The sequence below is a fragment of the Dasypus novemcinctus genome, chromosome 15, assembly GCF_030445035.2.
Source record: "Dasypus novemcinctus isolate mDasNov1 chromosome 15, mDasNov1.1.hap2, whole genome shotgun sequence".
NCBI lineage: Eukaryota > Metazoa > Chordata > Mammalia > Cingulata > Dasypodidae > Dasypus > Dasypus novemcinctus.
Window position 1 is genome coordinate 104504455 of NC_080687.1, and position 72089 is coordinate 104576543.

General features: G+C 37.8%; 1 protein-coding gene and 1 pseudogene across 1 annotated transcript; both read right to left on the minus strand.

Moving 5' to 3' along the window:
* Positions 1–40216: 40216 nt before the first annotated feature.
* Positions 40217–42190, minus strand: LOC139436514 (olfactory receptor 2G3-like; annotated as a pseudogene).
* A 9317-nt stretch (positions 42191–51507) lies between these two features.
* On the minus strand, positions 51508–52509 carry LOC131273509 (olfactory receptor 2G2-like). Its single transcript, XM_058276866.1, has one exon. It carries the CDS (start codon positions 52507–52509, stop codon positions 51508–51510), a length of 1002 nt encoding a protein of 333 aa, XP_058132849.1.
* Between the last annotated feature and the right edge of the window lie 19580 nt (positions 52510–72089).

Here is a 72089-nt window from a genome sequence, read left to right on the forward strand (position 1 = left end):
TGAAAGTTTTCCTGTTGAGATAAGGGACAAGACAAGGATGTCCACTATCACCACTATTGTTACTATAGCTCTAAAGGTTCTAGTGAGAGCAATCAGACAAGAAAAAGAAATAAATGGCATCCAAATAAGAAAGAAATAAAGCTTTCACTATTCACAGATGATATGATCCTATATCTAGAAAGTCCCCCCAAAAAACTAAAATAAAACTGCTAAACCTAAAAAATGAGTTCAGTAAAGTGTCAGGATATAAGAACAATATTAAAAAATCAATGGTGTTTCTATACACTAGTTATGCACAATCTGAGGGTGAAGTCAGGAAAAAAATTCCATTTACAGTAGCAACTAAAATAATTAAATATTTAGGAGTAAACTTAACCAATGATGTAAAACATTTGTATTCAGAAAATAATAGTGCATTGCTAAGTGAAATTTAAAAATACCTAAATAATTGGAAGAACATTCTATTGTTGGATTGGAAGACTAAATATCATTAAGATGTCAATTCTACCCAAATTGATACTCAGATTTAATGGGATCCCAATAAAAATTCCACCAACATTTTTTAAATAAATGGAAAACACAATTATCAAACTTATCTGGAATGGTAAGAGGCCCTAAATAGCCAAAAATATCTAAAAATGGAAAAGTGAAGTTGGAGAACTCTCCTTCTAGACTTTAACCATAATACCTAGCTACAGTGCTAAAAACAGCTTGGTATTGGCATAAAGATAGATACATAGACCAAAGGAACCAAACTGATTATTCAGAAACAGGGATGACCCTCCCTGGCACTGAAGAATTATTCCAAGCAAAAACCAGCAATGCATTTGGAAAAAGACCATGACCAACAGAGGGGAATAGTAGATGCAAATGAGTTTTTATGACTAAGAATTTCAAAGTGAGATGGGAGGTCATTCTAGAGGTTACCCTAATGCACATATCAGCTGCATCTCATTGACTGCCACAGTAAATAATGCCTCAAACAGCAGGGCTCCTGAGGGCTTGGCGATAGCGAGACACTACAAGCAGGGCAGTCAACTCAGGAAATCAGCACCATGTCAATGGGCCTTTCTTTGGAATTTATGCTTCCCAGTGCAACCGAGTTAAGACTCATTTATAGTTTCTCTACACATGGCTTTTCTGCCCCTCTATTTGAACCTATGGTAAGTATTATACTCAATAGGTATATGTACAAGAGACCAGTCTTTGGTCTGTCCATGTTCTAGTTGGGGCCTGAATCTCAGCAGAGTTGCAACACCTACTCTCTGGTTCATTGAACTCACCCAGGTCAACTAACAAGGAAATGATAATGGATGAACAATGCACATCCCAAAAAACAGAGACTGTCTGAAACTGCAAGCAAGACAGTTCCATATATCTGCCCCATGGGATCTAAACCCCTTCTGAATTAGAAATAGAACGGGCATCACCATCCAAAAATCCTCAAATTAGGTAATGAAAATGGACTAAAGTAGACTTATTGTTATTCTTACAGAATGATTATTATTCTATTAATGGAAGTACATTTATCATTGATATAATGGCAGTGGCCACCAGAGGTTCTGAGGGGAGGGAAAGGGAATAATAAGTGTATATGGTGGCATTTTCAGGATGTTGAATTGTCCTGCATGACATTTCAATGATGGATTCAGGTCACCATATATTTTGTTATAACCTACAAAATTGCATGGAAAAGAGGGTAAACTATAATATAAACTATAGTTCACAGTTAGTAGCAATGCTTCAATATGTGTTCATCAATTGTAACAAATGTACCACATGAACGAAGGATGTTGTTGATGCAAAGTGTGGGAGGGGAGTGGGTGGGGCATATGGGACTCCCTTATATTTTTTATGTAACATTTATGTAATCTAAAGCTTCTTTAAAAATAAAAAAAAAATAAAGAAAAGTTACTGGCTAAAAGTGGGTCACTTTAATTTAGGTGTTAAGGCCCTAGTATGAGAAATAAAGCAGCAAGAAAAACAGGGCTTACAGGATGAAAAGATTTAGAATGCTGCACCACCTGCCCCTCCCCCAATGGCACTTACTAAGGCCTCCCTGCACCCTGACCAAGACAGTGAGGAGGACATTCATGACTATGAGCATCATGGATCAGATTGGGAGGAAGATTCCCCTTGTCTGTACCCCAATCTTACCCCTTCAGAAAAAGGATTAAGGGTGGGGCCAAGGTCTCTGGGGAATTCCTTTTTGATTCAGTACTTGATACAGACAGGAATGTTGGGAAACCTTGTGCTGCAGTTTAACAGCACTCTCTGGCCTAATAAAAAGACCTCAGGAACCTGAAATCTGTTACTCTGCCTGTGCAGTACCTGATATTGCTGTCCCTAAGGAATAACAGCACACACAAGAAATGCTTTTATTGATCTGCTAATGTCTTTGTCTCCATCCCTATTCAAGTTTTGACCCAGATCAATTTGCCTTCAGGTGGACTAGCCTCCAGAATACTTGGATTGTGCTCCCTAAGGGCTGCCCTGCCATTTGCTACCTGGGGGTAGGGTTAGACTTAAAATAAGACCAGTTACGCCAAAAGTAGTTGTCATTCACAATATTTATTACATCCTCATTCAAGGACCCACTAAAATAATTGGCTAAATAGGCCATACACAAAATCAGAAATATTTTAACATCTATAGATTAGGCGATCATTCCTGGGAAGGTCCAGGAAATAGCCTAACAGGCAGAATTTCTAGGGGCACTTGAGCTGGTATTTAGAGAAGCACACTAGACAAAGATAAGTGTAAGTTCTTGTCACTGGCAGTTCCTACTACCAAGAAGCCAAATGGCTAATAGGCCTGTGTGGCCACAGGAAAAAACGTGCCACATTGGGACATTTTTTAGGGTCCTCTTGTTAAGGTCACCCCCAAGGAAACCATCTTTAAAGATAGCCCCAACAATAGCAGGTTCTAGAGTCTATGCAACAAACTGTGGAAGAAAACTGCCACAAGGGACAATGCAACCTTCCACTCCTGTAAAACTTTTTCCCATGCTGACTGGTGATTGTGACAACAAAAAGCTGCCATGGGGTGTGCTGAAATCCTTCAGGTTTCATACATACACATTACCAAAAGCAACTGTTATCTACACCACCTTAAATGGCAGCATTTAGTCTATTATTGGGCCTTAGTGGAGACCAAGCATTAAAACAATTATGGCCATAATTGTTTATGGCCATAACTCTGAGATCCAAACTGGTCATCCTCATGTGTGTACTCTCTAATCTTACTAATAAAGCAGGATAGATTCAATAAAGTTCAATCATGAAATTAAAATGGTATATCCAAGACAGAACCTGAGTGGGGACTAAGGGAGTTAGAACATCCAGATAAAAATATCTGCTTTATTAGATGTAGCTAAATACCCTGCAAGGTCAGTTATAGCCCCTTACTTGGCTAGGTGGCACCCCTTGGTTCAAAAAATTTCCTAATGGCTTGGTATGGGTCAAGAGATTAATATATCTATAAAATTGAAGGTTATTAAAGGTCACTGGGCTGCTGCAGCCATCCATCCCAAGGATGGTCACCTACTACATACTGAAAAAGGGTGTTATGCCCAATTGAGTGGTGATGGCTGTACAGGACACACCAAACTCAACTTCCTGCTACATTACAGACCCATGGACCATTACAAAAGCTAAACTTATCATGTGGTAACTTCCAAATCAATGACTAGTGGCTCCTCCATATATGCACAGGGATTACAACAATGGCTCATGAACTGGAAGAGGTCAGTGTGTCACCCATTTTGATGTTCATTGCAAATGACCTTTTAAAGCAGAACATTAATAAAATCCCTTTGCTGACCAAGCATGCACCCAATAGGTGCCTGTTAGACCCAAGACCAAATGGGACACAGAACCCACTTAATATGCACTTGTGGGCCAAATCACAAAGACTTATCCTGAAGGAAGTGAAAGCCAAATATGTGGCATACTCATGTGACCCCTGCCAATGAGTAGAGGTTGTTGGGACACATCAGCTGAGGCTTAGGGCCCACTGGAGAGTGTCATCTTGGACACATAAAATCACTGCCTTCTAGTCAAAGGCTCTGGTGCCGTTTCTAGTTCTTTACCTTATAATTTTGATAGCTTAACTTACTTTTATATTACTATCAGACCTATCATTTATTCCAAGTATTATTTCTTCATATTTATATTTTAATTCTACATTACAAAAAAAATGATTTTCAAATATCTCCAAACTCTAAGTGATATTTATAATGCTTAAAATGATGTATGTATAAGATAGTGTTAGAGTAAGTGCACCCACATCATCTCACCTACAAAAAAAAAATGGCTGAGTTGGTACAAAATCCTGCCTGAGTGAGCTGCTTTGGGAACTCACAAAGCAGGAGGCTTCTGGATATCAATCTGGAGAGAGTGCAAAAAAAGAGAGTGATTGCTCAAGGTAAAACCATGGGTTTCTGGTGCTTTTGCCCGGAGCTGTGGGAAGGCTAAGTCCCTTCCTTAGGGCAGGTAGTTGCAGCATTCCCTGAACCCTGGCAGTCACAGGCAGCAGCATTCCACAGATCCCACCTTCCCCAAGCTTGCATTCCCCAAACCCAGTGGCCCTGAACCCTAAACCCTGGCATTCCTCAAACTGACCTGTCTTGGACTTGGACAGATTCTAAGAGTGAGAGAGCTCTGGTGAAGGGTGCAGAAGGGTCTGACAAGTGTGGGCTCAATTGTCTGGAACCCCCTTTTTGAGCTTTGAGGAGCATACCAGATGGCTTTAGAAGAAACTAGGAAGAGGTGAGAGGTGAATCTGCTGAGGCAGCCTAATTCCTTAATTGCCCTGGGATAGGGAAAATCAGTCTGGGAAAAAGTGTAGTTAGGCAATTAACTAGTCCTTTGCAATACACCTAAGGGAGGGGTGCAGTAAGAAGTGCTTGGTAGGTTTCCAAGAGCATATTTAGGGTTCCCAACAAGGTGTGGGTGCTTTCTCTCAAAGAGACTGAGAGTCATTATTTTCTGTGGTGAGTTGGTTCACCAGGTTCCATTTGAATCTCGGAGGGGAACTCTCACATGGGCTTCCTGCTGCCCTGGGAGAGAGGGAAGTGAGGATGGGAGAAAGGGGGAAGGACAGATTCCTCATCAGTTTATGTAGGGGGTCATTAATGGGGGATGCATGGGCAGGAGGGAGTTCTCTAGTGCATGCATATAGGGGATATAGATATGTTTGGATATTTGCTGGGCATTGACATAGAGGGTAGAGTATCACACAACAACTGAGGGAGTCCTGAGTTTCCACTCCAGCAAACTCTGTCTTTCTCCCCAATGGAGCAGCAACACTCCCCCAAATACAAGGGCAAAGACCAGAGTAGAAGGATGGTTCAATGATGGTCCCTTGGTACTGATGACTATGCTTAATGCTTACAAGTCTGTGTGCTTGAAATTTCAATTAGGCCTAGAGCTGCAGGGTGCCTAAGAGTTACCTCCTGAGAGCCTCCGTGTTGCTCAAATGTGGCCACTCTCTAAGCCAAACTCAGCATATACATGCATTACCTTCCCCCCAGCATGGAACTCTTGGGCATTTTTGGGACTTGATGTTGTCCTGAGTATTGCAGGGACAGTTGCAGGACATTACATATCCTGCCATAACCCCCTGAATGGACTGGGAGAAAGTGTAAACTACAGTGTGAACTATAATCCATGCTGTGTAGCAGTGCTCCAAAATGTACTCATCAAATGCAATGAATGCGCCACACTAATGAAAGAAGTTGTTGATGTGGGAGGAGTGGGGGGTGTGGGGAGTGGGGTATATGGGAACCTCCTATATTTTTATTGTAACATTTTGTGTGATTTAACTATCTTTAAAAAGATAATAAAAATGTTAAAAAAACTATGTATATACACATAAATTCCCTTAGAAGTCTAGTATTCTTTTTTAATATACTTTTTTATTTTTTAAAAAGAAATTAGATTACATATATGTTACAAAAAAATATAGATGATTCTCATATGCCCTGCTCCCTAGCTCTCCCATATTTTCCCACATCAGCAACATCCTTCATTACTGTGGTACATTTGTCACAATTGTTGAACACATCTTGGAGCATTGCCACTAAGCAATGATTATAGTTTACATTGGAGTTTACACTCTCTCCTGCACATTTCTGCAAATTATTACATGACATACAATGGCCTGTATTTGTCATTAAAATGTCATTCAGAATAATTCCCAAGTCCCCGAAATGCCCCCAAATTACACCTATTTTTCCCTTCCCCTCCTCTCAGAACCTCCAGTGACCACTGCCTCCACATTCGTGATGTGTTCCTCCATTGATAGGATCACAAGTCTACATTGGAAAAACCTACTCTAGTCTACTCTAGTTGGTTGTCCATTCTCAAATCCTGAGGATTCTGTGAGGTGATGACCACTCTACCTCTACTTGAGAAGGCGCTAAGGTCCCATGGGGCAGATGGATGGGACTTTCTTGCTTGCAGTTGCAGACCCTCTCTCTTCCTTGAGATGGTCATTGTCAGTCATCTTCTCCTTGTTAGTTGTCCTGGGTGAGTCCAATGAATTGGAGAGTAGGTGTTGTGATTCTGGTTGAGATTCAGAGTCCAACTGGTACATGGAGAGCCTAAAGATTCAAATTTCTTGGACATACACCTATGAAGTCTAATACTAAATATAGGTTCAAACAGAGGAGCAGCAGAGTCATGTGCAGGTTAAAAACAACTGAGTCCAACTCTTTCACACTGGGAAGCACCAATTACAAAGTAGTCCCACTGGTAGGGTGCCAAACTTCTGAGCTGTCTGCCTTGCCTATAGTGTCTGGATATCTCCAGAGCCCTCAGGAGCCCCACTATTGAGGTAATAGTTACTTTGGCAGTCAATGAGTTCCTGCTGAGATGTGCATAAGTGTAACCTCTGAAATGACCTCCTGACTCACTTTGAAGTCTCTTAGCCATATAAACTTATTTGTCTTTACCCTCCTTAAGACTGTGATTTATTTTTGACAGCAAAATTTATAAGCAAAATCAATCTTTATATCTATGAATATATTATTAATTGGTTTTTCACTGTCCTACTGTCCCTTGTCACAATCTATTTGAATTCATTTTCAAAAGTTATTTGTGTATTTTCTTATTCAAAATCTGTATTTCTTTCCATGCTTTGCAGTATAGAGATGGCTCATGAGTGAGCCAAATGAAAGCTGCTTAGGATTTCCTTGCCTTGGAACTATATGCCTGGTAAGCTTTTGTGTATTTATATGAAGGAATGGAGATGACCACAGTTTTGTTTGGTCTCATCACTGTCATGTAGCAGGATTACTTTCTCTCAGGCTTCGGTTAACAGAAGCAGCCATGGTTTCCCCTGTCAATCTCCTGTCATATTTTCAAGCACATACATGGCAGGTAACTGAAAGCTGAATTCTGCTGGTGTTAATATGAAGAAGCTAAGCAAAATCTAAATCAGCCTATCAGGACTCAGCATTACATGTTCTGTCCTCCCACTAGAGTCTACATTTCCTGAATTTTAAGATGTCTAAAGGCATCAGACCTTCCTTCTACTTCCATATATAGTGTTACCTAAGGTTTCTTCTCTTGTTTATAAGTCATCCATTTTCATATGTTGTCTTCTGAAATGTATAAATATCAATTAATGAGTACTTCTCATGGTGTTCATCTCTGGAGTTCATAATCTTTGTATCCTTTAACTATTATTTCAATGGTGTCTCTATGAGGATAAAAGACATATTTTTTCTTGGACTAAAATCTACTGAGACTTTAAAAGAGAGGTATGAAGTGAACATGCTTAGTAAGCATACTTCTTTAATGTTGAATAAACAGACAATTGGATGGAATGTGGTTGGATTTCAGCCATTTGATCCACACAGTTGCTCAGTTCCTACTATTGCTTTATTTATAGTGTTTAAACTTGTTAATTCCTTACTTTCCAACTCTCCTCTACATTATTATTTTAATTATGGCTTCAGGTATAGTTGTTCTCTGTGTCCAAGATTAGAAATGTCATGCACAGGCACATCTTGTGAAAAACAAGAAAGTTTGGAGTTTAAATTTATCAGGGAAGGAAGAATAAAATCCTCTTGTAAGTAAGTGGATTGTTAAAACCCAGCTCTCAGATTGTGAAAAGATGGTGGAGTAGGAAGCTCCAGGACACGGTCCTTCCACCAATGTAATTATTAAACAACAGGACCATCTGAAACAACTATTCTGAAATTCCAGATGACAGAACACTGTAAAGCATGGAGAGGAGATCAGGAGGAAGAAGCTGATAAATTATGGTAAATAACAGTAAATCCCTCTCACTGCATGGCAGCTACAGCCACCCATCCCCTCTCTGGGGTCCAGCAACTAGCTAGCTCTCTGGTGACAAAAAAGGAAATATAAATCCTCTTCCCCAAGTCCAAGAGTGGGTATGGCTGGTCACTGATTGTGATGGTTAGGATGATGTGCCAACTCAGCCAGGTAAGAACCCTAATACACTGATCATGGTATTTGATGAGCAACTTTAGATCATTAGGGCCCTGGCTCTGAGGGTGGCCATTGTTTCAAACTGACCCTGAAACATCGAAGACAGCCATCATTCAAGCCACCCTGGACTAAGGCCATGGCAGAGAGAATTAAATACACTATGCTTCTCAGGGCTATGGGGGACAGTTAATTGAAGGGCTGCATTTGCTGGGCAGGCCAAGAAAGAGAAGCTTTTGGGAGTCCTAGGAAAATCTCTTGACTCCCTTGCTGATCTCCTCCCAGGGCACTTTGGATCTGGCCCATGCTCTCTTCATTGTCTCCTGGCCTGTTCAGCTGGGGAAGACTGATTTGGGAAAGCACATTCTGTACTGCTTTTTCTTCCAGAATTTGCTCACTGGGCAAAAGCAGCTTGAGACAATGAAAGGGGTGTAAGTAATTAAAAAGGCAGATAGTCTGAGGCAAACATTTGCTGGCTGCAAAAACCCATGGGTTGTAACATTAAAAAAATAAAGACAAAAAAAGGAAAAAAAAATAAAGTATATAAACATATTTCACACACACACACACACACACAAAACCATGGGAGTGGGGAGTGAGTATATTTCAGTGGTTGAGTGTTGACTTCCCACATATGAGGTCCCAGGTTCAATCCCCAGTCCTGGTACAACCAAAACAAACAAACCAAAAAAACCCATGAGAACGATGTCTATCTCATGGGAAAACAGGAACAACCAAACTCCTGTAAACAGAGAAAGACTAAAACAACTAAAAAGCAAAATTCCAGGATAGGACAGAGGCTCAGAAAGACAGTAAGTCCTGCATACTGCATTTGCCTTGGGCAGACCTTCCTGACAGGAGGGCTGAAGCTCAAGAAAATGTCTGTTTTATCACAAGCTAGTTACAAGAGTAAGGGACAGACATCTCGGGGAAGAAATCCCAGCATTAACACTTTAAAATATTAAAATATACAGTGCACAACAAAGGAGAACAAGGTTAACAAAGAAATGGAAAATGATGGCCCATCAAAAGTAAGAGCATAAAAAGAAGAAGAAAATGTGGTTATAACAACAACAACAACAACAAAGACTTTAAAAAACAATCATTAAATGCTCAAGGAGATGAAGCAAAATATAGGGAAGAAACTAAAAGATATAAGGAAAATAATGAATGAGCCATAAGAGAATCTTAGTAAAGAGACAGAAATTTTTAAAAGAACCAAACAGAAACACTGGAATTGAGATCCACATTAAATGAAATGACAAATTCCCAGGAGGGTTGCAAGAGCAAACTGAAGCTGGCAAAAGCAAGAACCAGTGAACTCTGAGACAAAGGACTTGAAATGAGGTAGGCTGGAGAATAGAAAGAAAAAAGAATTATAACAGGTAAATATTATGACTCTAGCAATGGAAGAAATTATGTCATTCATGTGGAGACGGTGGCCACAGGAGTTGCTGAAGGCAGGGAGAGGGAAAAGAAGGTGTGAAATGGGGTCATTTTTGAGACTTAGAATTGTCCTGAATGATATTGCAGAGACAGATGCAAGACATTATATATCCTGCCATAACCTGCTGAATGGAATAGGAGAGAGTGTAAACTACAATGTAAACTATAAACCATGCTATGTAGCAATGAATGTACCACACTAATGTAATGAGTGTACCACACTAATGAAAGGAGATGTTGATGTGGGAAAAGTGGGGGGGTGTGGGGAGTGGGGCATATGGGAACCTCTTATATTTTTTAATGTAACATTTTGTGTGATCTATGTGTCTTTTAAAAATAAATTAAAAATATATTTTTTAAAAAGTGAATAGAGCCTAAGGTACATCTGAGACATCATCAAGCATACCAACAAAAGAAGCAGAAGGAAAAGAAGAAGTCATAAATGACAGAGAACTTCAAAAAATTAGCAAAAGACATGAACATGCACATAAAAGAAGGCCAGAGAAGAGCAAACATGGTAAACATGAAGAGAAATATACCCCATCATCTATTGATCACACTATTGACTGCAAAAGATAAGGAAAGAGCTCTAAGTTGTGCTATAGAAAAGCAACATGTTATAAAAATGTGAGCCCCAATTAGAGTGAGTGTTAATTTCTTATCAGAATCCATAGAGGCAAGAAGGCAGTGGATTCAAATACTTAAGGTGCTGAAAGATGACCTTGGAATAAGTGCACCACATCATCTCTCCTACAGAAAATGGCTGAGTGGGGACCAAATCCTGCATGAGTGAGCTGTTTTGGGAACCCACAAAGCTGGAGAGTGCAACAAAACAAGTGATTGCTCAAGGTTAAACCTCCAGTTTCTGGTGCTTGTGGCTGGAGCTGTGGGAAGGCTAAGCCCCTCCCTGAGGGCAGGTAGCTGCAGTATTCCCCAAACTCCTCCTGTCATAGAGTGGCATTTGCTGTACCCCACATTCCCCAAACCTGCGACCCCCAAATCCTGTGTTCTCCAAACCCGTGAATATGTTGCTTGTTTGAGGCCTTCCTACCACAACAGGTCACACTCCACTGATCAGGGAGTGAATGTGGGAGTTTTGGAATACCCAAAATGTCTGAGCATTTCTATTTCCCCAATGTACAGACACCCTTGCAAAGAGCCATAAGTGCCTATAGGAAGGGTGGAAGATAAACACTATAAATTCTTCATTCAAAGGATTTTGGGTCTGTAAACTTTCTCAAGTATGGAAATTGATTGAGAGGTCATGATTGTTTGTGTGTGTCTCAAGTTAGACTTTAATTTACTTGAATTAGAGCACTTCTGTTTACATAGATCAAATAGGAAATTATTATACAGCCTATCTATTTCACTGCTAGGTTCGCTATGATCAACAAGTCAATGCCATAGGTTTCTGTGAGAGATACTATTGAGAGAGACTATTCTGATTTCCACTTTGACTCTAGCCTCCATTGTGGCATACAAGCTCACCTTTTATTTGGTGGCAAATGCCCCCAGTTTGCTCCTGCCAACACAGGATTTGGTCATTCCCATTGGTTTGAAGGATCCAAGTTCATTGGCAGAAGTCCCCACAGTAATATCTAATCTACAAAGAAGAGCAACCACAGAACTCTTTAGGGTATAAGGAGATTCTCTATCAAATTTATTCCTCACAGTACTGATGAAATGCTAGGTAAAGAAAGTTAAAGAGATACAGGTTAGGTAAAGAAGGTAAAGAGGCACTTTTCATTTCTTTCTTTGTTGTTTTTCCCAACACAGAAAAGCTCAAGAGCAGATAGCTTCAAAGGGGAATTTTATCAAACAGTCCAATAAGAATTAATACCTATCCTGCTCAAACTCTTCCAAAAATCTGAATAGGAGGGAACACTCCTTAAGTCATTCTATCAGGCCAAAGCATATATCCATATTCCCCATGGTTATTCTTCATATGCTAGATATTAATATTATATAAGACATTATATTTTTTACTGTGTACACATTTATATTCCTCATACCAATACCAGATAAAGATACCAAAATAAAACCATAAATCAATATATCTTATGAATATTACTGAAAAATCCTCAAAATACTAGCAAATCAAATCCAATAGCACATAAAATGAATTACACATTGTGATCAAATTCAATTCATCACAATTATGCAAGGGCGGTTTAACATAAGGTAATCAATAAATGTAATATAACATATTAACATAACAAAAGAAAAAATCACGATCATCTTAATTGATGCAGAAAAGGCATTAGACAAAATCCTGCACCCATTCCTGATAAAAACACATAGTAGAAAAGGAATAGATGGAGACATCCCCGAGGTATTAAAAGGCATCTATGAAAAACCCCCAGCTAACAACATACTCTATGGTGAAAGAATAAAAGCTTTCCCTCTAAGATGAGGAATAATACAATGATGTACACTGCCACCATTCGTATTCAACACGGTCCTGGAAGTTTAGCCAGAGAAATTAGGCAAGAAAGACAAACTAAAGTCATCAAAACTGGAAAGGAAAAAATAATACTTTAGTATTTGCAGATGGCATAATCGAATACACAGAAAAGCATGAAAAACACAAAAAAGCTATTGGAACTAATAAAAGAATTTGGCTAAGTGGCAGGGTATAGGATCAACACTCAAAATTCAGTAGTTTTTCTATATGCTATTAATTAATAATCAGAAGAAGAAACCAAGAAAAACTCCAAGCATGTAAAGGACTTGTCCACAGAAAATTACAAAGCATTGCTACAAAAATCACGAGAGAGTCAAATAAATGTTAGAACATTTGTGTTCAAGGATTAGAAGACTAAATATTGTGTTTTAATTTGTATTTCCCTAATGGCTAATGTTACTGAGCATCTTTTCATGTGCTATCTGGAATTTGTGTATCTTTCTTGAAAAAAATTCTATTCAAGTTCTATTCAAGTCTTTTGACCATTTTTTTATCATGGGTTCATGTATCTTTTTATTGTCGAATTGTGGAACTCTTTATATATTCAGGATATTATACCCTTACCCAATATGTGACTTCCAAATATTTTCTCCCTTTGTATAGATTGTCTTTTACATTGGGTAAAATCCTTTGAAGCACAAAAATTTTTGAGCTTGAGGAGGCCCCACTTATCTTTTTTTAAAATTTTTAAAAATAAAAATACATAAATACTAATAAATAATCATAAGAAGAAAGCTTGTGCTTTGAGTATAAAGGTGAATAAATGATTGCCCAGCACAAGATCCTGAAGTTAATTCCCTGTGTTTTCTTCTAAAAGCCACATAGTTCTGGTTCTTATATTAAGGTCTTTGTTGCATTTTTATTTCATTGTTGCATATGGTGAGAACTAGGGAACCACCTTCATTCACTTGTACACGGACATTGAGTTTTCTCTGTTTTTCGGAGAAACTATTATATCCCCATTGAGTGGGCCATCGGTTGGTCATAAATATGAAGGTTGACATCTGGACTCTCAATTCTGTTTCAATGGTCAGTATATCTCTCTTTAAGCCATTACCATGCTGTTTTGATTATGATGACTATGTAATAATTTTTAAGACTGGGAAGTGTGAGTCAAGCAACTTCATTTTTCTTTTGCAAGATGATTTTGGCTATTGAGGAAACTTACCCTTCCATACAAATTTGATGATTGGCTTTTCCATTTCAGCAAAGAAAGTTGTTGGAATTTTTATTAGGATTGTACGGAATCTGTAAGTCACTTTAGGTGAAGTGTTTAAAAATATTCCAAGGTTGAATGTGATGTCCCATCAAGAGCTACTTACTTTTCTTTAATGTAGGAATTATTAGTGTAATTATATTTCCACTGGCAAAGCGTACATATTTATCCTAACACAAAAGGACAAGTATATAAAACAATATTGGTTATTTCTCAAATAATCAGTCTGATTTAAATGTGTGAAAACGTTCTGGATAAGTAAATTCAGTTGCTCAGAAGAATGTGAAGAGATAAAAATGAAAACAATATATTGTCATGCCTAAACTACAAGGGCTATGAATATAAATCAACTCTAAATTTCTTTAGATTTTATTCCAGTGTGGAAAAAAACTCATTATTAAAGCACCAAATACAGGAATAAGGACATGATGGATATAAAACAGTATATATCAGGTAATACACTTTTATTTACATTTCAAATCCAAAAATTTGGATTCAATTTGGATTTTTGTCATTGATTTGGGATAGGTTTTTTTGCATCAGTTCGATTAAAGGTCAGGATTCAAAGAAATCATTCTAGCTAGGGACTTTGCATTTATTTCTGCCTTACAAAATTGAGCAAAGTACTCAAGTCCTGAAATCTCACTTAATGAGTCTAAAATCTCTAAGTGACAAAAATAAATAATGAATAAAATGAAATAATGAATAAATTATTAGGTTTTGCTAAAGAAACCTCACAAATATCAGCAAGTTCTTATCGATTAATCCTACCAGCAACATTAATTTTAAACATGTCCATGGTGCTAACACTTTACAGAAAATAAAATGGAAGTAGGGAGCCGATATATTCTTTTACAAAGGCTTTTAGAAATAACAATAACCATTTGACCCAGCAAACCCACTTCTAGGTATAAATACAAAAGGTTTGAAAGCAAGAACTTGAAGAGATATTTGCACACTGATGTTCATAGCAGAACATTATTCACAAGTGCCAAATGCAATGCAAGTTTACTAGGAAGGAGATTTATAGCTGTGAATGCCTATAGTAAAAAGGAAGGAAAATCTCAACTTAAGAACATTGCTCAGCATTTTGAACTAAAGAAAGAAGAGCAAAGTATACCCACAGGAATCAGAAGGAAGGAAGATTAGAGAAGAGATAAATGAAATAGGGTAGAAAAACAACTGAGAATAAACAATACAAAAAGTTGGCTCGTTCAGAAAAAATGAATAAAATTAAGACTGTCCAGACTTACAAAGGAAAAAAGAAAAGACACAAATAACTAAAATATCAGAATTGAAAACGGTGATTCCACTACTGGAATCACAGGGTTTTCTTGGCCGAGATTCAGGCCGGGTCCCCATGGCCCTACTGTGCGCAGACCTCCGTGGCACAGCTCCCAAGTTGGATTCTGGTTCATTTTGGGGAAGGGGAAGGGGTGGCTGCTGTCCCTAGTGCTGACCTTGGGTCTCCAGGAACTCTGCAGGGCCCCAGGGGGCTAAAGCGACCCCTCCCCAACACACAGGAGCCTGGGCCCGGGGGTGTGTCTGTCTAGTCCCGCCCCCCGACCCCACCCCCGGGACGTCCTGTAGACGTCGCCCTTCTGAGCCAGGCCTCGCCGGCGTCCGCCCCGACCCCCGCGCACCCCCGGGCCTCCCCCTGGGCCATTTCCTCAGCACCTGCTGCTCCAGGGCTGCCAGACCGAGCCGCCGGCCGCCTGACGCCGGGCAAGGAGAGTCGCTCGCCCGCCAAGGACCCAAGGGGACCGGAGGCCGCAGGAGGACGGGGCCAGGGCGTTCCAGGGCTCCCCGAAGGTCCAAGGAGGGGCGCGGGGAACACGACCACCCCCTGCTGGCGGGCGGCGAGCCCCGGGGGAGGGGCAGGAGAGGGAGAGGGAGAGGGAGGGGAGAGGGAGAGGGAGAGGGAGGGGAGAGGGAGGGGAGAGGAAGGGGAGGGCGAGGGGAGAGGGAGGGGAGGGCGAGGGGAGGGCGAGGGGAGGGCGAGGGGAGGGTCCAGGGCGGCCCGGGGGCGCTGACTCTCGGCCTAGGGCCCGCAGGCCGCCAGCGCCTGAGCGCGCCTCGGCTCCGAGTGGGACCCCCTGCGCGTCGCCCGCAGCGGACTGGAGCTGCCGCGGAGCGCCGGCTGCACCGCCCCCGCCCAGGGAGCCCCCCGCCCAGGGAGCCCCCCGCGCCTTCTAGGAGCACCTTAGGGAACCTTCCGCCGAGACGCAAGACAAGACCCCCGCGCTCCGCACCTGGGCCAGGAGCACCTGGAGCGCCGGCACCCCTGGGCGCCACCCGGGCATCCCCTCGAGGACTCCAGGCCCCGGCCTGGGGAGTTTTGCTCCCTTCGCGCAAACCTCAGAGGTGGAGGCGCCTAGTCCTGGGACCCGAGCCCCTCACCTTCCTCAGGCTCTGAACGGCTCTGAACCCTATACATACCGCCCCTTGACAAATACGCTGCTGTAAACTTTTTTGAAACGTAAAAGCACAGTTCCATAAAGTCTGGGGTGAAAGTTTTCCACAGGCAGCCCGTGGGGTCGCGGAATTTAATATACAGCTTTTGGGAGATGATCTCTTGTTTTCTAAGGGTGAGAAGAGTTTAGTGGGGGGAAAAAAATCAAGTTTGAATTTTGTTTTCCCAAAGGTGAGAGGCACTTTAATAGATTAGTAGTTTTTTTTTGGTAATCTGTGTTCTTTAGATATTTTAAAGAAACAACAAAAAAGAATGAAAAAAGAAAAATAACATGTAATATATACATACAATGGAATATTATTCAGGTGTAAAAAGAGGTGAAATTTGATACATGTGATAACTGCCTGTACCTTGAAGGCATTATGTTGAGTGAAATAAACCAGATACACAAGGGCATGTATTGTATTAATACAATCTCACTTTTATTAAATAATTAGAATAAGTAAACTCATAAAGTTAATATGGTCTGTGCATGAATTCAAACCTATTCTATATCCAAGTATGCCTAGTTCCTGGAAAGCCAATTAAGTGCTATAGGCTCTATAGGCTTTGGATATTCAGAGAGGATGCAGACTAAATGTGTTAACTCAAGCTTACCTGGACTGTCAGGGATATGTGTTCATTCAAGACCTATCTGATACTCAGACAAACACTTAAAACTCGAAGAAACTAACAAAGAAAGTCCTTTTGCATAAAAGCATCGTTTGACTCCCCACTCCTACATCCTCTGTATAAAAGGTACCCAAAAATCCTATTTGGGGCTCGGTTTTTATTAGGACAGAAATCTGCCAAGCCAGGCAGTCTGTTAATAAATCTTCCTTCTCAGATTCTCACATCCTGGCCTTCAATACCGCAAACACATGATTTTCTCTGCCACAACAGAGTCAGAATGTAGAATATTGGTCACCAGGGTTTCTGGTGAGCCTAGGGAATGAGGAGTTAATGCTTAAATTGTACAGAGTTTCTAATTGGTTTGATCCTACATTTTGGTAATTGATGGTGATGATGTACAACATGTACATGATTAACGACATGTTATTACATATGTATGCATGATTAAAAAGAGAAAATTTTAGGTTGTATATATATTACTAGAATAAAACTAAAATTGAAACCAAGCAAGCATAGGACTGCGCAATGGAAAGAGTGAAAACTTCTGTAGATGATGACTTTTCATGAAGTATAAAAAATGTGCCAAACTAATGCAAGGTGTTAATAATACAATGGAATATGGTGACACTGTATTTTATTCATGACTTTTCTCTAAACCTTCTTCTCTAAACAGCAAAATAAAGGATAAATGACAAAAAATATTATTGATTTCAAGGTCCATTCCACTATGATCTGAGAAAATGCTTTGTTTAATGTCAGTCCTTTTATATTTATTGAGACCTGCTTTGTGAGATAACATGGTCCATCTTGGATAAAGAGTCATGAGACTTGAGAAATACGTATAATCTGCTGAATTTAGGTGCAACATTCCACATATGTCTGTTAGTTCTAGCTCATTTATCATATTGTTCAAGTTCTCTGTTTCCTGGCCGATCTTCTGTCTACTTGTTCTATCTAATGATGTGAGTGATGTGTTGAAGTCTGCAACTGTTACTGTAGAGCAGTCTATTTCTGCCTTCAGTTTTCCCAGAGTTTGCTTCAAGTATTTTGGGGCACCTGGTTCAGCGCATAGGAATTTATGACTGTTATTACTTCCTGGTGAATTGTCCCTTTTATTAATATATAATGGCCTTCTGTATTTCTTATAACTTTTTTGCATTTAAAGTCTGTTTGGTCTGATATTATTGTGACTACCCTTGCTCTTTTTTGGTTACTGTTGGCATGGAATATCTTTTACCAATCTTACACTTTCAGCCAGTTTATATCTCTGGGTTTAATGTGAGCCTCTTGTAGGCAGCATATGATGGTTCATAGTTTTTATCCCTTCTGTCAGCTTATATCTTTTGATTCAGGAATTTAATCCATTCACATTCAATAAAATGTCTGTAAATGCATTATTTACTTATACTATTTTATTTTTTGGTTTTCATATGTCATATCTTATTGTCATCTGGCTTTTTATTCTTTTGGTTATTCTTTCTGTGATTCTTGTCTTCTATACTCTACTCCCAGCCTCTCACTCCTATCTTTTCCTTTCAGAGTGTAAGGTTCCCTTTAATATTACCTGCAAAGGTAGGTTCATTTTTTATGAACTCTCTTAGTTTCTGTTTGTTTGTGAATATTTTAAACTTACCTTCATATTTGAAGGAAAATTTTGCCAGATAAAGAATTCTTGGCTTGCAGTTTTTCTCTTTCAGTATCCAAATTGTATCATCACTGTCTTCTCACTTCCTTGTTTTCTGATGAGAAATCCACTAGGTATCCCATGTATGTGATGGTTTGCCTCTCCCTTGCTGCTTTCAGAATTTTCTTCTTATCTTTGACATTTGACATTCTGAGTAGTATTTGTCTTGGAGTAGGTCTATTCAGATTTATTATGATTGTGGTATGCTGCACTTCTTGGACTTGTAAGTTCATTTCTTTCATGACAGTTAGGAAATTTTCAGCCATTATTTCCTCAAATACTCTTTCTGCCCCTTTCCCTTCTTTTCTCCTTCTGGAACTCTCAAAACATGTATTTTTTATTTTTATTTTATTTCACTTTTATTTTTAAAGAAGCTTTTTACCACATATATTACACATAAAAAATATTGAGGAAGTTCCATATATAGCACCTGCTCCCCCTCTCAAACTCTTCCCCATTAACAACATCTTTGATTGGTGATACATTTGTTACAATCGATGAACACATACTAAAGTATTGCTACTAACCATGGACTATAGTTTATGTTCTAGTTTACATTTTGGCCCACCCAATTTTATAGGTTTTGACAAAATGTGTAATGGCCTGTATGAGCCATTGTAATGTCATTTGTAACAATTCTGGTACCTTGAAAATGCCCCATGTTACACCTATTCTTCCCTCTGCCTCCCCTCAGAACCTCTGATAACCACTGCCTTTATATCAATGTTACAAGTTCTTACATCACTAGAATAATGTCTGCTTTAGTCCATAATTATATTTTCCCTTTTTGTTTAGTTATTCCTCAGTCTTGAGGGTTTGGGGAGGGTGATTTCCACTCTGTTTCTGATTGAGAGGGGGCTTAGATCACATGGGGCAGAAAGATGATATGATCTTGCTTCAGGTTTTAGATAATCTTTGGGTTTTTTTTGATAGGTGTTGTCCATTATCATCATTTTGCTTGTTGTCCTGGGTGAGTCTGATGAACTGGAGAGTGAGTGTTGCAACTCTGCTGAGATTCAAGACTAAACAGCTTATGAACAGGCCAAAGATTTAAGTCTTGTATGTATATTTAATGATTATAATGGTAATTATAGTTTAAAAGAAAAAGGACAGAAGAACCATGTAAAGGGGACTTAAATTAAGTCTAAATCTGTGTCTTCAGGGAAATATATATCAATATAAGGCCCACTGCCAGGGTGCCTGATTTCTGACATTGTCTGCCCTGCCTATAGTGTCTCTAGATCACACAGGAGCACCCCAGCTTGAGACACTGTCCACTGGGGCATTCAATTAGATCCTCCTGGGATGTGCATAAGCATAATCTCTAGAATGACATCCCAGCACACTTTGAATCTCTTAGCTATAAAATATCTCTTTATAATATTTTCTCCTTTTGATCATAGTCTTTTGCCAAATGAACCCGGGGTGCAACTGTGGAATAGCAGATGTCCAGCAAGTAATAGATTTGGAAAGAAGAGTACTTGGAAGTATGGTGGTGGAAGTCAGTCCTGATAATCACAAACATGCCAAAGTTCCCAACAACAGCCAAAATGTACAGGATCAAAACCATGAGAAATAACATGATCTACCTCCCTAGATCCCCTCTAAATCCAGTAGGACAAACTCTGAGACAAGCATAATATTTGCCATTTTGTAAGTATTTGGCTGATCTTTTCTATCTGACTTCAGAGTCTATTCTTCTGGCTCCCACATTGATCGGTTGCCATTAACTTAAGTCTTTATAGTGAAAGTATGTAAGGTCACATGAAGTTTTTATTTGGATCATTATCCTTTTGTGCAAAAATTTCACTGTATGGATTTGAATGCCATCAAAATGTGAGTGATCATAAGGTCTCATTCTGTCTAGGTTAATATTATGATTTATGAAATGGGAAATAAATGTGTACAGTTCTTTCACTCTCATTATCCAGTGTGTGTGACAGAAGTCTTTAAATAGATGATAGCCTTGATGCATTCATTACTAATAGTATCTGATTTTCCTTTTGGTTTTCCCAAGGTGTCATGCACTGATTGCTTGTATCTGGCAATAAGGTGGGAAAATTTAATGTAACATTATCTGTGGATATCACAATAGTTATAGTCTGATTTGTCATCACAAAATGCCAACTTTTAACTTAGATAATAGTTAAGAAAATGAGACTGTGGAAAATTAATGTGATATTATGGTGGTGCACTTTATTCTAAATCAGAAAATACATTTTGCACTCTTATTATGCTAATAGTCAAGTGAAAAAAGTGAGCATACTTTGTAGCAGTGCTTCATAATGAAATGGACCCAGTAGATTTCCCATATCACCCATGGTCCTAATCACTTTAAATATAATATCTTATATAACATTTATGAAAACTATATTTGGTATAATCACTCTCATTTTAGAAAAGAAAAATAAGATTGAGAGAGTAAGAAACTTTACCCATGTTCACAGTTAGAAAATGTGGGAGTTAGGATTGAACTGATTACTTCATCTACAGAGCCAAAGCCATTATGCCTACTTATTAAAGAAGTGAATAAAATACTTACACTTAAAATACTTTGATTTCAAAAAGTGAAACTGAAGAATTTTCTCCTATTATATATGATACACTCCTATTTTAAATTTGCATCAGATATCCTCAATTTAAGACTTTTAAACATTGATATATGTATTGTTAAAAAAAACCCTTTAAGCCATGTACCTCTTTAACACAACATTTTAAACTTTTGTACTAAAGAAACACATTCTCTGGTGATATGCCATGAGCAAGCAATGGAGCATTGTGATTAAAATCAGGGGCTCAAAATCTTTTGGCTCAAATACATTGACTCCACACTATGAGTGTCTGTATTTCAGTACCCTGATAAGTCAAATGTGGATAATAAAAGTTTGTGCTTGTTTGTGAGTATTAAAATTATTTTATATTTTTAATAAAGTTAAATACATTGGAGAATTCCTGGCATATCATAAGTATTGTCTTTAAAATATTATTAATTGTAGAGTAGAGTCTATTATTATCTAGTGATATTTCAATTGAGATCTGCCATCTTCACAGAATTAGTTTGACTTTATCAGTAACTTGTGATTGATTTAGATTTCCACTGAACTTAATAGGGTATAAATTAACTTGACTGAATAATTTATAGACTTTCCACAAACATTTTATATTGCCAGTAAAATGAATCTCATCTAAAAGTCCTATGTGCCATCCTTCCTTTCTGGCTAACTCCCAGATGTTTCATCAATTCTGCATTTAGGAATAACCATACAAAACATCCATAGAGCATTTTTTTCCAGAGACAAGAAGGAAGATTGAAGAATGAAGAGTGAAAATTAAAACATAAATTGACAGAGACCAATCCAGAAGAATCCCAGCCATTGAATATAGCAGGAAAAAAAGAGAATTTTAAATCAGCTTTCTAATATGCTCACTTATCTAAATGAAACCATTGACAAATTAAAGAAACTAAGAAAACAATGCAGGAAATGTTAGAATATGTATAAAGAGAAGCCATGGGAATGAGACAAATAAAAATTCTGAAGCACAAAATTGAATCAAATGAAAAATCACTATAGGGGCTCAATAACAAATTTGAGCAGGCAGAACAAACCAGTGAACTAGAAGAAAGGAAAACTGAAACTGTCTATTATGAGGACCACAAATATAAAAAGATTAAGAAAATAACTGACATGAAGGGACATGGTTAATATCATCAAGACAACCAACATAAATATTATGTGAGTACCAGAAGGAAACAGAGAGAAAGAAACAAGAATAATATTGAATGAATGGTGGTCAACATTCAAAAATTGGAAGGTAAACCTCTATCTACACATCCAAGAATTTTCACAAACTTCAAGCAAGATAATCCAAAGATATCCAAAATGAGGCTCATTTTAAACAAACTGCCCAAAGGCAAAAACAGAGAGAGAATCTTTAAGAAAAAAAGTTCTGCATTATCTTCAAATGATCCTATAAGACTAAAAGCCAATTTCACATCAGAAATCACAGATACGGGATGGCAGTAAGAAGATATATTTAACTTGTTAAAAGGAAAAATATGTCAAAGAAGATTTCTATGCCTACCAAAGTTATCATCCAATGTGAAGGGGGAATTAAGAAATACTCAAGTAAAGAAAGGCTGAGGGAGCTCATTATTAGTAAATTTGTCATGCCAAACTATGAAAAGCTTCCTTCAGACTGAAAAGGAAGGGCACTAGAAGGTAAAGCAAACAAAAATGAAGGAATAGATATTTCTGGTAAAGACAACTACAGAGGGAAATATAAAAACCAGTATAATTGTGTTTTTTTCATTAGTAACTCCACATTTAATTTCTTACATGCTTTAAAAGATAAATTCATAATCATATATACATGTTATTGGGAACACAAAGAATAGAAATGTAATAACAGCATAAAGAAGGTGCTAGCTAAATAAGAACAGAGTTTACCATGCTATAGAAGTCATACTGCTATTCATACTGAATTTTTATAAATGTAGGTTAGGCTTTTAGTTGTAATCTCCATGTTAACTGCTTAGATAATACATAAGAAGTACAAAAGAAGTGAGAAGGGAATCAAACCAAGCACTATAAAATACAACTAAACACAAAAGAAGGCAGTAGTGAAGGAAATGAGGGATAAAAAGGTATAACACATAAAGGAATTCAATAGCAAATTGGCAGAAGTAAGTTATAGCAGCAATTACTTTAAATGTAAATATATTAAACTCTCCCTTAAAGGCAGAGCTTGGCACAAGAGATAAAAACAAATTTTCAAATTATGTGCTGTCTGCAAGTGAACCACTTTAGATCTCAAGACATTGACACACATAAAGTGAAAGGATGGAAAAATATGCCATTCACCTGGTTGCCAAAAGAGAACTGGAGTAGGTAAATTAATATTACACAAAATAGGCTAAGTCAAAAACTGTTATGAATTCCCTTATCTCCTAGAAATGTAGCTAAAGGAGAAGCAGAAATGCAGAAATGTCTTGTAAAAAATCTTTTAGGATTTAGGACACCACAGGAAGGCTGAAGACTGCCCAGAAGAGAGAGGGGTAAAAGAAAAGAATTATAATGGAAAACTATGAGTTAAAAGCTACAGCTCCAACTGTTGACCGACCTCTCTGATCCTAGAGACACATTTGAATTCTCAAGCCTGAGGGTCAGTGGCCGCAGGCAAATGGGCCCCAGGCTGACTCAGCTTTTGTGCATAAATTTGGTTTGCTGTGTCCCATAAGCCCTTTCAGTCTGGGTGGGGCCAGAGTTTTTGCCTTGGGAGCCTGAATTGGAGTAAAGAGATCTGACCCTCACAATCTCCCTCCTACTGACCAGGACTGGATGTTGAGGATGAAGAGGGGAGTGGAATTAGTTCCTACTTGGGAAAATGGAGGGGGTTACAACAGAGGTTGGAGTGCTGCCTCTGAAAAAGTTTTAATTACAAGGCTCTTAGCCTCCAGGCAGGATCCTCTATCTCATTGATCCAGTCTGGGTTGCAGCAAACACACTCCAAACAGTCTTCGAAATGAGAGGACTGTCAAAGAGCATCTGCTGGTGGACAAAGGACATGCACATGAGGAAATTAAAAGTCAGTAATCATGAGGCTTTTTCCAGGATTTACAGGTTCCTTCCTCAAGGCCTCTGTAAATGGGTCTGCAACGCTTTACTGAGTCCAGGGCCAAGATTCAAACAACAGGGACAATCCTAAAGACCCAGAACAGGTTAAACCAAGAATCAAAGAACAACAGTAACTCACAACCTCCTGCCACTAAATCCCTATACAAGAGAGAGAAATTGAGCATCCGATTAAACTCACCATCACAATCAGATGCCTAGACATCAACAAAAAATTACAGCCATACTAAAAAAATGGAAGAAATGGTCCAAGCAAAGGCATATAAGAAAGCCCCAGATAGGACACAGGATTTGAGACAACAGTCAATGAGATTCCCACAAATTTCCAAAATCAAATTGAGTAGAAAGACAATATGGCTACAGAGATAAAGGACATCAAGAAAACATTAAATGAGCACAAAGAAGAACTTGAAAACCTAATAGAAAAGTAACAGCTCTCATGGGAATGGAAGACATGATAAGGTAAGATAAAAAACACATTAGAGGGGGGAGGTGGCAAGATAACATCAGTGCAAGTGTGCACTCACCATTTCTCTCCCAAAAAGTGACTGAGTGGGAGCAGGATCCTGACTGAGTAGGCTGTTTTGGGAACCCATGGAGCAGAAAGCTTCGGGGCACTGATCTGGAGAGACCTGTACAAAGGGAAAAAATTGCTCAAAGGTAAGGCCCTAGGTTTCTTGCCTCTGACATTGGAGGCTGCAGGACTGCTGGGCTGGGTCCCATCCTTAAGGCAAAATGCTGCAGCTAGCCTGACTCCTGCCAGGAGTGGGAGGGTTCTGGCAAAGGATGGACAGGGATTTCCTTTTTGTGAGTTTGGTTGCCTGGAACCCCTATGAGCTCTGAGGAGCATACCACTTAGAAAGAGGTGGCCCCAGGAAGAGGGGAGAGGCAAGGCAAATCTGCTTGGGCAGCCTGGTTTACCTCACCATCCTGGGATAGAGAAACTTGGGCAGAGGGAGGACAAAGTCAGGCAATTGACTAGTTCCATGCTGAAAATTATCAAAATTCCCATTCCCCTAAGGGAGACAGGCAGTAGGAAGCACTTAATAAGCTTTGAAGAGCCTATTTAGGGTTCCCTAGAAGGAGGGGGTGGTCTGGAAGAGGGTTGAGAATTTCTTTTCTGCATTGAGTTCAGTCACCAAGATCCCATTTGAATTCCAAAAGGGAACTCAACCTGACCAGAAGAGGTGAGGGGGAATGCCATCACACAGGCTCTTGGGTCCTGCTGCCCTGGGAGAGAAAACAATAATAGAAAGGGGTCAGGGACAGACTCCTAATCAGCAGAATCTATCCACCTGCAAAGAGCCAAACCTGCCCAAGGGGAAATGACTGGATAGTTTTCTGAAGAAGTAACTGACCCAATAAGAAAGGTTAGCTCAATGGAGGATTTTCCACCTTGAATATATGAGGTTCCTAGTTTGAGTCCCAGCTCTTCATAGAGCAGTGATCTACTGGGATATCAAACACCCAGCTGATACTTCAGGAGAGGGAAAACATAGACATTATTTTTGCATTAGCTTCTCTTGGATCTCTAATTTTTTCCTAAAAAAGCAAAAATGTTACTTTTATAAAAATATAACTTAGTTTAGTCACTAAAACTTCCTTCAAAACCTGTGGAGAGTAGGCTGCAGGTTGGTTGACTGATAAGCAACAGCAGCCTGAGAGGCTCCATAGGGGTCTAAGAGGGAAGATTATTTTTCCTTAGGTTTTGCTTGACTGCTTGCTTATGGGTTTGTTTGCTTTTTTGTTTTTTGTTTTGCTTTCCTCTTCCACCCCTCCTTTTAAAAGTAGGTGCTACTGGCTTGTTTGTCTTCCTAATTTCCCCTTTTCTGTGTATACTGATTTTGTCTACCAAAGATATCTCTTTTCCTTCCTTCACCTTTCTATCTTCTGCTTTCTGTTGTTATTTTTACACTCCACCTCTCTTTGTTTAGTCTTCCATTTTATCTGGTTTTTATTTCTAAGTCATCTATTCTGTTTTCTTTCTTTTATTAAGTTTTTTCTTTTGATCCTTTCTTTTCTCTTTCCAGCTTTCCTCATCATTCTGACATTTTGATTCATTTTATATATTCTTCACAATTTGGATTCCCAATTTAATTTTAGGTACACCACATTATTATTCCTATTACTCTACACTGCTTACATGAGTTAAATATCCATTTTCTTAGGTCTTATATGGTTTCTCTTCTAATTTTTATTATAATTATTACTATTATTCTTTTTCTTATCTGACCTCTTTCATTTTCTCTGGCCCTTATCTTTATCTTTCAAAAGAACATAGACAACAGCAAGGAAGTAGAATAAGAAGAATGAAGTGTCAAAGGGAAAACTTAACACACACACAAAAAGAGCAACTAAATAAAATCCTAGAGTAGAGAGAGAAGCTAATCAACTGAATAAACCCATCAAGATAAAAAGATGACCAGACAGCAACAAAAAATTATAAACCATACCAAGGAACAGGAAGACATAGCCCAGTCCAATGAATGAGCTAAAAACCAGAAGGAGATGTAGAACATTGAACAACTAATCAAAGCTGTCCAAATAAATATCATGGACCACCTTAATGAAGTGAAGGAAGAGATTAAAGATATTAAGAAGACACTGAGAGAACATATTGAAGAAATTGTAAGTATATATAAAAAGATAATGGATATGATGGTGATGAATGGCACAATCCAAGAAATAAAAAATATACTCTCAGCAAATAACAACTGATTTGAACAGGCAGAGGAAAGAATTAGTGATGTGCAAGACAGTACATCTGAAATCAAACAGTAGAACTGATAGATAAAAGAATAGAAAAAAATCCAGCAGGGATTTAGGTATTTGAATGGCAACACAAAACACACAAGCATATGCATCATAGGCATCCCAGATTGAAAAGAGAAGAGAAAGAGGACAGGATTGTTGGAGGAAATAATGGCTGAAAACTTCACAACCCTGTTGAAGGAGATGAATGTACATGTCCAGGAAGCACAGCACACCCCAAACAGTATAAATCCCAACAGTCCTACTCTAAGACATATATACTTGTCAAACTGTCCAATGTTAAAGACAAAGAGAAAATATTGAAAGCTGCAAGAGAAAAGAGAACCGTCACATACAAGGGAAGCTCAATAAGATTAAGCACTGATTTCTCATCTGAACCAATGGAGGCAAGAAGGCAGTGCAATGACATAGTTAATGTACTAAAATAAAAATACTTTCAGAGAAGTGGATGTGGTTGAAGTGATAGAGCTTCTGCCTACCATATAGGAGGACCTGGGTTCATTCCCTGGGGCCTCCTGGCGAAAAAGAAGAAAAATAATCATGCCCACACAGCGAGCCAGTGCCCACATGAGTGCCTGCATGATGAGCCAGTGCCCATGCAACTGAATCATGCAGCAAGATGATGACACATCAAAAGAGAGACAAGGGGAGAGTCAAGGTGAAGCACAGCAGAAACCAGGAACTGAGGTAGCACAATTGATAGGGAACCTCTCTCCACATCAGGGGTCTCCAGGATCAAATCCCAGTGAATACTAGATGAGAGAAAATGAGAAGAGAAGACAACACAGACACCAAAAACAGCAAGGCAAAAAAACTTTCAGCCAATAATTCTCTATCAAGCAAAGCTGGCATTCAAAAATGATGGAGAGTTCAAAATATTCATAGATAAATAGAAATTAAGAGAGTACGCCAATATGAAAACTGCCCTTCAAGAAATACTAATGGCAGTTCTGCAGGTGAAAGGAAAAAACAGGAGTGAGAGAGTTGAAGGAGAGTGAAAGAAAAAGTAAAAACATAAAAAGAGAAATAAAAACAACATATGACACATATAAAACCCCCCAAATGCCTAATGTAAGTAATTCCTGGAAAGTAATAACACTGAAAGTTAGTGGATTAAACTCACCAGGAAAGAGACAAAGATTAGCAGAATGGACAAGGAAATATGACCCATGTATATGGTGTCTACAAGAAAACTACCTTAGATGCAGGGATTAAGGAGGCTGAAAGTAAATGGGTAGAAAACAATCTTACAAGAAAACAATAACCTTTAAAAGGGAAGGACTAGCTATACTAATATTGGATAAAATAGATTTTAAATGCAAAACTGTTGTAAGAGACAAAGACAGACACAAAATATTAGTAAAAGGTGTAATCTTTCAAGAAGAAAGTACAATCATAAACATTTAAGCACTAATGAGGGTACCTCAAAATGCAACATTAGGCAAACACTGGAAAAACTAATTGGAGAAATAGATGCCTCTACAGTTATAGTGGGGGATTTTAGTACACCATTATCACCATGAGACAGAACATCTCAACAGAGAATCAATAAAGAAACAAAGACTTTGAATAATAAATCAGAGGACATAAACATAATATATATAGAATGCAACACCCAAATACAACAGGATATACATTCTTCTTGAGTGCACTTGGATCATTCTCCAAGAAAGACAACACGCTAGGCCACAGAAATATTCTCAGTGAATTCTGAAAGATAGAAATTATACAAAGTTATTTCTCTGGCCACAACAGAATGAAGCTGGAAATCAGTAAGGGCCAAAGAATCAGATTAGGCACAAAGATATGGAAGTCAAACAACATACTCTTAGAAAAACAGTGGGCCAAGAAGGAAATTTCAAAAGAAAACAATAACTACCTTGATACAAATGAAAATGATAACACAACAAAGCAAAATCTATGGGATGTAGCAAAAGCTGTACAGAGAGGGATATTCATAGCCATAAATACACATATCAAAAAAGAAGAATGAGCTAAAATCAAAGACCTAACTGCAAACCAGGAAGAATTAGAAAAAGAAATAAACTAACCCCAAAGGAAGTAGAAAGAAGAGATTAACAAAGACCAGAGAAGAACTAAATGAAATAGAAAATAAGAAAGCACTAGAAAAAATAAACAAAACCAAAAGCTGGGGTTCTTCAAGAAGATCAATAAAATTGAAAAACCCTCAGTTAAACTAACAAGAAATAAAGAGAGAAGATGCAAATAAACAAAATAAGAAATGAGGAGATGATTATCACCACTGACCCCAGAGAAACAAAGAGTATCATAAGAGGATACTTTGAAAAATTATATGCCAGCAAGAAGGATAATCTAGAGGAAATGGGCAAATTCCTAGAAACACACATGCAGCCTACATTGATGAAATAAGAACTTGATGAAGTCAACAGACCAATCACAATAAAGAGATAGAATCTGTCATCAAAAACATCTGAACTAAGTAGAGCTCAGGACTAGACAGTTTCACAGGTGAGTTCTACCAAACATTTGGGAAAGAACTAACATTAATACTACTTAAGCTCTTCCAAAAAGAGAAATAGAAGGAACATTGCTTAACTCATTCTATGATGCCAACATTACCCTAATACCAAAGCCAAAGATGTCACAAGAAAGGAAAATTACAGACCAATCTCTCTAATGAACCTAGAAGCTAAAAGCCTCAACAAAATACTTGCTAATAGTATTCAACAACACAATCAAACAAATTATACACCACGAACAAGTGGGTTTGCAAGAATGGTTCAACATAAGAAAACCACTTAATGTAATTCACCACATAAACAGATCAAAAGAAAAAAATCAAATGATCATCTCTATAGATGCAGAAAAAGCGTTCAACAAAACACAGTATGCTCTCCTGATGAAAAGATTGCAAAAAAATAGGAATAGAAGGAAACTTTGTGAACATGATAAAGGATATATGTGGAAAACCCACAGCAAACATCATATGCAATAATGAAATCCTAAAAGCTTTCCCTCTGAGATCAGGAACAAGATTAGGATGCTCACTATCACAACTCCTATTTAACACTGTGTTAGAAGTACTTGCTCAAGCACTGAGGCAATTAAAAGATATAAAATGCATTCAACTTGGAAAGGAAGAAGTCAAAATTTCACTATTTGCAGATGACATGGTCCTATATATATAGAAAGCCCTGGGAAATCTGCAACAAAGCTTCTAGAGCTTATAAATGAGTTCAGGAAAGAGGCGGGTTATGAGATCAATGTGCAAAAATCAGTAGCATTTCTGTACACCAAAAACGAGCAATCTGAGGCATAAAACAAGAAAGAATACCATTTACAATAGTAACTAAAAGAATCAAATACCTAAGAATAAATTTAACTAAAGACATAAATGACTTATACATAGAAAACTACACAACACTGTTAAAGGAAATCAAAGAAGACTTAGATAAATGGAAGAATATTCCCTATTCATGGATAGGATGAATTAACTTCATTAAGATGTCTATCCTACCCAAATTAATCTGATTTACTGCACTCCCAATAAAAATCAATACAGCATTTTTTTACTGAATAGGAAAAAATAACTATAAAATTTATTTGGAAGGGGAAGAGGTCCTAAATACCAAAGGCATATTGAAAAAATAAAATAAAATTAGAGGAATCACACTACTTGACTTTAAATCATACTACAAAGGTACAGTGGTCAAAACTGCATGGTACTGGCAAAATGATAGACATACTTACCAATGAAACTGAATTGAGAGTTCTGATATAGATCCTCATATATACAGTCATCTGATATTTGACAATGCTACTAAGTCCAATCAATTGGGAGAGAATGGTATCTTCAACAAATGGTGCTTGGAGAACTGAATATTCATACCTAAAAGAAAGAGAGAGGAACACCATCTCATATCTTATACAAAAATCAACTCAAGATGGATCAAAGATTTAAATAAAAGAGGAAAGACCTTAAAGATCCTGGAAGATAATGTAGGGAAGCATCTATAGGACTTTGTAATAGAAAATGTCTTCATGAACTTCACACCCAAAGTACAAGCAGCAAAAGAACAAAGAGATAAATGGGACCTCCTCAAAATTAGAACTTTTGCACCTCAAAGGAGTTTGTCAAGAAAGTGAAAAGGCAGCCTGTCCAATGGGAGAAAGTATTTGATAACCATGTATCTGATAGGTGCCTAATATATCTTAAAATAAAAAGACAACCCATTTTTAAAATGAGCAAGTGATTTGAACAGACATTTCTCCAGAGAAGAAATACAATGACTAAAAAGCACATGCAAAGATGTTCAACATCACTAGCTATTAGGGAAATGCAAATAAAACTAAAATGAGATACCATCTTACACCCATTAGACTGGCAGCCATTAAAAAAACAGAGGAGTACAAGTGTTTGGAGAGGATGTGGAGGAATGGGAACCCTCTTCCACTGCTGGTGGGAATGTAGAATGGTCCAGCCATTATGGAGACAGTTTGGCAGTTCTTCAAAAAATTAACTATAGATCTGCCATATGACTCAGAAATTTCACTGCTGGGTACATATCCAGAAGAACTGAAAGCAAGGACATGAAGAGATATATGCACACCAATGTTCATAGCACCATTGACTGTTGCCAAAAGTTGCAATCATCAACTTTTGCTCATCAAAAGATGACTGCATATAAAAATGTGATATGTACATAGAATGGAATACTACTCAGCTGTAAGAAAGAATAGAATACTAATCCACAGGATAACATGGATGAATCTTGAAGACCTTATGTTGAGTGAAGCAAGCCAGACATTGAAGGACAAATATTACACAACCTCTCTGATATGAAACTAAGCAAATTGAGTCAATAGAGGACTAGAGTCTGAAAGATAGGGTTATAGGAAATAGAAATGGGTGAAATCTATGATAAAGTGAAATTGAGTAGTTGTACAGAGAAGGGATATGGCAGGTGTGTAGGGATGCTATTGGGATGAGTGGTGCAAGCTTGATTGGGGATAGGGTGGGGAGGATGTAGGGTGGGGAGGATGGTTGGGATGCTCCATGGAAGTAGGGAGAGGTTTGGGGAAGGGAGCAGGTGAACACTGGGAATTGGTGGGTACCTGGTTGAAACTACAATGCTGAAAAATCTTTTTTGGCAATATGACAAGGATTACTGGTTTTGGGAGTTGGATGGGGGCATTTGTGAACAGGTGACCTGGGCTAGTCTTCTAGAGAATGTACGAGTGTGATAGTGTATTGTATCAGTGGGAGACCCACATAAAGAGCAGGGAGGAGTTTGACTCCCACCCTGGGGGTGCCCAATATGTTAAAAAGAATGATTTCGTTGAATCCTGTTCTTTAATTGAACTGATACAAATCAATGACAAAATGCTGAATACTAATTTTTGTATATGTAATGTAAATAAGAATACATTACATGATATATACTGTTTTATGTCCATCATGTCATAATTATTATTATGTGTGGTCCTTAATAATGAGTCTTGTTTATACTGGAATAAAATCTAAACAAATTTAGAGGTGATTTGTATTCATAACCCTTGTAGTTTAGGCATTACAATATATTGCTTTCATTTTCTTCTCTTCAGATTTCTCTGAGCAATTGAATTTATTCATCCAGAAAATTTTCACACATTTAAATCAGTTAGATCAGTTTGAGAAATACCAATATTGTTTTTTTAAAAGATTTATTTATTTATTTATTTCTCTCCCCTTCCCTCCCTCCACCCCGGTTGTCTGTTCTCTGTGTCTACTTGCTGCGTCTTCTTTGTCCACTTCTGCTGTTGTCAGCAGCATGGGAATCTGTGTTTCTTTTTTTGTTGCATCATCTTGTTGTGTCAGCTCTCCGTGTGTGTGGCACCATGCCTGGGCAGGCTGCACTTTCTTTCACGCTTGGTGGCTTTCCTTACGGGGTGCACTCCTTGCGTGTGGGTCTCCCCTAAGTGGGGAACACGCTTGCACAGCAGGGCACTCCTTATGTGCATCAGCACTGCACGTGGGCCAGCTCCACACAGGTCAAGGAGGCCTGGGGTTTGAACCGCGGACCTCCCATGTGGTAGATAGATGCCCTAACCACTGGGCCAAATCTGCCACTCAATATTGTTTTAATACTTGTCCTTTGTGTTATGTTAAATATGTAGGGTTTGCTACTAAAATAAAATTCCACTAATAATTCCCACATTAAAGAAAAATAACTAGCTCTTGATGGAACATCACATTCAACCCTGGAACATTTTAAAACACTTCACCTAAAGTAATTTATACATTCAGTGCAATCCCAATAAAATACAACAACTTTCTTTGCTGAAATGGAAAAGCCAATCATCAAATTTATATGGAAGAGGTTTCCTCAAATAGACAAAACCATCTTGAAAAACAAAAATGAAGTTTCTTGACTCACATTTCCCAATCTTAAAAATTATTACACAGCCATCATAATCAAAACAGCATGGTACTGGCATAAGGAGAGACATACTAACCATTGAAATTGAGTTCAATTGTCAGCCTTCATATTTATTGCCAACTGTTGGTCCCCTCAATGAGGATATAATAGTTTCTCCAAAAAATGGCCTTGGGAAACTCTATGTCTATGTACAAATGGATGAAGGTGGTTCCCTACTTCTCATCATATACAGCAACCAAATCACAATGCAACAAAGACCTACATATAAGAAACAGAACTATATAGCTCTTAGAAATAAACACAGGGAAGCAACTTCAGGATCTTGTGTTAGGCAATAGTTTATTCACCTTTATACTCAAAGGACAAGTTTTATTATTATTATTATTTACTATTTATTTTATTTTTTGCAAGTTTATTCTTTTTTAATTTATTGAAGTATATCACTCATACATAAACATACATAAACAATAAGTGTATAGTAAGAGTTGTGAACTTATAAAACAAGCATATGTAACATCATACCGGACTCTCATACCTCTCCCTACTACCAATACCTTGCATTGTTGTTAAACATTTTTAGCTAATGATAAATGGCCATCCTCAAAATATTACTACTAACCAACATATTTTCCCCCCACTCACCCTGTTATTATTATTATTTTATATCATTTATATATGAATATACATAAACAATAAGTATATATAGTAAAAATTGTGAATTTAAAGAGCAAACATGCTTAACATCATACAGGGATCCCATACATCTACCCTTCACCAACATCTTGAATTGTCGGGAGACATTTCTTACATATTATGAAAGAATATTGTCAAAATCTTACTACTAATTATAATCCTTATCTTACATTTGGTGTATTTTTTGCCCAACAGACTCGATTATTATTTTTTAAATATATTTTTATGACAGAAGTTGTAATTATAAAACAATCATGCACATGTGCAGAATTCCCAAACAACACCCCTATATCAACACACTATACTGTGGTGGAACATTTATTACAGATTATCTCATAATCTGATTATTACCACATCCATAGTGTACATTTGGTACACATTTTCCATACTACCCCATCATCAACAAACTACTTCTTTGGCATAGATGCAAGAATATTACATTACTACTGCTAACCGCAGTCTACCAGATGTATTTTTCCCATGCTTCTCCACATTCCCACCACCTGCAATAGTGAAATACATTTGCGCTAGCTAACAGAGGACATTCTTGCATCTGTACCATCAACCACACTTCTCAGTCCACCTCTTGGTTTACTGTGCTGTTCAGTTCCTAGATTATTCTCTAGCATTCTGTCAATTGGCATTTATATCCTTAGACTACCATTTTCAACCACATCCCCATTTATAAACCAGCTGCTTCTCACTATATTTCAACTACATGTAATCAACTCTGTACATTTCTACACTTTTACACTAAAACTAATTAAAACTTCTACATATATTAAACATCAGTAGTCTATCTCAGTCCTTGTCTTATCTCCTTTAAGAATTCATCACCTACCACCAGGTCTTTGAAGATATTTTCCTACATTTTCCTCTAGAAACTTTATGGTTCTTCCTTTTATATTTAGATTTTTTATTCATTTTGAGATAATTTTTGGATAAGGTGTGAGATAAGGGTTTTCTTTACTTCTTTTGGCTATGGATATCCATTTCTCTCAGCACCATATATTGATTGAACTGTTCTGCCCAAGCTGTGTGGGTTTGACAGGCTAGTCAAAAATCACTTGACTATACATGTAAGGGTCTGTTTCTGAACCATCAATTTGGCCACTGGTCTATATGTCTGTCTTTATGCCAGTACCATGCTCTTTTTACCACTGTAGCTAGGTAATATGATTTAAATACCAGAGATGAGTGTCCTCCAGTCTCACTTTTCCTTTTATAGATGTTTCTGGCAATTCAGACCCCTTACTTTTCCAAGTAAGTTTGCTAACTGTGTTTTCAAATTATTTTTAAAATGTTGGTGGAATTTTTATTGGAATTGCATTGAATCTGAATATCAACTTGAATGGAATTGACATTTTTTTGTCTTTATTTATTTTTTAATATTACATTAAAAAATATGTGGTCCCCATATACCCCCACCCCCCTCACCCCACTCCTCCCTCCATAACAACAACCTCCTTCATCATGAGACATTCATTGCACTTGGTGAATATATCTCTGAGCACCGCTGCACCTCATGGTCAATGTCCACACCATAGGCCAGGAATTAACATCTTAATGATGTTTTGTCTTCCAATCTGTGATCATGGAATGTTCTTCCAATTATTTAGGTCTTTTTTTAATTTCTTTTAACAATGAGCTGTAGTTTTCTGATTACAAGTGCTTTACATCATTAGTTAAGTTTATTCCTACATATTTGGGTTTTATCTGTCATATTTTATTTTCACTACTCTTTTGACACTTTTAGTTACTTTTATTATTATAATCTTCATTTCTAGACTGTCTTCCAGGCCTCTCTTTCCTGTCTTTTCTCTTCAGGCTCTAGTACACCCTTTAGTATTTCTTGAAAATCTGGTCTCTTGGTTAGAAATTCTCTCAGTTTCTGTTTGTCTGTGAATATTCTAAACTCGACCTCATTTTTTAAAGATAATATTCCTAAGGTATAAGAATCTTAGATGTAAGTTTTTGTCTTGCAGTATCTTAAAGATATCATAGCACTGTCTTCTTGCCTCCATGGGTATTGGTGAGAAATCAGCACTTAATCTTATTGGATATCCCTTTATCCCAGACTGTAGAAATTCTTATGATTCACTGTGCTAAATTTACTGTACAGCTTCACCTTCAAAATCCACCATGGTTGGTAGAATAGCCTTGGCCATTAGAGAGATTTCTGGGTATTCTCTGTTTCTTATTCCTCAGGATATCCAAAAAGTATTTACTTCACAATTTTAAAATGTGGAGAATACCATACTGAGCAAAATTATTTATTCCTCATCTATTGTGAGACAGATGATACATAGTAATATATTATAATGTTCAGCAAGCAATGTAGCTGGTTCATAATACCAAGTTAATATGTTTCAGAAAGTATTCATCATAAAAACTGCACAGTTGATCTCTACATTTCCATTGGATTTTAGGACCATTTTTATTTATTTTATTTTATCTTAAAGATTTCTACAGAATACAATTGTAACTCTCTTTTACCTATAAATGTCTTAGCTATCCTTTCAAATTGAGATCAAGAAATATCTCAATCTTGGTTACCTACATTAGATCAATTTATTATCTTTATATTTCCAATCTTTGGCATCTAGATTCATATACCACAGATTTTCAGGTATCTACAAAATTATGTAGAATGAACACTAGACTCAGATACCTTCATACTATTCTGTTTGCTTAAATTTATCATATGGGACAGAAAAAATTAGGAATGCTACTAATCTTGAGATATATCATTACTGTTTCAGAGAATTATTCATAGGTGATATCAAAGAAACAAACCAACTATAATATACAAGGGAATTCCCCAATTTGGAGTTATTTTTCCTCTAATAATACTATTGCAACAGTAGACAGTAGACAAATCATGATTAAAACATATTTATATCCTTGAGATGGGGGATTGAATAAAATTGCTGAATTTCAGAAGGTCCAGTATGTAAAGAAAAATATCCATTAGCACCATTGTCCAATTTCCAGGATTATGCTTTAGACAAATTAAACAATTGTAGTAATTGTCTAAAATTATGAACAACCAACTTCAAATGCAACCTGACTAAAAGCCTGGCATAGTTCCTTATTTTGAAATGTCATGAAAGAAAAAGAGGATTTTTATCTGCAATGGAGGAAAAATAGAAAAGTGATGGGTGCTTTTATAAACCTGCAATTAAATTGTAGCTTAGCCATAATAATGAACCAGACCTCTCCTGCTTGCCTCCAGAAAACTGTTTCAGAAATTAATTCCCTATAACAGCTATGTCTCCTAAACTATCAGTGTTAACTACAATAAAAACCTACAATTATATTCTATTCAGGTATGTTCTCCTTAAATTCATATAGGTTTACTAATAAAATAAGTTAACATTAGATATTTAAAATGATGTAAAATGTAAGTTTATGCCTAGCAAAATTGAGTTCTTACTTTGACAAACTTTATTTTAAGAATAATTGTGTTATTTAGGATGTTTGAAGATAATTCACAGATGTTTTTGATAACTCACAGTATGCAGGTATGAGGTAGATATCTAAAGTATGTAGGATGGGAAATGGACTTTGGCCCAGTGGTTAGGGCATCCGTCTACCACATGGGAGGTCCGCGGTTCAAACCCCGGGCCTCCTTGACCCGTGTGGAGCTGGCCATGCGTAGTGCTGATGCACGCAAGGAGTGCCGCGCCACGCAAGGGTGTCCCCCGCGTGGGGGAGCCCCACGCGCAAGGAGTGCGCCCATGAGGAAAGCCGCCCAGCATGAAAAGAAAGTGCAGCCTGCCCAGGAATGGCGCCACCCACACTTCCCGTGCCGCTGACGACAACAGAAGCAGACAAAGAAACAAGACGCAGCAAATGGACACCAAGAAGAGACAACCAGGGGAGGGGGGGGAATTAAATAAATAAATAAATCTTTAAAAAAAAAATAAAGTATGTAGGATGTACTTTGTTAAGGAAAAGGAGTGTTGTGTAGTACTGAAGTAAAATGACTGATTTTTTAAAAAATGAGAAAGAAAATGGGTAGGAGAAAGGTTAAATGAATGTAGAATGCTATAGAAAGATTGTAGAAATGAATTTTATTTGTTGCAGTCAATGCTAAGATTTGATAGACTTATGTGTAATTTTTAAGAGCTTTCATATCAAACAGTGAATTCATGCAAAAAACTAGAGTATGATTTTCTTTTTATTAAAATAATGAAGTTGCCTTGGATTACTATACTGGTCATGGTTTGAAAATAGAAACTTTTTTTCCCTTTTGGAATTCTGACAATAAGACAAATTTCTATACCATACCAGAATATAGTTTTTGATGTTTATATTGACTTTTTATCATCCTTTATTATTTTACAAAATGCTTACTTTTAAAATAAATGTCTTCTCTACCCTTGGATAATAAGTAATCAAATCTTGTTTCACTATGACCCAGTTTCCTATTAAATGTAATATTCAAATCTGATGACTTGGCAGTTTGCCTGGTCCAAGACAAACCCTAAATAATAGTTTAATATATATTCAAATTGTATTCGGCATTTTCTAGTGGGACTCTGGAAAGTCACAGAGGATTTTTTATCACTCCTTGTAAAAGAGAGATGTGAGGAATAATTAAATTTATTAATATATTACCAGTTGCATGGGAAGTGTTTTCAAATCAAAAGGGATTTCCTAACCTTTTGTAGGTTGAATCTGTATGGATAAAATGTTATTCATATAAATATTTTAAAATTGTATGGAATTAATAGAGATTTGGTAATGTTCTCAATGTCCATGTTAAGTCCTCATCATAATCTGCATGTTATTAAACAACATTATAATGTTATGAGTCATAATTTTAGTTATTTTTAGAAAATGCTATATGTTACAAGAGCAACCAAATCTCCATGCCAGGATACTGTTTTACTCTGATGCATCTCTAAATGTGCATGCAATTATTGACAGGTTAGAACTTTGTGATGGTTAGACTATTGTGTCAGCTTGATAAGGTAATTGTGCCCAACTGCTTGGCCTTACATAAACCAATTATGTAATTAATGCTCTTTCATGTTATAAGCTATTGATAATGTGAAAGGTTCAACCCTATCTTTTGATAAAAGCAAGTTACAGATTGCTTGTACTTATTTCTTTTGAAGCTGATTTTATGGGCTTTATATTAATTGTGTGATATACTCATTTTTGCTACACCAATCTTTATTCTACCCATTTAACAATAAAATCAATATCTTTCAACCTAAAACATATTATACACATTAGTTCATGCCTATTTTGATAACAGAAAAGCCTTAATTAATTTATGAGAAAAGTCACCGCTTTCTTGTAAATTACACAAAAACACAGAAAAAAGTTTTTCAATAACTCATCACACTCTTTTTAAGATAGCACATACTAGGAACAAAGACTGAATTAATTCTCAATCCAATAAGATTTGTCTTTAGCTATTTATATTATATTTCTGAGTTCACCATGTTCTTTTTCAGCTACTATAACACACAGACACTCACTTAGAGAATTCCTGTCCCAGCCAAACCAGATTGGCACTGTATCTTTGAAGGAGTGTCTGTGTGTTTACTTACAAAAAAAAAAAATCAGAAGCCAGTGCTATCTCATCTGTAGTATTTTCTTGATTTGCTGAGATAATTTTATAATACTTGACTAAAACAAACATTTCCTCATTATCCTTAACAATATTCACTATTAAGAATATACTGGTGTTTTTTAAATTGCAATTACTTTTATACTCCTAACATATTAAATGACTTGGAATAAAATTGTTTCATTATTTTCTCTCCTAAAATGCCTATATCTACCATGCGCTGTCAGTGACTTACAGACCACACAATCAGATACATTCATTAAGTTTATGTAAAAATAATGTATTTAGTACATTTCATTTCTCTCACTCCTTCTTGGAATTCTTAATGATAAATGGATTAAGGGAAATAGTAGTTAGTATGATATCCAACTGATCACTAAATCTGAACTATGAGCAGATATTTTTCCACCATGGTTAAGGTAAAATACAGAACTTTCTTCTTCTGCAGCATGAAATGTTAATGGGAGATTTTATAAGTAAATATAAGATGGTTGTTTATCAGAAACCTGAAAAAAAAAACTTGAAAAATTCAATGAAAAGAAAAAAATTCCTAAGCAAACAATTGGCAACATTCGATTTTTTAAAGCATTGGAAAATAAGTGGCAGAAATAAAAGATTGCTGGCAAGTATGATAGCTTATATCCACTCAGAGCTTTCTTTTCTATGTCTCAAGTTCTGATTTAAGTAAACATGTACTCAATTTGCATAATTACACATAAGAAAGGGGAAAGCCCTTATATATAAAATAAGAGAGCACCAATTCAACTGGTGTAAAATTAAGAACTATGAGTTTGTCTAAATAAAAGTTGGATAAAAGCACATGACTTGTAACCACTTCCTTGCATATCACATCTGGAGGAACACAGTTTTCCTGAGAGAAGTTTCTTCAGAGCCTCCTTCACATCCATGTTCCTTACAGTGTAGATGATAGGATTTAAGGTAGAAGTCAGCATGGTGTAGAAATGTGAGGCGGCTTGCTCGGTCGGTAGAGGTGGGGTCTGGCTGCGGACGAGGGGTTGGTCCAGCTCTGGATGAGGGGTCGGTCCCGCTTGGGACGAGGGGTCGGTCCCGCTTGGGACGAGGGGTCGGTCCCACTTGGGACGAGGGGTCAGTCCGGCAGCAGACGAGGGATCGGTCTCACAAGGGGTTGCGCGGTTCGGCTGACGGGGTCACCCGGCGAAGCCGGCGACGAAGGGGTCGCCCGGAGAAGCCGGCGACGAAGGGGTCGCCCGGAGAAGCCGACGACGAAGGGGTCGCCTGGAGAAGCAGGCAACGAACTGGGGACAAGGGAGGCCAGGCCCTTGTTGGGGGCTCTCAGGACTGGAGGGCGCACGGCAGAAGAACTACCGCGGAGACAAGGTAAACACGCAAGTCCACTTTATTGAGGGAGAGGCAACAGTTTTATAGGGGCTGGGGAAGGCTGATTGGTCGAAGCCACGCCCTGTTCTGATTGGTTGCGGGCGAAAGGTCAGTGGGCAGTACTGGACAGGGGAGGGGTGGTGATTAGGGATTGGCTGTTGCTGTTGCTGGGGGAAGGGGCAGGGTTTAGGGATTGGTGGCTGCTGTTGCTGGGGTGGAGGGCAGACTTGAGTTTCCCACCCACGCCTGGCTGTTGCTGCTGTCGGGGGAGGGGAAAAGGGCAGACTGGAATTTTCCGCCCTGCGCCTGCACAGGGAGAAAGAAGAAGAAGGGTGCCGCCCCACAGGCATCGTGTGGCGCCATCCGGGAGGAGGGGCGGCCGCGGAAGCATGGCTGCCAAGAAGGGGAGACCCGAGGGCACTCTGCGCCCATGCCGAGCTCCCTTCAGGGGTGGCGGTGAGTCCGACCAGCCACCCTATTATGGGGGCAGCGGCTTGGCCTGCCGCGGCCGCTCCCCTGCCAGGCCAGCAAACCACACTTCAACCTGAGGGGTGACTGCAGAAAAGAGATAAATTTGCCTCAGTCCTGGGTGTAACTGTCACTTGGCTGGAGATACATGTAGATAATGAGCCATAAAAAATGATCACCACAATGAGGTGGGAGGAGCAGGTGCTACAGGCTTTATGTCTTGCCTCCACTGATTTGATCCTCAGAATGGCTTGGGTTATGAAGCCATAGGAGATAAGGCTGAGTGCTGGAGGGATTAGGAGGATCAGGACACTAATGACAATAAGCACCAATTCATTAATGGTGGTGTCCACACAAGCCAATTTGAGTAGAGCTGGTACTTCACAAACAAAATGATCCAACTGGTGGTTGCCACAGAAAGGCAACTGCAAGGTGAAGGTAGCATGAATCAAAGAATTGGCCAAACCACTCATCCAGGAGATGGATGTCAGCTGCTGACATAGCCACATGTTCATTATGACTACATAGTATAGTGTAAGGTTTGCAGACAGCAGCATAGAGATGGAAGGCCATCACAGCCAAAAGGATGCACTCTGCAGAGCCCAGGGCTAGAGAGGTGTAGAGTTGGATCACACAACATCCATAAGTGATGGTCTTCTCTGGTCCTCCAGGTTAACTAGGGTTTGAGGATCAAGGCTAGTGGTGAAGCAGAGGTGCAGGAAAGAGAGGTTACTTAGGAAAAAGTACATGGGGGTGTGGAGAGGAGGATCCATGTACCAGGTAATGATGATGATGAAGTTTCCCACAAGCATCAGGAGATAGAAGAAAAGGACAAATACAAAGAGCACAGACTCTAGGCGAGGGTGGTCTGAGAAACTGAGAACAATGAAACCCACCAGGGTACTGTCATTGGCCCTTCCCATATCTCTAGGGGGAACATCTGCTAAGAGAAAAATGAGAAGTTTAAAACAGTTTATCTGAGAATCAAAAAATGTAAGAACTGAAAGATCATGGGGACCTATTTGTCCACCCTACTCATTTTTGCCCTTAATGTGGGCCATATACCATCCAGTCTAATGCCTTTTCTAAGAAAATCATGAATAATTTCAATTTCAGGGTTTTCTGGGAACTCATTATTAAAGCCCAAGGTATTATTTCAAAATCAACAGAAGAGAATGTCATTTGGCTAACATTTATATAGGGGAGGGTGAAACAAATTTTGAATTGAAAGATTGGTAAGTCACACAAAAATGTTTCACAATGAGAAATATATTCTGTCATGTTACATTTTCCTAGATTCTCATCTAGAAGAATGGAATCATATTTATCATATTCCCTTTTCCATATAAAAGTCATTATTCAATTATTATGCTATTTTAGTCATTATTAGTCTATCCACACTATACAACCCTAGTTTATAATGCATTCATTTCTGAGAAGAACTTTACAAATATCCAATATTTGAACTCTTGACATCAGGGTCATCCCCAACCCACTGTACATCACTGCCAGATCAATATTTCCAAAATAGAATTTGAAAATATCACTTTTTTTTTCTGCTTAAAAGCCTGTAGCTACATTTCAATACTTCCACTTCAAAGACAAATACTTTATTTCACTCAATTATCTCTACAATTTTGCTCCAAAACCCATTTTCTATGCATAACTTCTATACTGACCTTTCTGGATCTTCTTATAAAGACAAGTAAGTCATCCACATAATCTATGCAATGGTCATTTCTCCTAATGACCAAATGACTTCAAATGTTCTTCACCTTTCTAAAAAGCATTTGTCATTGCAGCTTAGAATTTTTGTCATGTTGAACCTTAAGGAGTTTAAAAAGTTTTATCAATTATCTTTTTTTAATTATATATTTCTAAAGAGAATTTAACAAATCTGTAACTTTTTTATGTTGTGTATTCTGTTTAATGTATTTTTGTTTTATGATGAATATTAATGACTTGAAGTCAGTTGGTTTAAGTAATGATTCAAAATACACTTTGAAAATAATTTCATTTTTGACAATTCAATCATTGAGTGAACATGTATGCTCTATGTTGAATTTTATATTATATATGTTCCTTCCTCACACATGTTTCCTTTTCATCAGTATAATATGTCCCACAGGTAAAAATAGTCTTCTTCTATCCTATTGCATCCCAATATTATCCATTTTAAAAGGCTTTGTATTAGTTTCATCCAGAAAACCTTACACATTTTCCACATTTCAAAACAATTTTTTTCTCATCTGTTATGTTGAAAAACTGATTTGAAAATTACTTATTTGGTTCAAACTTAGAACATCATTTTTAACTTTTCTTTTTTAAAATTTAGATTATTCATTATGTACCTGTTAAATTTTGTTTTGTATCTCCAGATGGATTATTAGATCAATGACAATCTTATCCCTGTTGAAGCAGTGCACAAAAAGAGTATAAATGTGTGTGTGCAGTGGTGGCAAAATGAGGAGGATTTCTTATCTTCATCTGTGCCTAGGATGAAACCTGAATGTATTAGATTTTGTATGCAGATTTTGTTCACAGTAAAAACCATGAATATGGTGTTTTCTTTTTTATTTTAAAGGGCACTTATTTTTAGCACTAAATGATGGTGCATTTTTAGATATTCAAACAAATATCCACTTTAACAGGCTTTAATAATGAGTTCCCAGAAAACCCTGGAATTGAAATCATTCATGATTTTCTTAGAGGAAGCATTAGACTGGATGGTATACTGTGCTTATATATATTCCCTGCAGAGCCAGATGAGGTGTAATTCTTCCAATGGAGGTTGCATGCATTGTTTATGCTCTCATCATGTTGGCCTCAAAAGATTTCCTCTTCCTTTCACACATTTGCAATGCCTGTTTGTTGAAAATATGTGCACTAAACATGAATAACAAATGTAAAAATTATAGGTATTGATGTAAGTTCATAGAAGTGAGTGATCAAAACCACACTCATATAAGCAAACCCAAGCAACTTCAGCTCTCCAAAAAAGACCTAAATCAATAGCAGATGAGAAAGAAATTTTAAACAAAGGAAAACTACATGAGAAATACTAAAAAATTTGGATTCTCTTTATGTTTTCTTAGAATAACAGTTAATAAGTTTGTATGTTTGTGAAGGGAGAAGTAGTAAAGATGAAAAAGTCAAGAATTCTATGGTTTAGATAGTGAAGTACTTTGAAAATCAGCCTAAGATTCAAGAAATGGTTATGCCCATCAACAGATGAATGGATAAATAAAATGTGGTATATACATACAATGGAATACTACTCAGCTATAAGAAAGAATACACTACAAACACATGTGATAGCATGGATGAATCATGAGAACCTTATGTTGAATGAAGCAACCCAGGTATTGAAGGACAAATACTACATGACCTCAATGATATGAAATAAGTAAACCAAGCTATCTCAGAGAGCTAGAGACTGGATGATAAGCTTAAAGGAAGTTGGGGGGTAAAGGAAAGTTGCAAGATGACACCAAAATGGGTGAAATCTATGATAAGCTGGAGGTAAGTATTTGTACAGGGAAGGGATAAAATGGGGGCATAGGGATACCTTTGGGTGGGGCTTTGTGGGCTTAATGGGGGCTAGGGAAGGGAGGATGGGTCACATGACCTAAGAAATTAGGGGGAGGGTGGGGGAACACTTGAACATAGGAGATTGTCAGGTATGTGGTTGAAATTATAATGTAGAGAAAACACTTTAGAAAATACAATAAGGAAGGTTACCTGTTTTAGATGCTTAAAGAGGTCATGTGACACAGGGCAGGCTTCTAGGGAGTGTGTGAGTGCTCATTTGTCATAGTGGGTTATATCATTGGGTGGAGACCCATACAATGATAGTGAAGGTATACCCACATCCTGGGGAGGACCTATTTCTCAAACAGATGGAATTGTATCTCTCAAGAGAATTGGTGGCTCCAAATGGGTTAGGGCAGTCGAGTAGGTCAAGACCTCAACATTGCTGCAAGTATCTCTGAATATGGTCCTTCAAGTAATAAAGACTGATTGTCACAGTGGGCCCTGAGGGGAGGGGGAAAGAGGTGTTGAATAGATGGAATCAGTGTAACTGTGGGGCAATGGAAGTGTTCCACAAGATCATGCAATGATGGATATAGGACATGTCAAATTACACCAAAAATGTATAAAAGTCTATAGGCTAAAATGAAAATCATAATGTAAAGCATAAGATAGCTAAAAATTTAGAAAATTGTATAGTCTGAAATATAAATCATAATGTAAACCCAAATGGAACCGTGTTTGAAAGCTGTTGTTTCAATATCTGTACATCAGCTGCAGGAAATATATTATCAACATATAAAAAAACTGTTGTTTGGAGAGGGACAAAGGGTTTGATGTTGGATATGTGGGGATACTATATATTGTATATGTGAATTACTGTGATCTAAAACTCATGTGAATACAAATTAATAATTAGGGGGAAAAAAGAAAGAAAGGATGTAGACAGTAAGGAAGAAATGGAAGAAATTGCCTTGCCACTCTACTTACAGGACAACACCTATAGCAGTGATGGAAGGCAAAATGTCAAAAATAAAGCTCTTTCATTTTTTCATTTTTTGATACCAAATTTATTTTTCCTTTATTTAGTTTTTCTAAATTAGTATGTATTCTATATCTAACCTTCAAATCTATCATTATATTCCATTTTACTATTAATAGAACCTGGCACTATATTAGGCTTCCTTTTTAAAAAAAGTTTTGGACCACAGAGATGTTCAACTATGACAGAGGAGGAATACTGGTGTGGGGTGTTATTGATAGAGGGCACATGGTTGGGAGGGAGTTCTCCAACGTATGTATACAGTGTACATAAAAATGTTTGGATATTTTCATAGTGGTTTCAGTTAAAAATGACAACTGAGGGAGCACTGAGTTCCTAACCAGGGGAGCTCTATCACATTCTCCAATGAAACAGCAACAATTATCCAGCATAATGGCAAAGACCAATAAAGATGGATGGTCCAACAATGAGCCCTTGATACTGATGGTTATGATTATGAGCCTGTGTGCCTGAAATATGAACCAGGCCTAGAGCTGCAGGGTGCCTAGGTGATACCTCCAGGGAACCTCCATGTTGCTCAAATGTGGCCACTCTCTAAGCCAAATTCAGCATGTAAATGCATTACCTTCCCCCCAGCATGGGACATGACTCCTGGGGATGAGCCTCCCTGATGTCAAGGGATTACGACCAAGCACCAGCTGATGATATAACTAGAAAAAGACCTTGAATAAAAGGGTCAACTCAGACCGGCAAAGTATCTCAGCCTACATGTAATATCAGGTGTTAAAACTGCTTTTTGACTTTGGATAAAAGGGGGAAATGGAAAGGACAAACGAATTTATATGGCTATGAGTCTCCAAAAAAGAGTTGGGAGGTCATCAGAGGGGTAAATGCTTATGCACGCCTCAGCAGGGTACCAGAGACAGCCAAATTAGATAGAAACCCAGGTGCTGTGCCTCCTATTGGCTACAGAGACCCACAGGTTCTATGGTCATGGCAAATGACTCTGGAGTTCAGTGCCATCTCAGTTGGCCCTACTTTGGAGTTTATGTTCCTGAGTGTGATGGAGTTGGACACAGATATGACCTTTCCACACATGACTCTTCTGTTACTTTTACCAGACCTGTAGTTGGCATTTGGGTTGGTGTATACTCAGGACACCTGAATTTCTGGTCTGTGCATGTGATACCACTGATATAAATCTTTACATTTGTATGTTTCTAATAAACTGCAAGCTTCTTAAAGTGAAGGGTCATGTTTTACTGATTTTATTATGTGTAATTTGTATGGAGTCTGAAGCATAGTAAATGATAAATGTTTGTTGCATAAACTAATGCATTTCAGTTGCCCTATTTCCCAAAGACATACCTTCTCTTGGGTCTTTCTGTATAGAATATAGTCCACCTTTACTTTTGTGAAACTGAACCTTGTTCATTACTCAAGCCACCTCCTGTTTAAAGCCTTGAAACAGGCTGAAAACCCATAGCCATGTCTTATCCCAATTTGAAGAGATCCAATATAAGACAGATGTTCCTTCTGGTCTAGGCCATTTTACAGGTGTTTTGTTCTCTGTGTCTGTCCTGCCTTTAGGTGAAAGTACAAGACTGATGGTATTAGAGTTCTCAGTAGCTGCTCATGTGTTTTAAAGTTACCCACCCGAGCAGACAAAGGCCTGATTTGATGTGTAAGCAACTGTCCTCTCCAGGGCACATTCTGATTTATGCTGTTTCATCCCTCAACTTGCTGACCCCTGTCAGCATCAATAAACACAATCACATCTCTCTGAGGAAACTGACAAATGAGACCACAGTGTTAATAAAGTCAATAATGAATGATGCTCTGGAAAATATTTTATTCTTTCTCAATAAAACCAAACCTAATAATTCATTTTATTTACAATATTCCTCCATTTGAGGTTGCAGAAAGTCCAGAGCTCAGAGGCTTACAATAACACACAGCTTGAGTTGTATAACTGTATAGTAATTCTCCTAAGTAATTTTTTTACAGAAGATTAATACCACATTGAATTAAGTGCTCTAGGATGTTGTTTGTATCTACCTATGTATCTCTTTATATGAACATCTATGCAACTATTTATATATCTAAGCAGCTATTTATCTTCTGTCCTCTCTGTATCTAGGTTTTGATATCTATTTAGCTATATCTATCATCTATGTTTTTCCTGTAAGAGATGACTTAAATTGAAAATATCAGTTATACTAATAAGTTGCCAGGCACTACCTTGTACTTATGAATAGCAACAGAAATTTGCCACATTTCCATAACTGCAGAAAAAATAACTTGAAATTCAAAGAGTTTAACTTTCTCTCTCAACATTTCATGTTACATTAATGACAAACCATGTTCAGCAGAGATAGAAAACTACAAGACTGCTACGTGAATAACTTTCATAAATCCACTCAAAACATAAGTGCACGCAAGTAATGCTAAATTCAACTTAAGTCTTACTACCAAGACTCTGTAAATGTGTTGGTATTTTCCACTTCTTCAGAAAGCACATTATATAGCATTTTCTTAGCTTTGTGTTTCTGTGTCAAACCTGGTCCTGACCCACCAGGCAACTTAGCTTCAGAACACTGTTGAAGACTGGTATTTCTCACAGGAACAAAGCCTGAGGAAACTGTTGCAGTCATAATGAAATTTGGGAGAGAGGGGGATCTGAAGTGGGCAGGATCCCTTTGTGGCAAGTTCTTGTTTATTCACATCTACAAAATCCTCTGGGGTAACCTGTGTCCAGCAGGCAATTAGCAGAGGAAGTAACTAACTCCAGGGGATCAACCAAGGAAAATGGATATACATATTTCCCTAATGTGGAGTATTCTGTTTTTGATACAGTATCATTCTTCAACTTCCTACTTTGTAAAGGAAGTCATCAGACTTCCCAGCATAAAAAATAAACAAACTTGTCTGTGTTGCTTCTTTGCTCCTTCTCTTCAGTTGCAAGAAAGAACATCTCTGTCATCCACTTTAAAGTTAATCCTTCCCCCTGTAACTTGGATTATCTGCATCATATAACTCCCTATAACTACCAACATCTTTATTTATTAGTGCAAAGAAATTTCATAGTAAAATCATCTGGATGTAAATTTAGATTTACTGTCCTTTTGTAACCTTATTCTTCTCCCCCAAACCTTTAAATGTTGGATTACTCAAACATCAAGCCAGCATCCTCAACTCTTATCATGATTTAATCTTCCCTAAGTGAACACATCTGCTAATCACTACATTAATTATGAGTATGTTCCTCTAGTGAGGACCAGATCCTCATATTCAACTTTCAAATGAACAGCTCTCCTTGCACCCCAAATGATATTTGTTCAAATCTAAGCCCTTGCTTTCAATATTATGTTTCTTCTAAAAGTAAATGACATCATCATCAGCCCAGTTCATGCAAGGTAGAAACCTGGGCCCATCATTGATGTGACCACCATTAAGTTTATCTTTTTTATCCTTCATATCAAGTCCCCAAAATTACAAATAACACCTAAATATTTCTCAAATATGCTCCTTATTAACTCTTCAGTCTCCAATGCTGGTTGCAAATTTTAAGCTGAACGAAGATATCTTATGTTCTAATACAGTTGCCTCATTAAATAAAGGTTAAAATGAGTTAAAAAATAAGTGTAGGGATTTGTGTTTGTTATAAGAAGTGTTAGGACTAAAACCAAAACATCTCTTCTCTGTCCGGTGTTCTTTCATTATATCAACATTAGTTGATTACATGTTGAAATAATGTAGTTTTTTTTAGTCTAAATTCTATACCTCTTTCAATATCCAGGTCCTTACATGACCCTATATTGGTTAAGACATTTCTCAACTCTAAAGACAGCGCCTGATTTTTATTTTGATGTTGCCTCATACAAGATACAACAGAATGGCATGTGGTACTATTGGTTGTGAATAGAAATAATCATAGAACATTTTTAAAAATTCCTTCAAAGAATTTGGTATTTGAAATTTTTAACAAACATGTATTATTATAATTCATGGACTATCCTCAAATTATTACCTCTGCTTTCTTCACAACATGCATCCAAGAGAAGTTGGGAAATCAGTTATCAGCAACTCTCATGGCAAATTAATCCTCAAAGTTTTGGCCTGACACCAAATGTGGTTAATCTGGTGATCCCAGGGAAGGGAAGTTACTCACCTGCTGTCCCCTGCCCAGACAGTGACAGGAAGGGCAGTTTTGATAAATAAAAACATTAACCTAGGTCATACTTATACAATATAAATCTACTTAACTACAAGATTTTTGCTTCCTATTTTGTACTGTTCCAATTCCTTATCTGGCATACAGGACCCTTTATTCCTTGATCAATTCAGACATTTTTCTATCATCTCATCTCAACATTAATCTTTGGTCCAGCCATCTTATATTTTATTTTGTTTCTTTAATAGTTTCATAATTTTAAGTTTACTTCAGTTATAAAAACATGCTCATCTCTCTACATATATGACTCTTAAAAACTCTTCTTTAGTTGACTTAAACTTGCACATCCTTCTGGTCTCTCTGGGACAATGCATTTCTCAGCTTCTTAGAAGTCATAAGGATTGGTCAGTCATTCCTTGACTTGCTTACTCTTTCAATGAAATAATTAACACACTTGAACTTACAAGACCTTCCCACTCTAGTGAGATGAGAATATTCTTTTTCACCTCACTAAAATGTTTCTTTATTTTGATGTATATTTGAACCCACCATTGTTGCCTACAATAGTCTATACAACTCAGTTATTGCCATCATGCAAGAAAGTAGAATGTAGACTCATATATTCACACAAAATTACCCAAAATCAATTTTCATTTTCAGAAAAGGAATGTACATAAAAAGAATTCTTAGAGTGAAGTCTGGAGAAATGACTATCAGTGTTTAATAGTAAATAGTGAAAGATCTTTGGTTCAGATTTTGTCCAGAAAATAAAATTCAAAATGAAGAAAAAAATGTTTTATATATATAATACAGGTTAAAATAACACTAATAACTGCTATTAATTATCTGTGTCTTCAAGACACAAAATATTCTAGAGCTGTGATTCATCTCAGGAAATAGAATTTATGGTTAGGCAGTTAGAAATGGTTTATGAATTCAATTATAAAATTAGAGAACTGGGCTCCCTCCAGGGGCTTTGTTGACCATTTTTAATGTATGGCTTTAGTTCTTATGGTGTTTTTGCCCCTCTACACATCTCTTCCAGGTTCCAATAAGGTGAAATAAAAAGAGTTTTGCTTTGTGACTGTTTGCTTAAGATTCAGACATCCAGCTCTGTTACTTTGGAAATAATTAAGCTACTTGCACTTCTATAGTTATGGGGAGTCTGCAAGACTGACAACTGTATTGTTACAAATGAATGATGGTGAGAACAAATAGCCTTATGAATGCCTTGAATGTTTGCATGTTCACTTTAATCTTGTAAAGAGTTTAGCACTTAAAAGGAATCTCACATTTGCTACTTAAATAATACATTTTGAAGAAAAGACACTGAAGCATAGATTGAGTAAATACTAAACTGTATGCTGAGTTGGGTCATAGTAAAGTCAGGATTAGGTGCATATATTCATAGTATTTTTGTATGTTAAAAATTGAATAAGCAACTAATTAAAAGAAAATGGAATAAAATGGCCAAAGTGTTGTCCTTCTGGAAGGTTTCTATCACAGTATCACTTTTAGGAATTCTTTGGGATTCATGTAAATGTTATACACAGAATATTCCCTAGAATTTTCTTAAGAGCCCTTTTAAACTCTTTGTTCCTCAGAGTATAGATAAGAGGGTTCAGCATAGGGGTCACCACAGTGTAGAAGAGGGAAATGAACTTTCCCTGATCTTTGTATTTACTCTTGGATGGCTGCAGATATATGAAGATGATGGTTCCATAGAAGATGATGACTACCAAAAGGTGGGAAGAGCAGGTACCAAAAGCTTTCTGTCTCCCACAGGCTGACTTGATCATCAAAATAGCCTGGACAATGTACCCATAAGAGACCAGGATGAATGAGACAGGCACTACAAGGAAGAGGACACTAGCCACAAAAAGCCCAACCTCATTGAAAGTGGTGTCCACGCAAGCCAACTTGATGAGCACAGGAACCTCACAGATGAAATGGTCCACTTGATGATGACCACAGAAGGGCAGCTGAAGAGTGAGACTAGACTCTACCAAGCTGGTGGCCATCCCACTGAGCCATGCCATAGAGGCCAGGATCATGCAGAGATGGGGATGCATAAGGACAGTGTAACGAAGGGGACGGCAGACAGCAACATAGCGATCGTAGGACATCACCGTGAGCAAAACACACTCTGTGGAACCCAGTGCAAGGGAAACATAGAGTTGAACAATACAGCCACCATAGGTAATCATTTTCATGGAATCCCTCAAGTTTACCAGGAGCTGGGGAATCACACTGCTGGTGAAGCATAAGTCCAGGAAGGATAGATGAGAAAGGAAGTAATACATTGGCATGTGAAGTTTGGGTTCCAGACGAGATATCAGTATGATGGTTGTATTACCCAAAATTGTTAGTAAATACAAGATCAAGATGATTATAAATAGAGCCTTCTGTAACTGAGGATAATCAGAAAACCCCAACAGGATGAAACCTGTCAGGCTGCTCTCATGGGTACTCCTCACCATCCCTATTTGCGAGGTAGTTTCCAGAATGCTGAGGCATAGCTGAAAAGATGGCATATTATACAAGGTCAAGTGAGTGACAAGGTTACCTCTCATAAAAGTGTCCTATGTTAAATTGGTATGAGTTTGTGTCCTTAGAGCTAGTAATGTCCATCGATCCATTTTTCCTAATGTGTTCATTCTACCCATTTGACTTCTTAGTGGTTTCCTAATTTTCTTCAAAATAGAGCGCAATGGGCATATTAATAAACAACATCATCTGCTATAGGAAACACTTTAGACCATTGTTTCTTTCCAATCCCACCAAATTTACCCTTCATATTTTGACATATCTTTCTAATTACAGGTAGGAGGAAATTCAGCTGATTCCAACTAAAATGAGAAAATTGAATTTTTAAGAAATTTTCTATTATGGAAAAATATCTCTCATCATGAAGAACTGTGGACATTTCTAAGGTTACATTGCTGAAATAAATTGGATGTGATTATCATTAACTATAAAACAATGCCTGAATGCTTACATGACCTGCTCAAATGCATCTGTTTACCGAGAAATGTAAAGCTTGGATGCATTTCTTCTGAATGCATGTAAAATTGATTTTGATTCTACTCACTATCTATGTTTCTTATTCCTTCCACTATTGCTTTTTGTTTTTCTTGGTTTTTGCCTGTTTCTATTTTCAGGGACCAAGGATCCTTTTGATTTTTAGGAAATGAAATGGTATCTGTTAGTTATACATTTTTAAGTATTTAAATTTCTTTCCCTAGAATCATTTGCCTTCTAACCATCATTCAAAGTGTGAAGGCAAAATGTGCTTCCTGGAAAGGAAGCAAGCAAGTAAAAGGATCTTTACTTCCAAATGAAGAAACCATATCTGATTCATGAAATGACACTACTCAGTAAGCTCTTAGTTATGAAGGTACTATAGAGAGCAGGCCTTTCTTCCAATCCAGTGTTACTAAGGAGACTTCCCTCAATCCTGCAGAAAAAGAAAATAGCCCTTTAATATTATACACTCCCCAAACCTTTGTTTTTAAGTACTTGATTTGAGTAAGGTGTATGTCAGTTTCTTCACAATAGCTGGTGATTTCACAGCATCCATGTCCATGGTACTCTCTCAAAAATCCATTTGGCAGCCTGCACAAATTAAATCCATCATTTTATACTCGTTTGATTTTCCCAGGAGAGTCTGAAACAGCTCAAGCCAACTAGTAGATAGTTGTTATTATCATCAAATGAATGAATGAAGAGATGCCTTAAAATATGGTGCAAAAAGAAACCTTTCTAATTCTCCTGAATATAAATTCTGGTGATGATAATTAATATTTAACATTTCCCCAAAGCAATTCCAATTAATTCATGTTGGAATGAAATTTCAAAATATATATTTTTTTAATTTCATCAGTATATCTTCAATTAAATTATTTTGAAAATAATATTTTAATTATTTTGAATAACATGGAATAAAAGTATCTATAATATTAGAGACCCTCTTTGTTTAAATAGATACTCTGTGATAACTTCAGCTCTGGATATGACATTTTCTTGATAAATCTTATTTTCTTCCCTCTGACCTTTGTAGATCCCCACAATATCTCCATTTTATTAACTAAATTCACTTAAGCAATATAGAAATGAAGAAAGGAGAGCCAGTTCTTTTCAATCCCAAGAGATATGATCAGATCTCCTAGTATCAAATGAAAGTTAACTTTGCTAACTTCTCACTATATTTATCCTATTATTTCTGGGTGAGCATGTTCTTATGAATATCTGAAATGATGCAAGGATAGTAATTGCACCTCATAGTTATTCATAGATTCATCAGGAAAAGACATACCACCATGTACTCTTCAAGGGCCCATTGTGATGTCTTAGGTAGAACTTAAGTAGAACTAGCAACACTGATAGAGAAATTCCTGTGATAGATCCATGGGACATAAAATGATTTGTTCAACCCTGTTAAATATTTAGTGAGATGACATAGTTAAATGTCCTGAATTTATAATCTGAATCCTATAATCCTTATCCATCTACCTGTGATCTCATCCCCACCTTCTGCAAACCTCAAATTTATAACCCCTCATGAATTGTAATTGCAGTAAGCACATGTGGTTCTACCCTTATTAATAGTATTAATGTGGTTAAGGGACACTTATAAATGTGGCAACTTGCCATCAACTTCAACTCAATATTTTCATTCCAAAAACAAAAACATACTGCAATATCTTCATTATTACCTTGTTCATTTTCCACCATTGCCTTCAAGTAGGAAGCTTCACAGATTTTGTTTATATTCCAGAAATAAATATTTCCTTTAAAAATTGATTTCCTTCTGGTAAATTTTATGCAAAATTAACTATTACTAGTCCACCCTTTGTCATTGCAAGTCAGACCCTATCCAATGTCCTTTCCTGTTGATGAGCTCCCAAGTATCTGGCTTTATATTCCATGCACATATAATTCCATGATGAACATATTCCCACTCATTATGAATCATTAAAGTCTTCAAAGTAAACATTCATGAACAAACTCAGAACAATAGGATTATCCGGGCATTTTTCCATGGCAGAATACAAGGAAAGTAATTAAATCTGCACATACATACCATTTAATTTGAACTTGTTTAATTATAGGATTTTTCTTAATATATCATATATACTCATTACTCATTACAAATATCACATGACTGATCATACAGAAGTTTGAAATTAATTCTAAAAAACACTGTGTTTTTAAAGAGTGATAGATATTGGCTGAGTGAAAACAATATTTACATAACTTCTTAATTTAAATCTATTAACTATAACAGAAGAAAATAAAATGAAAAAGAAATATCTTTCCAAACAGGAACAGTCCTAAAACTGTGAAACTCCCATAAGTCTAATTCACATGTTCCATACATCATGTACCTGGTACATTGAAATTTAATGAAAAACACTTGGATACAGAGAGCAAAACCCTCTATGCTAAGCACCATCCTATGCATCACTTACCCTGGAAAAATGAAATGTAGAATGTAGAAGGCCATGGGACATCAAATATCCTATTAGAGGAGTGTTTCCATATAGAAGATTTTTCCATTGCTGGGAAAATCTGCTCCATTGATAAGTGGCATGGCTAGGAGCTAGGGGGAGCTAGATATAGTTCCAGAGAAAAGTTATTTATTTTGGGGAAAAGTGATTGGGAAAATTATGTCAGAATGAAACTTCCAGATATCCACTATACTTTCCCACCCAGTGACTGCAAGACATAAGATAAACTAAAAATCACCAACACTTATTCTCCAGCTCAAGTTTTTAAAATCCAGGTAAAATCACACCCAGAAAACCTTTGAAGAAAAAGCAAAACACACTCTCCCAATATATTTGGGGAAAGAGCAATCCTGGATTGCTGTCTTCTCCCAAAGATTAAGGATATGTAAAAAATATTTTAAAAAACAATACCTCAGTTTCATACACTACAAAATCTAGTCTGTTAAAACAAGGTAAAACACACAAAAATAACAAAAGGTAAAAAGGCTCATAAGAGACAAAAGGTGGATGAAGAATGTGCATTTGAAGGAGAATTGCTCCAAGAAGCAGTATAAATATTGAAAAGGTGAAATTTTCCTACAAACTCTGAAAAATACCAAAAATCCTGGATTTATTGAAATGAGATTTGAAACAAAAGCAGATTTAAAAGGCAAAATTGGCTGAGATATTTAAATAAATTAAGGAACTAAAAATTGTTAGGGAGATGGAAACATTTTTGGAAAGGCAACAATAGAGATTAAATAAGGGTGAGCTTGAGTAACTTGCAGAGACTGCAGTAGAAAGAAAACATAAAAATATATTAAGAAGATGACATTAAAAAGTCAAGCAGCAAAATTACAAATATCCTAAATTTCACAGTTAGTAATTGTTCTTGACATCAGAGGGTCACTTTGCAATACCATGAAAGCTAATTTCAAAGCTAAAGCAGTAATTATTTTGGCTTTCATAATGGGAATTTATTAACTCAAATGCTTACAGTTGTGAGACTGAGAAAAATGTCCAAATGAAGTCATCATCAGGGGATGCTTTCTTCCTGAAAAATGGCTGCTGGGTGATCTTGGACTCCTCTGTCACATAGCAAGGCACATGGTGGCATCTTCTGGTAAAGCAGTAGTTTTTCAGTTAGTTTATAACCATTTATTACACAATTCACACTAAAGACACCACTGATAAGTTTTCATGCATACAATATAACAAATGATATAAAGCAAGAATGCCGATAATATGAAGTTTGTGTCATTGGCCAAGTTTTATTGAAAATATTGATTACATGTATAGTAGAATTTTTTATCTTTATATTTTCTAATTCATCACTGGTAACAATGAAATCAGTAACAAAAGTTTAGGTGCCAAAATTTCAATTAGAAAGTGTTAGAATATATCATACATAAGAAATTTGAATATCAAAACATAAGAATATTCTAAACTTCTCAGTAAACAATGTAAAGTAAGGAAATAAGTAAGTTGAAGAAGTTAGAAAAATACTACAAAGTAAATCTTATGAGAAGCAAAATGATTAAAAATCAATTTTAATTTTAGTTAAAAATAAAAACAATTGCAAATATGATGAAAAATTCATGAATTAAAGATACACAACAAAATAAAGAATCCAAGATATTACCATATAAGACAAGAAATTAAAACATTATATTGTAATCAATTTTCATTTTTGGTAAAATGCTATGAAATATCTGTACCAAAACATCATCATTAAAACTTTAAATAACCCTAGAAGGTTTTTTGTAGATTGATTGATTTCCCTAATTATAAAAATGCATCTTAGAAAGAATTAGGTTGTTTAATTGAGACCCAGTGAATCACGTTAATAATTGCCTCTTCCACCAATAATAGTTAAGGAGCCGCTTCAAAGGGACAACATATCCTACCCACCCAGGTCTTCCCAAAGGCCTGGTATGTATTTCTCTTTCTTCTTTCAGTGCAGCTATCCTTTCCATGACTCCCAGGCAATTTAGGGCATGGGCCCTAAACCATGGTATAACACAAACTTTTGGACTAAGCAACAAAAAAGATTTCCTAAGGTGGACACTTTTTGGATCTTTTCCCCAAACCAATCCACAGGGAGCATCCCATGGGATGCAATACTGTTGTGTTCCGATAGTCACATATCTCTTTTTATGAACACTAATTCATTCCACACTCAGAGTGAGCTGCTCAGAATAAATTGAGCACTGCAGGTATTCTGTCCTCAAATGTTTGCCTCTAAGTATTTGCAAACTTCTAGCTCATTTCATGTCTAACAGTGTCCTGTCTGCGTGTATCATTAACACGGATAAAAGCTGCATCTTCCCTTGTGCTGGACCTCACCCCTAACTCCACATGCCCACCTGGTGCTCTTCTCTCTTGTGGAATTAGTCACTCTCTGCTAACTTGTGGAAGACTGTCTCTAGCCCCCCTTCCCCAGTTTATTTCTCTTGGTTGTCTCCATCAGAAATCTCACATGAATCAGCAAATTATGTAAACCCTGTATCGTGGCTTATCCTGTAGCATGCATTATTTTTCACTTTGAAAATAATATATCATTTTTTTCACCATGTGGTTGCAGCTCATGGGCTGCAAGTACTGCCATAGAGCTGAACACATAAGTTATTATTCTCCTTAAAATACTTTTTGAGTATACAAACATTGCTAAAAATCATTCATCCATCTAGTCTAGTTTGGAAATCTCTTTTTTACTTTCCAAAAAACCAACAAAAGAACCTAAATTTAAAGGTTTTTTTGTTTTTGTTTTTTTTTTAATCCAGGGATAACTCTAGGCCAGTAGCCCACACATCTTGTCACTTGTCATGGAATTGTTTTGCATGATATTGCAATGACAGATATAGGGCATTATAAATTTTGCCAACACCTATAAAATTTTGTGGTGCAAAGTATAAACCATAATGTGAACTATAGAGCATGGTTAGTAGCAATGTTTCAATATGCATTCATCAATTGTAACAAATATACCACACTAGGGAAACGGACTTTGGCCCAGTGGTTAGGGCATCCGTCTACCACATGGAAGGTCCGCGGTTCAAGCCCCGGGCCTCCTTGACCCGCGTGGAGCTGGCCCATGCGCAGTACTGATGCGCGCAAGGAGTGCCGTGCCACACAGGGGTGTCCCCTGCGTAGGGGAGCCCCACGCGCAAGGAGTGCACCCATAAGAAGAGCCGCCCAGCGCGAAGGAGGGAGCAGAGCAGCCTGCCCAGGAATGGCGCCGCCCACACTTCCTGTGCCACTGACGACAACAGAAGCGGACAAAGAAACAAGACGCAGCAAACAGACACAGAGAACAGACAACTGGGGGAGGGGAGGGGAATTAAATAAATAAAAATAAATCTTTAAAAAAAAAAAAACAAAAAAAAAACAAATATGCCACACTAAAGAAAGAAGTTGCTAATGGGGAAAAATGTGGGAGGGGGAGGGATTGAGGAATATGGGAGTCCCCTATATTTTCAATATAACATTTTATGCAATCTAAAGCGTCTTTAAAAATTAAAAATAAAAAGTTGCACTGAAAACAATTTTTAAAATTGGGCCCAAATATCTTCTCAATAGGACTAGGAGATTAGGTACTATAGCATGAGAACAAAACAGTATAATACTGTAGAAGAAACATGATAATCATTTAATTGTCTATAGCAGTGATTGTACCCCTGAGCTGCTCAGTATATGGAGGCTGCAATTACATATAGGGCAGAGGATATGGTAGGTTGAGATGTTTGTCATTTCTTAACCTCCTTTAGGAGCTCAATTCCTGGGAATTTTTATAGTCCATCAGTAAGATCTATTGATTGAGCAGATAATATATATCCTGGTTTTTCTCCTCTTTATATTAACAATACTGTCTTTAGATGTTGACAATGTCATTCATGAATGTGTATTACATGAAGAAAGCTTAGGGTCAGAGGATTTTTTTCCTCCATGAACAATATAAAATCTCAGGTAAGATCAATTTAAACTCTACTTTGATGATGTTTCACAGAGGTGATGTTGGACATAAAATGAAACAAAACAAACAAACAAACACTGAATTTCTATTTTATAAGAGAAACCATTCTGAAATACTCTGAAACAACATGAAAGGATAATTTGAAATCTACCATCTGGATTCTCTTTAGCAGCTTTAACTTCATAGTAATTTCATGTACAATAAAACATCCAACCTCACCATCATGGTTATGCCACTGATTGAACTTTTCTGTACACTTACTTCCATGCTGTAAAATGCATCCGACCTCAGGAGTCACTTCTGTGTTCACGGTATGTCCAGCTGCCTGTGTTCTAAGAGGAAATAAATCAACATTCCTAGGTCAGGGCCCCATTGTCTCAGGAATTATTGGAGAAGGGCCAAATTAGGCAACAAATATAAAATTCTGAGAAAGAGAAGCAGTCTGGTTGTTGCAGAGACCTGCTATTAATTTCCAGGACAATTTGAGTGTCAGTACATCTAGAAAGGTGACAGTTTATCTTTCTCACTTCTCTGGAAGAGTGTGAGAGTAGGTTAAAATCATCTTGTGTGAGGTTTGTGCACAGGTGAAGTTATGAGGATGAAGTATCATAACGTTCACACTTGGCTGGAAGCTCTCTCTCTGGAGACTGAATCTCTCTGCAACAGCTCCAGGAGATATTGCTCTTGGTATGTGCAGCCAAGGGTATAACACAGATATACCTATTCCAAATAATGGAAAGAATCAAGTGACTCAAATTAGATGTTGGGGCTTGCTGGGAATGTGTTTGGAGATACTAAACCCAGTTTCTTCACTCGTAAGACAAAACTTGAAAGTGGAAAACCCCATGACTTACCTCCTGGATAGGCTTGGAGCTTATGCAGGGAAGAAAAGAATGAAAGAAAAAAGTGTTTGTTGGTGTGGCATCATCATTCCCCAGATGGGGAAATATGTAGCTCTATGGGAAATATGTAGCTCATTAAAATGTCCGTAATAGAGGATCCTGGGAAATGGTCATGGAAAAAAAAAATAAGAGAAATCTGCTGTATTGTAATAAGATGTCAGCAACTTAACCTGGCAAGTTTGTAATCACTTGCAAGGAATGCCTGTGTGAGGCAGTAGAAAAAGAGTATGACTGAGTGGTCTATAGAGAAATAGCCTCATGCATAAATCCCTCAAGTAACTGGCACAGAGTAGCAAGTTAGCTACTGACTGAATTTTAAGTGAACAGCAAATATCAGGCATTCTTGTACTGTGTGTTGTTCTCACTATTTTAAAATGTCCATTGTACATTTCTGAGCAGATTTTAAATGAGTAATTCTATTCCTGTTCCTCTTATATTAAAGCACCTCAATTGTAAAAATTGAGTTATTTGAAATAGGAGAATCTTCATTCTCGTATGGTTCCCTAATTATCATTCATATGTAGAAACAATTTCCAAAATCTACATTGTAAGGGGAAAAAATCTTTTTTGCTTCTCCATTTCTCAGTTTCCTCAGAATTCTGAGACTTACTTCCTCAGTACAAAGGAGAACATTCCCTTTTAACCATGCCCTGCTTTATTGTGCAAATCTATCTGCTGACTCTTCTAGTAACTTTCAAGGAAATTTACTCTTGGCCTTAAAATGGATCATACCCCCTGAAGATTATTTGGCTCCTATGCAAGCTGGTAACCTCTTTAAAACTCACCTGTATGTTTTTTACTTTCTTATACATATATTAATATGTGTTATTAGCAAATAGTAACATAATTCTTTTCTCCTTCTTCAAGATGAGACTTCACTGTTTATATAGTGTTACTTTACAACAATATCAATTTGGTGCCAAAAATCCAAATAATTTTTTAAAATTTAACAGCCTTTTGTTAGACTGAGGAAGATGCCTAACAATTTGTTGAAAGAATTTTCCCTTACATTTGACCTCTAATTTTTTTTTCATAACAGATATAATAATATTGTGAAAATAGGAGCCGGGCGGGGAGTGGGGATCCAGCAGTGGGCTCCTGGTGCTGGCGACTATGCTTGCGAGCCTGTACGCCCACGGTGAGCCGGCCTGGAGCGGCACTGTGCCTGGGGGTTTCCTCCTGCCCGCCTTCATGTTACTCGGGTGTGGCCATCTCAGGGCCGGGCGCGGCATGTGGATGCGGTGCGTTCCCCCCAGCGTGGGACGTGGCACCCGGGGGTGAGCCTCCCTGGCGCGGAGGGACCACTGCCAGGTGCCGGCTGGGATGCGACTGGAGAGTGACCTTGACTTGGGGGTCCAATGCGGATCAGCAGAATGTCCCTCTCTACATATAATAACATGACTTTGAGATGCTGTTTGGCCTGGTGTGAGGGGAAGATGGGGGGGAGAGATGAGTTTGTATGGCTACGAGTCTCTAGGGGAGAGTCTGGAGGTTGTCAGGGGGATTGCCCTTATGCACAACTGAGCAGAGTCTAGGAGACGGATGGAGTGGATGCAACCCCAGGTATTGGTTCTTTTGAGGGATGGAGAAACCCATGGGTTCTGTGGTCATGGCGGATGGGGTTCACTGTCATGTCAGATGGCCCTTCTTTGGAGCTGGTGTTTGCGCAATGGAGCTGGACTCGGGTGGGATCTCTTTTCACAGGACTTTCATGCTACTTTGCTGGGGTTGTGGTTGGTGTTGGGGTTTGGGATGTATTTGGGGGATTTGAGTCTCTGGACTGACAGTGTGATGGCCAGGCCCTGGGCCTCGGCAGACTTCGGCTCCTGCACTCTGATTTGTTGGACTTGCCCCATTCAGCTGACGTGGAGTTGAGGAGGGTCGACCACCGCGGCGCCGTGGAGCCTGGAGTGCCTGCGGCTGGGGGCGGGAGGATTGCATCCAGTGTCCATGTGGAGTCTGGGCCCCCACTTGACATGGATGTGCGGTGGACGCGGCCGGTCCAATGTCCACGGAGAAGGTGTGGCGTTGGTGTGGGAGGGGTGGCCGTGGTGGCTGCTGGGTGCGGTGGGTGGCGGGGGGAGATGGGATGGGGAGGCGTTTTCGGGACTTGGAGTTGTCCTGGGTGGTGCTTCACGGACGGCTGCGGGACGTTGTGGATCCCCCCAGGGCCTACTGGATGGAGCGTGGGAGAGTGTGGGCTGTGATGTGGACCGTTGACTGTGGGGTGCAGCGATGCCCGGAGATGTGCTTGCCAGGTGCAGTGGATGTGTCGAGATGGCGGGAGAGGATGTTGCTGTGGGGGGAGTGGGGGATGGGGGTGGTGGGGTTGAGTGGGACCTCATATTTTTTGAATTAATATTATTTTAAAAAATGAATTAAATAAAAAATAATAATAATAATGTGAAAATAACAATGAATGTAGCTGGAGCATTAGCAGTATTAGTCAATCAAAAAGTTGCTGATGCAAAATATCAGAAATCTGTTGGCTTTTATAAAAGGTGTTTATTTGGGGTAAAATCTTACAGTTACAAGGCCCTAAAGAGTCCTACTCAAGGTTACATCCTCACTAAATTCTGTTGCCAGATGTTCATGCAAGATGGTGGGTGACATCTATGAGTTCAGTCTTCCTTTTTCCTTGTAAGGCTCTGTTGCCCCAGCTTTTGATCTCAGCTGGAGGCTGAAGGACTCTTCAGGGTTTGTTTCTTTATGGGCTTGGCTGCTCTGGTCTCTTCACAAGGTCAGCTGTTACCATCAGGCAAATGACTCATTTCTCTTTCCAGGGTTGCAGGATCTTCTTCTGTGTCTATGTAGTTCCTTTCCTCTTTTCTCACATATCTGCTTCAGTGTGTCTCCTTGATTGAATGTCTGTTTATATAGCCCACAAAGGGGACAAGGTCTCAAACTGAGTCACTCTAAAACATAGTCAAATCAAAGCCATAATCTTAACATAATTTAATCAAAGCTATCTCAGCTGAGTCCAATACAATCAAAGGATATCATGCCTAGAGGAACAGCCCAGTTTATAAACATAATCAAACATCTTTTTTTAAAAATTCATAAATAATATCAAACTGCTGTACTCCACCTTCTGAATTCCAAAAAAGACAATACAATATTCAAAAAACCTTAAATCCTTTCAATTAGTAATGCTAAGTGCAAAGTCACATTGGGGAAGCAGATTTGGCTCAACAAATAGAGCACATGCCTACCACATGGGAGGTCCAGCGTTCCAACCCAGGGCCTCCTGACGTGTGGTGAGCTGGCCCATGCACAGTGCTGATGCACGCAAGGAGTGCCATGCTACACAGGGGTGTCCCCCATATAGGGGAACCCCACATGCAAGGAGTACATCCTGTAACAAGAGCCACCCAGCATGAAAAAGTGCAGCCTGTCCAGAAGTGGCACTGCACACATGGAGAGCTGATGCAGCAAGATGACACAACAGAAAGAGACACAGATTCCTGGTGCCACTGACAAGAATACAAGTGGACATAAAGAACACACAGAGAATGGACACACAGAACAGACAACTGGGGGGGAGGGTACAGAAGGGGAGAGAAATTAAAAATAAATAAATAAATAGATAAATAAATCTTTAAAAAAAAAAACCAAAGTCACATTGCAGTTACAGATTAAAGAAATATAGTTTGTCTTGAGGAAAAGTCCCCTCTGACTGTAGATCTGTGAAACCAACAAAACCATTTATCTGCTTCCACTATACAAAGACACAGACAAAGAATAAACATTTGCATTACCATAAGGAGAATCTGGGAGGGACACATGAGTCACTGGTCCCCTACAGTTCCAAAAACCTGAGGGGCACACTTCATTAGATTTCAAAGTCTGAGAGTCATTCTTAAAATGATTATTTTTTCTCCACCTTGGAGCCTCATGTGGGCCCAGTCTTTCCATAGGCTTGCCCAATGGGCATTTTCTTGGTTCCACCCTCATCAAGCATCTGCAAGATGACTGAGCTCCAGACCTCACCCTCCAAGAACATTGGGGTGATGGCCACCCTTTCCCCTACCTAGGGGAAAAGTCCACCCCTCTCAGAGCACTGTGGTGTTGACCTCACTTTCCCCAACCCTTGGGGAATGTGCTCTACCCTTTCTGTAGCCTGGTGTTGCAAAAATTACCCTGAGCAGTGGGCTGGAACATCCACCTTCTTCAAATGCTGTAATAAACTCACCCTTTCTGTGCTCATGGGTGGGGTTCCTCTCTGGCCTCAAGGAGATGTCTTAATTCCAGACCTCAGCTTCCATGGATTTCCTCTTAAAGCTGTTTTCCCTTTCATCTCTCCCTCCATATCCCTTTTAGTTCAGGCTGACAGTGGTTTTGTTCATACAGCTCTCTCAAAATCTTGTTGTTTTAGCATTCAGGAAGCAGGGGTGAAAGCCATCAGAAAGTAAAACTTTCCACAAGTCTTTCCTGAATATCTACATTTTCAAGCCTGACTTACAAGTTCCAAGTTTAATTCCTCAAGTGGGCCACTATCATCTTGGGGCTTGATTTCCAGAGTCTTGGAATTTCCAGAATCAGTTTCTGTTCAATTTGTGCCTAATAATTCAGTTATCAGCTTATCTCTCTCCTCTAACATTTTGCTAGAAGAAGCAAGGAGAAGCCAGGCTGCATTTTCCACATTTAGTTTGGAAATCTCCTTGGCTAAATTTCCATGTTAGTAATTTTCAAATTCTGCCTTCCATATAACATCAGGAGCAACCTTGTTAAGTTCTCTGCAACTTTAAAACACAGATCACCTTTCCTCCAGTTTCCAGTAATACTTTCATCATTTCCTTCTAAGGCCCATCAAAAGACTCTTTAGCATCCATGTTCCTACTAACAGTTGCTTCAAAGCAGTCTAGGCCTTTTCCATCAAGCATCTCATAATTCCTCCAAAAATACCCCTTATCCATTTATAAAACCAATCCAGCATTTTGGTAATTGCAAAAGCATGAACCCACTCTCCTGGTACCAAATTCTGTATTAGTCAGTGAAAGGGGTGCTGATACAAAGGACCAGAAATCTGTTGGCTTTGTAAATGCTATTTATTTGGGATACAAGCTTACAGTTCCAAGACCCTAAAGAATACAATTCAAGGTTACTTCCTCACCAAACTCTGTTGCCAAATGTTGAAGCAAGATAGTGGACCACCTCTGCAAGACTTCAGCCTTCCTCTTTCCTCTTAAGTCCTGTGGCCCCAGCTTCTCCCAATCTCAGCTGTAGGCTGAAGGGCTCTTCTCTCTTCCCAGGACTGATTTCTTTATGGGCTCAGCTACTCTGTTCTCTTTACAAGGTCAGCTATAAACTATCAGGCAAATGGCTCATCTCTCATCCTGGGGCTGCAGGATTCTCTTTTGTGTCTATGGTGCTCCCTTCCTCTTTTCTCACATGTCTGCTTCAGTGTATCTTTTTGATTGAATGTCCATTTATATAGCCAACAAAGTGGGTGTGGATTCAAACTGAGTCACCTTTATGACATTGTCTAATCAAAGCCAAAATCTTAAAATAATTTTATCAAAGATCATCTCAGGTGAATCCAAAATAATCAAAAGGCATCATGCCCAGAGGAATAGACCAGTTTACAAACATAATCAGATATCTTTTTTTAAATTCATAAATAATATCAAACTGCTACAGCATGTACCTCTCTATTAAGGCATGGCTACCATTGTTCACATCAGTGGCTCTATAATAAATGAACCCATTTTTTAAAGAAGGAAATAATGCAAAGTCCCATGATGTATTAGAATTACATGCACCTGGTAATGTATGAAAGGCTAAAGGATATGCTTGATTAATTACTTAATTGATTATCCATGTCTAGTTTTCTACATGACAGGTGGTTGAAACAAACTGGAAAGAAGTGGATATGATAGCAACATAATTAAAAGGGAAAATCTACAGTATTGTGGAAGATTACATATAACAAGTGAGAGAGAGGAAAAGGGTAAACATGCTGTCACAGGTGACAAAATGTGTTCCCTATTCTGATATCAGGAACAGGGAAGAGCAAATAGAAACTTAGAGAGCTTGTGATTTTAGTTTTGATGTGCTAATATTGAGAATGCTTAAAACACCCAGGTAAAGATGGAGGATTAAAGAGGGAGAGGGATGTCAGCCTACTCAATGGGAGAAAATATTTGGAAATCACACATCTGAAAATATTCTAATATCCATTATATATAAAGAGATCCTATTACTCAACAATAAAAAAACAAAATGACCAGAATAAAAATGGCCAGATTAAAAAATGAGAAAAAAACTTGAATAGACATTTTCTAAAACAGAAATAGAAATGGTGAAAAACACATGAAAAATGATTCAACATCATTGGCTATTATAGAAATGCAAATCGAAGCTACAATGAGATTTCATTTCACACCTACTAGAATGCCACTATTAACAAAGCAGAAAACTACAGGTGTTGGAGAGAATAGGAACGTTTATTCACTGTTGGTGGGAATGTAGGGATATAGTCTCTGTGAAAGTCTGTTTGGTGGTTCCTAAGGAAGTGAGATATAGATCTACCATGTCAGCCAGCAATACCACTACTTGGTAGATAATCCAGAAGAACTGAAAACAGTGACATGAACAGATATCTTCACACTGAAGTTCATAGTGACATTATTCATAAATGCCAGACAATGTAATCAAGCTAGGTATTCATCAAATGATGAATGGATAAACAATGTGTGGTATATACACATTATGGAATATTATTCAGCAGTAAGAAGTAATGAAGACATAAATCATATGACAACATGGATGAATTTATAGGACATTATGTTGAGTGAAACAAGCCAGGCTCAAAAGGACAAATATTGTACAATTTCACTCCTATGAACTAAACATAATGAGCAAAATAATGGAGCTAATAGCTAGAATAGATCACCAGAAAATAAAACAAGGTTACAGAATGGAAGGCTGAAGTTTAATCTTTGCAGAATTGGTAAAAACTTGTTTGTAAATGTTTAGAAATGAATGAAAATGGTGAAAACACATCATAGGATTTATAATTAGTAGTGCTAGCATATGAATGTTATAATGGTTTGTTTCTTGTTTTCTTTTTTCCTTTTTTCTGAGTAATGAAAATGCTCTATTATTGATTGAAGTGATGAATGCACAACTCTGTGATTATACCAAATAATATTGATTGTACATTTCAGTAAATTGTATGGTTTATTAACAAAAAATAATAATATGGTGGGTAGACAGAAAAATACACCAAATGTAAGAAATGTACCATAGCTAGTAGTAATACACTGATGATGCTCTTTCATAATTTGTTACAAATGTTTCACAACAATGTAAGGTATTGGTGGCAGGCTGATTTAGGGGAGCCCTGTATGATGTAATGCATGTTTGTTTATTTTACAATACACTTCTTGTTTATGTATGTTAATGTACAAATAATGTACTTCAATATATCTTTTAATGAAAAAAAACACACCCAGAGAGAAATACATAATTTTACTTATTTCTTTTTAATGTTACATTAAAAAAATATGAAGTCCCCGTATAGCCCCCACGCCCCTCACCCCACTCCTCTCACATCAACAACCTCTTTCATCATTGTGGCACATTCATTGCATTTGGGGAATACATTTTGGAGTACTGCTGCACCACATGGACAGGGGTTTATATTATAGTTTATACTCTCCCCCAGTTCACACCGTGTGCCATGGGAGGACATACAATGTCCAGCAACTGTTCCAGCAGTACCACCCAGGAAAACTCCAAGTCGTGAAAATGACCCCACATCATATCTCTTCTTACTTCTCCCTACCCTCAGCAGTTACCATGGCCACTTTCTCCACATTAATGCTACATTTTCTTACATACTGATCACAATAGTTCCAGAATAGAATATCCATAAGTCCACTCTAATCCATACTCTATTCCTCCATCTTGAGGACCTTGGAATGGTTGTGTCCACTCCACCTCTATATTGAGATGGGGCTTAGATTCCATATGGATGCTGGATGCAATCCTTCTGCTTTCAGTTGTAGGCACTCTTGGCTCCCTGGTGTGATGGTTGACCTTCTAAACCTCCCTGTTAGCTGGCTGGAGTAAGTTCATTAAACCAGAAGGTAGGATTTGCAGGTGTGTTGAGGCTCAGGGCCTGGTTATCACATGGACACTCCAGAGATTCAGGTCCTCTGAGCATACACCATACCCCAGTACCAACCACAGGTCCAGTAAAAGTAACAGGAGAGGCTTGTGAACAAAGATCAAATCTGAGTTCAACTCCATCACATTCAGGAACACAAACTCCAAAGTAGGGCCAACTGACATGGCACTGAACTACATCTGCCATGACCATAGAAACTGCAGGTCTCTGTAGCCCTCAGAAGAACTAATACCTGGGCTTGTATCTACTTTGGCTGTCTCTGGGACCCTGCTGAGGTGTGCATAAGAGTGACCCCTCTGATGACCTCCCAACTCTTTTTTGGAGTATAACCATATAAACTCATTTGTACTTTCCATTTCACCCTTTTATTTAAGGTCAAATGCATTTTTGACACCTGATATTACATGTAGGCTGAGATCTTCTGCGGGTCTGAATTGACCCTTTTATTCAAGGTCATTTTCTAGTCACATCATCAGCTGGTACTTGGTAGTAATCCCTCCACACCAGGGAGGTTCATCCCTAGGAGTCATTTCCCATGCTGGGGGGAATGTAATGCATTTACATGCTGAGTTTGGCTTTGAGACTGGGTACAACTGAACAACATGGAGGCTTTCAGGAGGTAATCCTTAGGCACTCTGCAGCTCTAGGCCTAGTTCTTACTTCAGGTGCACAGCCTCACAAGCATAGTCATTAGTATCAAGGGCTCATTGTTGGACCATCCTTTTTTTATTGATCTTATCCATTGCACTTGGTGGTTGTTGCTATTCCATTGGGGAATGTGATAGAACACCCCCTGGCTAGGAACTCAACACTTGCTCAGTTGTCATTTTTTACTGTAATCATTATGAAAATACCCAAATATTTTTATGTACCCTGTATACATGCCCTGGAGAACTCTATTCCAATCATGTACCCCCTATCAATAACATCCCACACCAGTGTTTCTCCCCTGCCATAGTTGCACCTCTCTGTGATCCAAAACTTCTTCAAAAATAAATCCTAATATATTGCCAGGTTCCATTAATAGTAAAATGCAATATCATAATGGGTTTAAAGGTTAGATATAGAATACATACTAATTTAGAAAAATTAAAGCAAAAATAAATTGGGGTTTCAAAAAATTTAAAAAATGAAAAAGCTTTGTTTTTGATGCTTTACCTTTTATCACTGCTGTAAATGTTACCCCATTTGTACAGTGGCAAGGCAATTTCTTCTACTTCTTCTTCAGTGTGTACATCCTTTTTCTTCTTTTTTTCTAATTAGTAAGTTTGTCTTCACAAAAGTTTTAGATCACAGTAATTCATATATACAATATATGGTACTCCCACATATAAAGCATCAAACACTTTGTCCCTTCCCCAGCTATGATCTTTTTACATGTTCATACTATATTTGCTGCAACTGATGTACAGATATTGAGACAATAGCTTTCAAACACGATTACACTTGGATTTACATTATGGTTTACATTTTAGCCTATAGGCTTTAAACATTTTTGGTGTACTTTAATGTGTCCTATATCCACCATTGCATAATCTTGTGGAACACTTCCATTGCGCCACAGTTACACTGATTCCATCTATTCAATACCTCTTTCCCCCTCCCCTCATGGCCCACAGTGAAAATCAATCTTCATTACTTGAAGGACCATATGCAGAGATACTTGCAACAATGTTTGGGGCTTGATATGCTCTACTGCCCTAACCCACTGGGAGCCACCAATTCTCTCGAGAAAGGTAATTCCCTCTACCTTCACTCTCATTGTATAGGTCTCTATCCAATGATGTAATCCACTATGACAAAATGAGCACTCACACATTCCTTAGAAGCCTGCCTTTGGTCAAATTCTCCCCTTTAAGTATCTTAAACAGGTAACATCCCTTATTATATTTTCAAAAAAGTTTTCTCAACATTATACTTTCAACCACATACTTGACAATCTCCTATGTTCAAATGTTCCCCCCACCCTCCCCCTGTTTCTTGAGCCATTTTACCCATCCTCCCATCCCTATGCCCCCTCAGGCCTGCAAAAGTATCCCTATGCTCCCATTTTATCCCTTCCCTGTACAAATACTTACCTTCAGCTTATCATAGATTTCACCCAGGTAAGTGTCAGCTTGCAATCTACCTCTACCCCCTAAATTCCTTTAAGCCTATCATCCTTTCTCTAGCTCTCTGAGACAGCTTGGTTTATTTATTTCATTTCAGTGAGGTCATATAGTATTTGTCCTTCAATACCTGGGTTGCTTCACTCAACATAAGGTTCTCAAAATTCGTTCATGTTATTACATGTGTTTGTACTGTGTTCATTCTTATGGCTGAGTAGTATTCCATTGTATGCATATACCACATTTTATTTACCCTTTCATCTGTTGTTGGGCATTTGGGTTGATTCCAACTTTTGGCAATAGTGAATAGTGCTGCTATGAACATTGGTGTGCATATATCAGTTTGTGTCCTTGTTTTCAGTTCTACTGAGTATATGCCCAGCACAGGAATTGCTGGATCATATGGCAAATCTATAGCTAGTTTTCTGAGGAACTGCCAAACTTTCCTCCAGAATGGCTGTATCCTTCTGCATTCCCTCCAGCAATGGGTGAGTGTTCCCATTCCTCCACATCCTCTCCAGCACTTAAAGTCTGTTTTTTTCATAGCTGCCAATCTTATGGGAGTAAGATGGTATCTCATTGTTGTTTTGATTTGCATTTCCCTAACAGCTAGTGATTTTGTGCATTTTTTCATGTGCTTTTTGGTCATTTGTATTTCTTCTTTAGAGAAGTTTTTTTGCAAATCTTTTTCCCATTTTTAAATGGGTTGTTTCTCTTTTTATTTTTGAGGTACAAGAGTTCTTTTTATATGCATGATATAAGTCTCCTATCAGATATCTGGTTACCAAATATTTTCTCCCATTGGGTAGGTCTCTTTTCACTTTTTTTTACAAACTCCTTTGACGTGCAGTTGGCTTTAATTTTGAGGAAGTCCCATTTATCTATTTGTTCTTTTGCTGCTCATGCTTTGGGTGTGAAATTCATGAAGCCATTTCCTATTACAAGGTCCTGTAGATGGTTCCCTACATTTCTTTCCAAAGTCTCTATGGTCTTGGCTCTTATATTTAGGTCTTTGATCCATCTTGAGTTGATTTTTGTATAAAGTGTGAGTTGGTAATCCTCTTTCATTCTTTTACATATGAATATCCACCTCTCCAGACACCATTTGTTGAAGAGGTCATTCTCTCCCAGTTGAATGGGTTTGATGGCCTTGTCGAATATTATATGACTATATATATGAGGATCTATATCAGGACTCTCAATTTGGTTCAATTGGTCTGTGTGTCTATCTTTGTACCAATATCATGCTGTTTTCACTTCTGTAGCTTTGTAGTATGTTTTGAAGTCAGGTAGTGTGATTCCTCCAGTTTCATTTCTGTTTTTCAATATGTCTTTGGCCATTTGGGGCCTCTTTCCTTTCCAAGTAAATTTCAATCCTAGTTTTTCTAATTCATTAAAGAATGGTGTGTTGATCTTTATTGGGACTGCATTAAATGTGTAGATCAGTTTTGGTAGGATAGACATCTTAATAATACTTAGTCTTCCTATCCATGAACAGGGAATATTCT

What these genes read in the sequence shown, in the direction of transcription:
- LOC131273509 (XM_058276866.1), bottom strand. Translation starts at nt 52,509, where the DNA reads ATGCCATCTTTTCAGCTATGCCTCAGCATTCTGGAAACTACCTCGCAA.